This window comes from Loxodonta africana, chromosome 23 (genome assembly GCF_030014295.1).
Source record: "Loxodonta africana isolate mLoxAfr1 chromosome 23, mLoxAfr1.hap2, whole genome shotgun sequence".
Lineage (NCBI taxonomy): Eukaryota > Metazoa > Chordata > Mammalia > Proboscidea > Elephantidae > Loxodonta > Loxodonta africana.
Genome location: NC_087364.1, coordinates 57,319,761 through 57,377,778, shown reverse-complemented (window position 1 = coordinate 57,377,778; position 58,018 = coordinate 57,319,761). Strand labels below are relative to the sequence as shown.

General features: G+C 44.7%; 1 protein-coding gene across 1 annotated transcript; it reads left to right on the top strand.

Annotated features, from left to right (window-relative positions):
• The first annotated feature begins 9,252 nt into the window (after nt 1-9,252).
• On the top strand, nt 9,253-33,659 carry RBP2 (retinol binding protein 2). Its single transcript, XM_064275198.1, has 4 exons — nt 9,253-9,325; nt 25,514-25,692; nt 31,957-32,058; nt 33,609-33,659. The coding sequence occupies exons 1-4, from the start codon at nt 9,253-9,255 to the stop codon at nt 33,657-33,659; spliced, it is 405 nt and encodes a 134-aa protein (XP_064131268.1).
• Nucleotides 33,660-58,018: the final 24,359 nt, after the last annotated feature.

The window sequence follows — 58,018 nt, the reverse complement described above, 5'->3', positions numbered from 1 at the left end:
AAAGTTTTTGAATGGGCACATCTTCATTGATTTTAACACATCAAATGGCATTTGACAAATGGTGGGAGAGTATATGGACCAATATCTTATTGATTAACTCACCAATGTTTTCATTTAATTGGAAGTCTTGAAAAGAAAGATTGCTGGTAGCTCAGAACAATACTGGGAGTCAAAGATCTTCTGCCCTTTCTTCCGTAGGGTATGCAGAAAACTAGGCCTTTCTACCTGGGAAAGACACTCACCCAACCCTCACCCAAGATAAGCAACCTTCATTCCACAAACGTTGGTTTCCTTCTTGTCTACCATGTGCTAGACACTGGGGATAAGATAGAGAACAAAACAGAAAATGGGGTTAAAGCTTGTGAACTATTGTGAAGTGGAGGAAGGAGGGTTAAAAGCAAGAATAAGAAAAGGTAATGGCCCCTAATCTCAGAGAGAGAGACAATAAACAAACAGATTTTACCTAATCTGGGAAGTGTCAGAAATTGTTTGGGTCTGGTGGGAGGAAAGGTCAGGGGGCAGAAATTTCTACTGGGTGGAATTACCACAGGCATTCGAAGAATCCTTGGAGGAGAGGCAAGGATATGCTCCATTGGGAAAAGATGTTTGGAGTGACTCCTGCCAGCTCACATCCTCCTCCTGAGAATTGTAAGAAGGTAGGGATAAGGTGGGGAGGACAAGGGGACCAATTTGATCCCTGTGGCCCTGGGAGGAGAGGGTTTGTGACCTCCCTGTTCTTCTGCTCTGCCTTCTGGAAGCAAAAGTGGGGAAGAGGGACAATTTACATGGAAAACTAAGGTGAGGCCCAGTGCTGCCTGGTGGCTGAAGGAACTCCCAGGCCACCTTCTTCTGGGGGATTCCAAGTAAAGGCAAATCTGATGGAGGCTCTAGTTCACATATGTAGCACATCCAATTGGACTCCATATACGAGTCATATGGGGCATTGCCCAACAGGAAAGGAGGGAATGAGAACTTGAGGAGAAGCTGAGTGAGCATCCAGACCTTTGCCTACTGAGGAACCACCTTCTCTCTTCAAGAGTGTGCAGATGGGAGGGCAAGGTGAGGCTGGGCAGGCCTGGGCAGGAGAGACTGCCTCCCGGTCAGTCTGCTGCTGAGTACTTAAGGTAGATGCTTGGGGATCCTTCCTGTCCTTGATCTTATCTGACTAGTAAGACCCAAGCTTCTGGAGAAACCAATCTGTACCTTTTACTATGATCTCTAGAAAGGTTCTGGTAACCTAGAGAGATTGGTTTACGGCTGATGAGTTTTTCTAGTCTTAAGAGTTACCTGAGAGATTCTCCAAAGACTTACGTAAGTAAATTCACAAGTGGAGTCATCCACAAAACTGAGAAAAAGGAACACCCAGGTATGTGGTTTGTCAGGAATGGGTGGACAGAGTTAGGGGGACCTTGGACAGAGCTTTCAAAATTGGGGCTTTGCTGTCGGTTCTAAGATAGGTGGTCCTCCGAGAATGGAAGGTGTAGGAAATAACACTGGCTAAGTTGTTATGGGGCAATTACTTTCTCTCATTGATTGTCCCCCATTTATTCCCCCCAACACCACCCCCCAGCCCCTACACCCACAAATGTGGGACCGAAGAGCAGGCTGAAGCTGTGTTTTGTTGAGGACCTGTACAAGCCAGATACTTGTGAAGAACTTGTCTACAATCTCATCACACAGCTACAACCTTGGACCAAACACATACTATGTGCCGGGGACTCTGCTAAAAGCTTTATATTTATTATCTCGTTTAATTCTTACACTGACCCTGAGACTACTCAAAGAATGAATCTGAGACTCAGAGAAGGTAAGAGTCCAGGGTCTCACAGCCATGAAGTGATGGAATCTGGATTCATGACTTGATGTGGCTGACTCTGAAATTCTGTACAGATTTTATTTCTTCTCTCTGTTGATGTCCTCTTCTATTTCTTTTGCTCGACAGCAGTAATTCTCTGAGAGTGATCCTAGGGCCGGTGGGGTCAGTATCACCTGGGGTTATATTAAAAACGTAAATTCTTGGACTCCCATCCCAGACCCACTGAATCAGTAACTCAGGTGAATGAGTTACTCAGAGGTGAAGCACCTAACCTAACCTAACCTAACCAAATGCTGTTGAGTCTATTCCAACTCATAATGACCCTATAGGACAAAGTAGAACTGCCCCATAGAGTTTTCAAGGAGCACCTGGTGGATTTGAACTCGACCTTTTGTTTAGCAACTGTAGCCTTTAACTACTAGGCCACCAGGGTTTCCAGAGGTGAAGCACAGCAATTTATTTTTAATAAGCCCTCCAGGTGACTCTGATTCTGATGCTTGCTAAAGTCTGAGAACCACTTGTCTAGAGGTGGTTTTTTAAAATAATAATAATATTATTATTTTATAATATTATTTTATTTATATTTTATTATTTTTATATTTATTATTATTATAAAATAATATTTATAATATTATTTTATAATAATAATAAAGTTGCTGTCAAATTAATTCCAACTCGTGGAGATCTTATGTATGTCAGAGTAGAAACTGCCAACCTTTCAGTTAACAGTTGAGTGGTTAATCGTTTGTACCACACAGGGACTCCTTTAAGATTATATACAAGCTTATATTTCATACAAATATCTATAGTCGGTCAGTAGTTACAGTCTCTTTAGCATACTTTTATTTTACATCAATCTGCTAACTTCTCATATGGGTATCATCTCGAGTTTTAGTTTGGGTCGTTTTGAATCTTTATATCAATAATCAGCACTTATTTTCTCTTATTTATTTTTATTGAGGTATCGTTTATATACAGTAAAAAGGCAGAGATCTTAAGTGTAGAGTTTGAATTTTGAGAAGCCCCAGAGTGGCACAAATGGTTAAGCACTTGACTACGTACCCGAAGGTTGGTGGTTCAGATCCAACCAGAGGTAGCTCAGAAGATCTACTGCCAATATAGCACAGCCATTGAAAACTTTGTGGGGAGCAGTTCCACTCTGAAACCCTTGGGGTTGCCATGAGTCAGAATCAACTCAGTGGCAAGTAGTTTGGTTGTTTTTTAAATTAAAATATAGAACATTTCCATCCCCCCAGAAACTTCCATTGTGCCCTTTCCTGGTCTAACCCTGCCTCCTCTCCCCATAACTGCCGAGCTACGACTCTATTTCCTGTCACTGTAGATTAAATTGTTTCTTTTCTAGAGTTTCGTACGGATGGAGTCATACAATATGTGGTCTTTTGTGCCAAGCTTCTCCCCCTCAGCGTAATGTCTGTGAGATTCATTCGTGTTGCTTTGTGTATCAGGATATTCTTCCCTTTACTGCTGAGTGGTATTCTATTGCGTGACTAGACCACAATTTGTTTAACCATTAACTTTTTGATGAACTTTTGGGTTCTTTCCAGTTTGTAGCCATTATATTTGAAACTTTTTAAGTTTTCATAACCTTCACACTTAAGTGATAGTTGGCTAGGTTTAGAATTCTTGTTCAAAAGTGTTTTCCCTCATCATTGTAAGATATTGATCCATTGTCTTCCATGAGAGTTGTTGAGAACTCTATCAATACGATTATTATATTGTTCCTTTATAGGTAATCTGTGGGATCGTTTAAGCCAGAAGATTTTAATATTTTATTTTGATGCTCTGAATTTCCACTACAATGTGTTCTATATTACGTATATTCTGCTTAGTTTCTTTGGCTCTACCTTCCAGTTCACAAATTCTCACATATATACAGAAGCCCTGCTGGCGTAGTGGTTAAGATCTCGGCTGCTAACCAAAAGGTCAGCAGTTCAAATCTACCAGCCGCTCCTTGGAAACCCTATGGGACAATACTACTCTGTCCTATAGGGTTGCTATGAGTTGGAGCTGACTGGACGGCACCTAACAACAGCAACAACGTATTTTTTTAATTTCTAGAACTATACTCTGGTCATTTTTTAAACCTATTTTATTCTTTTTGATGTTTTAAGTGCTTTATGAATTCTCTTATTTATTTTAAAAGTACTTATTTTATAGTCTTTATCTGATCATCTTATTATCTGAAGCTCTTGGAAGTCTAATTTTACTGTTTCTGCTGATACTTGTGCTTGCTACACTATTTTCATGTGTGTTTTACTGTTTGGGATTACGAGCTTGTATTTGGCAAGGCTTTTATCACTGGGAATCCTGGCTGGCCTGGTTTGAGGGTCTCTCCCTCCAGAGAGATTTAGCATATTTACTTTTTCCTGGCAGCCTAAAAATATTACTAGCTTAAAACTCTTTTTTTTTTTTTTTAACATCTTGACTAGGGAAAGTATGCATTCAAACCTCCAATCAGTGATAGGGTAGAACTTTTTTTTTTTTTAGCACACACAGATCCCAGGCTAAATAACCAGGCTTTCCTTGTTGTCTCTAGGTAGATTTTGCTTGTAACGTTCTCACTGCAGAAGTAGCCCTTCAAGTGTTCTGGCTTTATGCAAGCACCTTAGTTTCAACTTTCTGTCTTGTGTGGGGGAAACCTGTTGTCTTGTGTGGATTCCAACTTGTAGAAACCCTATAAGACAGAGTAGAACTACCCCGTAGGGTTTCCGAGGAATGGCTGGTAGATTCCACTTTTGATTAGCAGCCAAGCTCTTAACCACTGCACCGCCAGGGCCCCTATGTAGGGCCAATACCTGTTAAAACCCAAGCCTCTGGCTTACTATAAGAGCAACCTCTTTCTTATTCCTAACCAACACCTCCCCCGCCGCCCCCCACTCCCAGGCCAGCTTGTCTTCACTTTCTTGCAAGCTCCGCTAAGCTTTGAAAGAATATTTCTTAAATTTTATTGGACATTTCTAGGATTCTGTTTGTGTGTGTGTGTCTGTCTGTGTATGTGGGGGCAGGGGGTGTTCTGATTATGGGTTCTGTCCTATTACATCAAGAAAAGCTTTCACAATCTTCTTCATGTTCCGTGTTCAGTGGGACCTCTCAATCCAAACACCCATGGAATATTTTCAGTTATTATCTTGAGGGCTCTCCTTACTTCATTTTCTCTATTTTCTCCTTCTGGAACTCCTGTCAGAGAAATTCGGGATGTCTTGATATGTCCTCCAGAGCTCTTGCTTCCCTTTTTCACTTCTTGAATATTCTTTCTCTTCTGTATTCTGAGACACTTCCCAGAGCCACGTTCCAGCCCACTAATCTCTCAGCTCTGCTCAATTTTTAAATTCACTTGACCTGTAAGATTTTAATTTTGAGAATTAGGTTTATAATATTTTAAGTGTTTGGTTGGTTCTTTTTACTGATGCCCTAGCCTTTTGAATCCCTGTGAGGATCGTTAACTACGGTATTCCAAAGTTTTGTACCATTTGCTCTATTAACTCTATTTCTTCAGCTGAAAGTTCTTTCATTTCTTTGACTGGTGTCACTATTTCATGGTGTTAGGTTTCTCTAAATGTTTGACTTTTGTTTTGGTTTGAGTCAATATTTTTATTCCAGATTCTCTGGTATCCTCATTGTTGTTGTTAGGTACAGTCTTTCGACCCAATGTGACACAGTAGAACTGATGAGGAATACTTCATTTATTTACTACAGCCTAGCTCCCGTAATCATAGAGGAAAGGGCAGGGCATACTGCCGGACTTATCTTCTAGAATCTAGATGTAATAGTTGTTTGCTCTGGTGTGACCAACCAACCAGGACACTTCTGAGCTCCCACACTTGCAGCTCCTAACTCCAGGGCTGCTGCTTTGATCCAGGAGGCAAAGGGTAGAGAGATGTTAAACTCATGGCTGGCTGTGGTACTTTCTCCCAGCCGATCTTCTTGTTTTTGCCTCAGGGCCTCCTTCCATGCAAGCACAGATACGTACTACCTTGGAACACACCCACTTCTCAGGATGTCTGTCCTGTGTGTGTGTCTTGGGCTGTGGTTTCTCTTTTTAATTTGATCTTCCTTGCCTTCAGTCTATCTGGAATTCCACCTACTTTGGGGACCATTGAGCAAGCCTCTTCTTGCTCTCCTCCTCATACTTACAGATACCTTTATTTTTATCTTTTCTGTCAAAGTCAGGGATTTGGGTCAAGAGATGGAAACTATATCTTCCCGATCACCTTCTTCATCCAGATCACCCACACCTGCCCTCTCACTAGGCTGGAGATGGCAAATGCAAGGCACGTCTGGGGCCATTCTCCACTCGCTCACCGTGGAAGACCTGACTAATCAATCGACAGATTCCTGCTGCTGACCTCCTGATGGCTTAGTCCCCTTCTCAACAGTGAGTGCCCTGCCTCCTCCTAATTTTCTGCCTGAATTAGGGGTTGGGCAGGAGAAGAACTGTGTCCTAGACCTTGTGTTAGCTAATCTCCTGATCCCAGAACAGGTTTGCTATACAGAAGCTCAGCCTAGCAGTCAAGAATTTTTCTGCCTCTATCAAATAGGAACTCGTGGGATGATCCTTTCTGGCCCATGGGTTCCTAGTGTGTATATCTCTAATATCTTGTGTGTGTGTGTGTGTGTGTGTGTTTCATTCAGTAAGTAATAGGTGACTAGCCCTATGCCAGACAAGGTGGAGGATTGGGCCAGTGCTCTAGAAATGTCTAATCTAGTAGGAGAGACCAGACTGGTATATGCGGCAAATGAGAAGATGATGCCTGACAGAAGAGATTCTCCCAGGGTCTCGATAGTGAGGCATAGACAGTAGAAGAGGCAGGAGTTCAGAAAGGCAGGAAAGCTGAGGCTGGAGCAGTCAGTGAAGGTTTTCTGGAGCCAAAGGTATCAGAGTAAGACCTGGAAGGATGAGTGGGATTTATTAGTGCAGAGATTAGGAAAAGGGCTTGCCTGTTGTTTTTCCCAGAGTAATCCCTAGTCCCGTCTGCAGCTGCTCTCCTGAGCTATTTAACATTGGTGGTGGCCCCATTTGTCTGGGATATTTTATTTTAGTGTAGTACCACCATCTGTTTTTATAAATAAAGTTTTATTGAAACACAGCCATTCCCATTCATTTATGCATTGTCTATGGCTGCTTTCATACTATAAAGGTGAAGCCGAGTAGTTGCAACAGAGACCACATGGCCCACAAGCCTAAATGTTTACTATCTGGCCCTTTATAGGAAATGTTTGCTGGCCCCTGTTTTAGTGCATGAAAATCTACACATGGCTACAGATTTCTGGGGCCTGACACAACCAAAATGTTATTCCTGGCTTCTCAAAGATAAAGATAATTCTGCGTGAAAACATAATGAGGTGCCCATTTAGTTCATGGTGTTTTCCCAGTATCTAGAATAGTACCTAGTAGATGATCAACAAATGAACCTATAAACCACCGAGGACAACCTGTGACATCATTTTCCACTTTTTGTTTCTGCTTCTCACCTTCCCCTAGTCATCCTCTACCATAGGAGATATGGATGTGGACCAGTCTAGAAGCAGGGACTCCCGGCAGTGATGTGACAGTCACTTGCACACCCATGTGTGGGTAGAGGTTCTGAGGAGCTCTTCCTTCAGGGCAGAGCCCTGCACAGCCCACCATGGCAGGGCTGGTCTCCCACATGCATTAGAAATCATGATCCGAGCCCTCCTTGGCTATCAGTGCCCCACCCCCTGCTTCAACCCCTTCTCATTTTTACTCTCTGACCCCCAGCTCTCTCTCTCTCTCATTGCCCAGAGAGTCAATAGTTCACCCAGAGACACACAGTTAACATGTGCAGAGTCAGATATGCCCATCACTACCCAGCTATACCAATTCTAGTTGGAGATTTTTAACTTTAACTCAGAAGAATGAATGTCTAGTGGTGAATTCTGACACACCCAAGAAGGTGTATGGGGGACTGTTTGTGGCAGGAGGGGCTGTCTGGAGGCTTGAAATCTGTGCCTGGAAGGGAGCACTGACCTCTCCAGCCCAGCTTCTGGCTGGGCCTCAGAGGATGCAGCCCACAGTCTCCTGATCGTCCCCTTCCGCTGTCTTGAGCTCCTTTTCCATTTGTAGTAAAGTTGTCTCTTACTCTCCCTTTCACTGTGTCCCACGTTGGCCTTTTAACAACAGCTGAGCCATTTTTCACTCCTGACTCCAGTATATTTACTGCAAAATAAATGTGCTGTTTTACATCTCCCAAACCATACACAGACAGAGCCATGTACCTCGATTTCACAGTGCTAGAAGACATTTTTTTTTTTTTTAGAAGACATATATTAGAGCCCCAAAGTGTCATAATCAAAATCGGCCTCGCTTTTGGAGACTCATGGTTCCTCCTCAGCCCGCACTTACATTTTTCAGATGGTAGGGGCCCCTTCCCAGGCCCATTCTCTCAGAAAGGCGTTTCTGAGCAGTAAACCAACCTATTTTCTGAGCCACGGGGACAACCCATTTGGCGGAGAGGCCTGAACCAGGGGTCCTTGTCCAAGGGCGCAGCTACGCACCTCCTCCCCCCACGTTGGTCCTGGCCATCCTCAGCTCGTCCCTGGGGCCTTGAAGCAGACTCTCCCCTCTGCCTCCCTCCAGGCCCAGCTTCTTTCAGCAGATTCATGTTTCTAGAACATGCCTTTCTCATATAACCCCACTGCTTAGAATCCCTCAGGGCACCTTCCTGGGAAGCAAGGGAGAATCAGGCTCCCAAGTCCAGCTCCAACTGGGCTCTCCAAGCTTTTGAGGAAAGGGTTTTGGAGTCACCAGACCAGTTCTGCCACAGTTGTTATTAAGCATACTATTGAACCTCCCTGAGCCTTTCCTATCTGTAAAATCGGCGTGAGAAAATGTAGCTCCCAGAGTTCTTGTGAGGTTAAGTAAGGTGAAGTACGCACACTGCCCGGCACAGAGCAGTGTAGAGCCACACAGGAGTGAGTTCCCCTCTCCTCAATTTGCCAGCCTGGCTGGATGCACCGGCTATGTTGCTAGCAGACTCTAGGTTTGAGGTCTGAGTTCTGGTGGCTCCTTCTGCTTGCCTTAGTCCATGTGGGGTAGACACTGGGCATTTGTTTTTCCCAGGTGCTGGAAGGAGTGTTCTGCGTGGGGCCAGGGGCTCTATGGGAGCCCAGCCAGGCAAAAATGAGCCATACCATGGCCCTGTGTATTGTAGCGGTCAGTGGGACACCTCAGCCAGCCACTTCAGGACTTTGTGCCTGGGCTTCCTGTTGTCCTGCTGAATTTTGCATAGGAAAGCAAAGTGTCTTTGAGTTGTGCTTATGACCTTTGAAGCTGTTATCTTCAGAGTCATAAACCTGGTCCAACAGTCTATAAAAGCAGCTCATTCCCACAATTCTTCATGTAGCCTGTTCCTTGACGTCCTCCACGCAGTCAGGCTGAACCAGAGGCCGCCACCATGACGAGGGACCAGAGCGGAACCTGGGAGATGGAGAGTAACAACAACTTTGATGGCTACTTGAAGGCCCTGGGTGAGTGTGGGGAGAGGGGTACAGGGGCAGAGGCGGCTTTGGAAGGACTGCTGTCTGGCCCCCAGAAAGGGCCACTATGGAGTTCATCAGACCCCTGGGAAAATCCTCACTTTCACTTACTAGCTGTGGAATATTGGGTGGATCATACAAATTCTCTGAGGTTCAAGTTTCTCATTTGTAAATTGGGAATAATAATAAATGAGACTGTGTCTAGCATCTGCAGCCCGCTGGCGCAGTGGTTAAGAGTTATGGCTGCTAACCAAAATATCAGCAGTTCGAATCCACCAGCCACATCTGGAAAACCCTATGGAGTAGTTCTACTCTGTCCTATCATGTCGCTATGAGTCAGAGCCGACTCAGTGGCAGTGGGTTTGGGTTTTTTATGTCTAGAATGTCCTTAGCACAGCGCCTAGAAAACATTTACTAAATGAAGGACACACACGTGCATACACACACATGCACGCAGAGTAAAACCAAACTTGAAAAAATAATGCAGCCGCCTTCAGTGCCTTATGATCGCTATCTCTTTGGCACCAGTCGAACCTGATATTATCCATGAATGACCCCTGCATTGCCTTTTGTCAGTCTTGTAATGGGGAAGCAGAAAAGGAGGTGGCCAACAAACCTCAGCCTAGAAAAAATAAGGCCCACAGCAGGCTGAGAGAGGCTTTGGTCATATAGATCAGACAACCTACTGCTGACCTGACTTCTGAGCTGGGCTCCAGGCCAAGGGCTACTGAACAGCATGCATCCTGAGTTGGCTGCTGGGTGTGTCTCTTGTGGGGCTGGCAAAAAACACAGGCCCCTGCCCTCCAGTCTGCAAGCTTTACATAAAATGAGAGGAAGGGGGCCAATAGAGGAATGTTCACAATTGTTAGGCAGCTCCTGTGTGCCAGGCGCTGGGCAAGGAGCTTTGGCATCTGTCCTTGTTTTATCCCTACAACAGCCTCAGGACTGTGCCCATTTTGGAGATGAAGAAAATGTCTCCTTATCACCTTTTCCAACTTGAAAGTTCTCCACGTGTGGCGTTACCTCGCTGGGGCTTACCCTTGCACAGCGCAAGAAAAATGGCTGCAGGAGGGATCAGAGGCCCAATCATCTGGATAGGACGGTGGGTGTTCTCTCCAAGAATGGGAATCACAGGCTTTTCTATGAATTAATTTCTAGAATAATATTTCTACCATGACAGTGAACAAGGAGAGCTGTGACATGTTTCCCAACTTATGGAGTTTGGAGCTTTCCTCATGTGCCTTAGACACGTTTTCAATACTGAATAGCTTTCTTATTCCTCCTGGCTTTCAGAATGTTACCTCAATATACTTGGCGGGGAAGGGGAAGGGAGCAGTTCCTACCCTCCAACCATATTGCCCCTAAGCTTTCCAATACCATGGTGGTCAATAGAAATGAGGTTCTGGTTCTATACATGGGCAAATGGTTTGGAGCATAGCTCAGAACCGTAATTCTGAACAAGATTATACAGGTGAGGAAACCAAACCAGAGGGGCCAACATAGCCTGAACCAAAGCCCAGGGCTTGCTGTATGACATTAAAAAAAAATTTTTTTTTTTTTTAACTTTTTGACTCTCAGTTTCCTCATCAGCCAAATAGGGTTAATAGCATCAGGCTCACATGTTTCTCTGGATGACGTTAGACATAGTTGTCATTGTGAACAATTGAAAGCACCTTAACAAGGGTTATTTGGTGGTTTCAAAGAATCAGCTGTATGCCAAATAAGCCTGTCTCATGGAATATAACCGGAGAGCAATTGCATCTTTAGCTGCTGCTTGAAAATTTTATGACTCCCAAGAATACTTAGGAGCCCTGGCGGCGCAGTGGTTAAGAGCTATGGCTGCTAACCAAAAGGTCAGCAGTTCGAATTCACCAGGTATTCCTTGGAAACCCTGTGGGGCAGTTCTATTCCATCCTATAGGGTCACTGACTTGGAATGGACTCAATGACAATGAGTTTGGTGACTTTAGGTATCCCTGAGTGGTTCAAATGATTAAACACACAGCTACTAACCATAGCCAAAATGTTGGGTTGGTGGCTTGAACCCATCCAGAGGTGCCTTAGAAGACAGGCCTGTTGATCTGCTTCCAAAAGGTCACAGCCATGAAAACCCTATGAAGAGTAGTCCTACTCTGCACACATGGGGCTACCATGAGTTGGAATTGACTCAGCAGCAACTGGACTAGTGACTTCGAGGTGTAGAATCCAGTCTCAGTTCAGTTTACAATTCTGTATGCACCCCTGTAACCACCTTCCATCTTTGGGGGGTTGGTGGGATGCAGGGCATACCTTTAGCTCTAAGAAGTCCTCTCTCCAAAAACAGCCTTCCATTAGACTCTTTCACATCTCTGTGCATCCTCAGTGTCTGTGGGGGACTCATGAGTTGTGAATGCAATGTTTGGTATCTCCTTTATGAGGTTTTGGAGTGATCGTTCCAATTCTCCTTGGCGTTGGATACCTGTTGTCTCTTAGAGCTTCAATAGAAACTTCTAATTTAACATATTACACATTGACTTCCCTTTAATGATTTCCCTTTGACCTCTTTGTACCAGTGTTTCTGCAATGTAGCGGGAGTGGGTTGACATTTCCTTGATTAAGATTAATACTCTAGGTGGTAATTCTAGCTTAATTCAGAGTGTGAATGTGCTTGAATGCCTCAGTCTACCCAACTGATAACAGCCCATAGCACCTCAGGGCCCCAGGAACTTGCCCCAGCTCCAGGCCAGACTGTGCAGACATGCCGCAGCCAGAGTTGTTTTCCTGTCATTGAGACAGGACACTTGACCCCTCTCACCTGCACATGGGGCATGGGTGGGGCAGGGACGGGCAGTGATTGAAGACAAGTCTCCAGGAGCTCAGCCAGAAGAGGCTGAGGTGGGGCTGCCTCCTCGATGTAACCTGCTAAGAGCAACCCAGCAGATCTATGGATTTTCCCCACACTCAGGCCACTAGGCAGGGGATGTTGACCCCAAGTTGAGAAGTCAATGAGGCTCGCCTCCCTTGCCCTTTTGAGTACTGAGACCCTTGGCATTTGGGAAGAAATGTGAGGAGACTTTTGCAAATTCTTAGATATGTAAATACCACTGAGTATAACTCCATTCTCTGCCCAAGAACCCTCACTTTCTTAGACCTTTTCACTTTAATCACCAGCACTGGGGAGTTGGCATTCTCTGTGGACCCACCTCTCGGTTCAGTAGGGAAGGAGAGACTCCTATTGAGATGCAGGTCTGGGTGGCATAATGGCTTTGTCACTAGCTAAGAGACTCACACCTTACCCTGGCCTCCACATGACTCAGCTGCCAGCCTCACCAGAGTAACACATCATGGCAACCTTTGGATTTGCCCCCGATCATCCAAGTTATTAAGTATGCAAACTGCAAGTGCCAAAGGTTAATGGCACCTCCTTTCCCGCTACTTGGACACCTACTGTTTCTAGAGGTCCTAGGCTCTTTCTCGGCAGCAAGGAAAGCAGCTGGTGAACTATTTTGCCCTGAGAAATGTGTTGTGTCCTGAGGTCCTCGTTCAGTGTGATCGGGGGATGCGTAGTGGGAGGGGTGGTCTTCATTTTAAAAGGGAAGCCTGACAAGCGTAGGTGTGAGCATGAGGTCCCAGTCCTGAGACAGGATGCTGGGGGATAGGTTGGGGCAGGGTGAAGCCAGTGCTGCATGTAGATGGGGGATCATTCAAGTTCACTAACAAAGCTTTAGAGTTGCCCACAGAGGCCAGGGACTGTGGCCTCTGAGGCAGAACCAAACCTCGTCTCTGTTCTCAAGGAATTCACAGACTGGGCAGAGATAGTCCAGTCCAGCTATCGTCGTGGGTAGGTGGTGTTTTAGGTTCTATTACTGTTTAACAAAAACACAGTGGCTTGAAACAACAACAGTTGTTTTATTATTCCCTCTCACATCCTGGGGGTTGACTGGTGTTATGGATTGAAGCCAAAAACTAAACCCATTGCCGTTGAGTTGATTCTGACTCATAGCGACCCTGTAGGACAGAGTAAAACTGCCCCCATATGGCTTCCAAGGAGCAGCTGGTGCATTCAAACTGTTGATCTTTTGGTTAGTAGCTCAGCTCTCAACCACTGGGCCACCAGGGCTCCTTGGTTAGAATCCCATTTGGGAAGGGGTTGTCTTTGTTTTGCTAATGAAACAACATTAGCCTACAGTGTATCTTGAGTCAATTTCTTTTGAGATATGAAAGAGGTTAAACAAGCAAACAAGAAGCAGAGGTGGGGGAAGAAGGATGCCAAGCCATATGAAGACTGCCCAAAAGCAGATCAAAAGAGACAAGAACCTTCCTCCAGAGCCAAAAGGGAGAGAAAGCTTCCCTCTAGAGCTGGTGCCCTGAATTTGAACTTCTAGCCTCCTAAACTGTGAGAAAATTAATTTGTTTGTTAAAGCCACAGATCTGTGGTATTTCTGTTATATAGTGCTAAGATAACTGGGCTCAGCTGTGTGGTTCTTGCTCAGAGGTTCTCATTTGGTTGCAGTTGGACAGCGGCTAGAGGTGGTGGAGTCTCAAAAGCTTCCTCACACACATGTCTGATTGCAGATACTGGCTGTTAGCTGGGACCTCAGCTGGGTTGTCAATCAAAACATCTGCATGTGATCTCTCCATGTGGCCTGGGTTTCCTCAAAGGCATACTGGCCACGTTGTGAGAGAAGAGGTGGAAGCTGAATGGCCCTTTATGACCAGCCTTAGAAATAACAGCATCCTTCCACTGTGTTCTATTGGTCAAAACAGTCACAAGCCCTCCCACATTCATAGGGTGGCAACATAAACCCCACCTCTCAATGGGGGGAGTGTCAAAAGTACATTGTAAGGAAGTTACGTAGGACGAGAGGTGTTGCTGCAGGCATTTAAGGAAATATGATCTGCCACAATAGGCATGGTGGGTGACTCTATCCCATGGAGTGGAAAAGGCTATAAAAACAATAGTAAGATGTGTGCACAGAGTGGTAGAGGGAGTTACAATAGGGGTCCGTGAAGGCTCCCTAAGTACTCTGGGTGGGGTTTTGAAGGAAGGAGAAGAGTTCTACATGTAGAGATGGAGTCAGGGATGGCACCATCGGCATGTGCAAAGATCCAGGCCAGTAAGAACACGGTGCAGAGGGAGATTACAGGGGTTGGTATTGTCAGAGGATGAAGAGCAAGCAGGAGGTGAAAGAAGGGTTTATAAAAGCAACAGAGATGGATTCTGAAGGTTGGTGTACCAAGGTGGACTTCATCCTGCAAGGAAAGGGTCCCAGGAGGAATTGTATGCTGAGAAGAGAGTCATCATTAGAATGCTCAATCTGACAGCCACAGGTGAATAGATCGACAGAGACTGCCAGAGAACCATAGAGGTAGTTGCAATGGCCCTGGGAAGATGGGAAAAGCAGCACTGAGCAGGGGTGGAAGAAATAGACTTGGTGACTGGGTAGGAAAGAGTAGTGATGAGTCAGCCTGGAAAATTAAAAACCGATATGTAGCTTTAATTGGTGAAAACAGGGACGTATCATAGAAGGTGTGTGCCCTAAAGTTACTTGAATAATGTTAAATTTAGACCATCTTGTAGTAAATCTTCCTTCCACAAATTGTAAATGTTTGGAAAACCCCATTTCTTTCCTTAAATTACAAAAGAAGGTGAGGAGCACATACTATAAAGACTATCTTTCTAATTTAAATGAGCAAGCACAGATTTAAAAGTGCAGTGGCCCCTACAGAAAGGCCTAGTGGATCTCCAGGCAGTTCCACCAGGCAGGTGGTACCTTGGAGGCTAATGTCAGGCAGCTCCCACCTGGGTAGTCTCTGCCAGAAAATATTTCCCGGACACCTGCATTGTTCACAACACTGTCCTAGCTGTCTCAGAGCTCACAGTGTAGAACCAGAGGTGAACATGCACACAAACGACTCTCATACCATTATGGGCATCATGCTAGAGCTTTATATACATTGTCTCCCCTAATTAATTCAGTTTTCAACAAGTGTATTGAGCACCCATAACATGCCGGGCAGTGTTCTTAACATTGGCAATGTAGTGGTGCCCTTGCAGAGTATCCCTGCTAGTTGGAGAGACAGACAATCAATGAACACATTGAGATTATTTCAGGTTCTGGTAAGTTCTTTAAGGAAATTAAAAAGAGTAATGGGGTAGAGAGTGGTTAGTGGTCAGGGAAGGCTGTCGAGGAGGTGACATTTGAGCTGAGGCTTGAATGCTGAGAAGTGTTGTTCTGGGCACAGGGGGCAGCAAGTGCAAAAGCTTTGAGCATGTTTAAGAAACACAAGAAAGCTGATGTGTGTTGACTGGTGAATAGAGGAAGGAGAGGGAGGGGATGAGGGTGGAAATGTAGGCCAAGGTCAGACCACACAGGGCTTTATGATGGGAAAACTTAGTCTATCTTATATATATTCTCTAAGGATAAAAAAAAAAAAAAATTTTCTTTTAAGGATCACTAGGGCTATGGAGGGAGCACTGGTGGTGCAGTGGTTAAGAGCTATGGTTGCTAACGAAAAGGTTGGCAGCTGGAATCCACCAGTCGCTCCTTGAAAACCCTATGGAGCTGTTCTACTCTGTCTTATAGGGTCACTAAGAGTTGGAACCGACTCGACAGCACCTAACAACAACAGCAGCAAGGCTGTGGAGTTGAGAATGAATCATGGGAAGGCAAGACTGGAAGCAGGGAGGCGCATCAGGAGGCTGCTGTGTTGTCTAGGCAAGAAATGGTAGTGGTTTGGGCTAGGGTGGTACTTATGGAGCTGGAGAAGAGAGGATGGATTCAGCATATGTTTTGAACATAAAGCCAACAGAGCTTGCAGATGAATTAAATATGAAGCAAGAGGAAATGGAGGACTCAAAGATGGCTCCTACGTGTTATCCTGAATAACCCAGAAGATAGTGGTCACATTGGCTGAAACCGAGAAGATATGGGGAGGAGTGAGTTTGGGAGGAGGTGGACACTGAGCAGGGGGGAGTGAATCAAGAAATGTGTTTTGCATATTTTGGTTTCAGATGCCCATTGCATATCCAAGTAGAGGATTAAAATTGGCACGTTGCTGTAAGATCTAGAGCTTAGGGGGTAGTAAGGGATGAATACAGTAGGAATCTTTCCATTTTAAGGGATGAGGAATCTGAAGCCAAGAGAAGCAGAAGGGCTTGCTTGGGATCACTTGTGACTGGGAAATGGTGGAACCCACACAGGAGCTTAGTCTGTCTGCTTCTAACACCCAAGCTCTTTCCACAGCACTATTCTAGGTAGGGGTAGGAAACCTGGAGCTTCATTCTTAGCAAGGTTTGTTAGGATGAGGGCATCCAAAGTAGACAGGTAGGACCCTCAGAAAGAAAGAAAGAAAAATAAATAAACAAATAATAGCCTGATGACCCGAGGAGGAATTGGATTCACAAAATTTGGATTCCTGCTGATGTTCACGTGCCTATGAAGTTATGCACGTAGCCAAAGCCAAATTCATTACTTGAATCTTGTGGTGCTTGATTGGACTTTTGAAAGGGGAAAGTGCTGCAGGGTGGAAGTCGACCAGGTGAAGACAAGTGTCATCCCTTTCCATGGGTCTCGCCTTCCACGCATTGTCAGCACCTCCACCCTGACCCCCAGTGATGGGTCCTAGACGATGGGGTGGGGAGGCAAAACAGTGCAAGTGGAGTAGGGCAGCACCCTGGGTCTCCAGCCTGCCTCTGGTGGCTAGGGAAAGTTTTAAACCTAATTGGGGACATCCATTAGGGAATGAGAGGAGGAGGCGGGCAGGGGCCAGTCTAATTCGTCTCTCACTGTGTAATCTGGAGAAAGAAATGGCATGGAAAAAAGGAGAAGATTGCTCTTCCACTCTACTTCTCCCAATGGCCTAAGAGCACTGACAATTTGAAAATTAAGGAGTCCATGTTCAAAGCCCATCAGAGCTGCACTTGGAGTGGATCTCGGATTTCTTATAATGAATACATGTGCATCTCTGCTCTTTAATTTACAAACAGCGCCTGCCCTTTGTGCCTGCAACTTTAGCTTTTTTCACAAGCACATTACAAAGCATTTTAATATTGGGTAGCATACTCATATTTCAACTTTATGGCTTGTATTGTTCAAAATGCAGTTACGGAAAGTAAGTTTTCATAAAGTCACTTCAGTGTTGTTCTCCCCCGCCCCCCACCCCGCATCAGCTACAAGCTATATATATCATTCAGAAATAGTTTGCCTTTGGACCCTTTTATCTAAGATAGAAATTCATTTCACCTGGCTATAAATCAGGCTTGGAAATACCCTTAATTCAGAAAAGCAGATAAAACATACTTGATAACCCTGGAGTTAAAATATCCTGTCAGGAAAATAATTTTCTCAGTAAAGTACAAAGAGGAAATATTTTTGTAATGTGTGTGTGTGTGTTCTGCAGCTGCAGTTAAACCCTTCCTTTTGATTAGAAATATCCGAATCTACCAACAGAACATTTGGCTCCCTTCCCTGGGGTGGAGCAGAGGCGACATGATTAACTAGCCTGTGCAAGCGCTAAAAGGTGACCAAGAGGCCAAGCCATTTTTCAATCCAGAGGATAAGCGACGCTTGACCCATTTGCATAGAGCTCCTAATAAGATCCTCCCAGCAGTGGTCAGAAAGATTGACTCGGGCTGGCATTTCCAGGCTAAGCCAGTTCTTTCAGCAATACACATTTTAAGCTGTGATCTATGTTTCTGTGCAACCAGGGACAAGCAGGGCTTTGTATTAGGAGAACCTTAGCTGTGAATGACAGACAGAATGTATGCGTAGAGAAATTGTTGGGAGCCCTCCCTAGCTGGGTGACTGAATCCACTACTTAACTTCTCTGGGCCTCGATTTCCACATCTGTAGAGTGAACATAGACTTGCTCTCTGAGGGACGCTTGAGTTCTAATTTCTCTGTTATTTCCAGTTCTGCCTTAGTAGTGTTGCCTTTGCTTCATCTGGTTAATAGATGTCCTATGGTTTCCTTAGGGGCAGTGGTGGTTCGGTGGTAAAATTCTTGCCTCCCATGCAGGAGACTAGGGTTGGATTCCCAGCCAACGCGCCTCGTGTGCAGCCACCACGCATCTGTTAGCGGGGACTTGGGTGTTGCTATAAAGTGGGACAGATTTCAGTGGAACTTCCTAAGATGGACTAGGAAGAAGGATCTGGCGATCTACTTCTGAAAATCAGTCAATGGCCCAATTTTCCACCCATCATGGGAATGGCGCAGGATCAGGCAGAGGTTCATTCCATCGTGCATGTGGTCGCCATGAATCAGAGACGTACCCAATGACAACTAACAACAACGTGAGTTTCTTATCCCACCCCCTGTGATTCCAGTAGCATGGCTTAGCACAGCATAGGGCTCAGCACAGAAGGCAGTAGCAGGAGCCAATGTTGTTTCTACCCATCAGCCAATCTGCAGAATGAAGAAGCGAGTCAATGCAGAGAAATGTTCCCCCAGGCTGGATAAAACACCCATGTGACCAGCCAAGACCTTGAGAGTGAGGGAGTGGGTCAGCTGCCATTCTGACTGTTCCTTCAGTGTCCGGGCCCCTTGGACTGCATGGAGTGACAGATGGCTAGAGAGATGTGTAAATATGACCTGAATAGTTCACCTGGGCTGGATGCTGTTTGACTCAAACAATCGAGGCCAGCCAAGAGGTAGAGACCAAAGTGCGTTGAATACCCACAAGGTCCTTGGCACCGTGTAAAGCATTTACAACCATTGTCACCCAAACCTCACTATAAATAACCCTATGAAGTGAGCATTTTTTTCCTGATTATACCATGAGAAAACAGGTTCAGAAAAGGGAAGTGACTTTTCTGAAGTCACATAGCTGGAAAATTCAGAGGCAAGATTTATACCCGGGGCTGCCCCTTACCCTCATGCCTTTATTCTAGCAATTCTAAACCTTAGTGTGTACAGAGTCAAGAGGAAGTCTTGTAAAAACAAGCAGGACTCTGCCCCCAGAGCTTCTGATTCTGTAGGTCTGGAGGGGGCCCCAGAATTTGCATTTCTAGCAGGTTCCCAGGTACTGCTGATGCTGCTGGTCCAGGAACCCCACCTTGAAAGAAACTGTTCTAGACCACGCTGCCTCCAACAACCAATCCATACATATTTCTCAGCACCTACTGTGTGCCCAGCCTTGGGCCTGGTTCTACGGGGGTCACAGAGCAAGGAAGCAGCATTGTCCTTGTCCTCATAGAAGTAAGACTATAGAGGAAAGAACAACCCTGTGAAAAAGTTAGAGGAAAAGGCCAGATGTGTCTTCTGCAGTCTGGATAGCTGGTGAGGAAGGAGGCAAGGCCGGAGCTGGGCCTTATGAGATTTGGAGAGCTAGGATGAGAGGGGCATGGATTCAGAGAACCAACAACGTACAGGGAGTACCTGAGGAAATGCAAAGTATTCCAAGGAAAGTCGCCTGCGAGATCAGGGAGCATAATGACGATGACGATGTTGAAGATGGCAGCTACCATTTACCCAGCGATTACCACAAGCCACTGGCCACTGGGCAAAGCTCTATACAAACACCATCAAATGTAATCCTCACAACAACCTGATGTGGTTAACAATAGCTCTACTTAAGGCCGATGGTCTCTGCTGCTTCTAGATCTAAATCTGAGGGGCCAGTGAAAGGACTGAAGTTAGGCTCACACACGTCACCTGACTCGCTAGTCTGTGTCCCTGCAGTGGAAGGATGGAAATAATTCAAGATGAAATGTTTCATGTCAGCTTCTTTCTAGCTACTCTGCCTGCCACAGGCATGAGTTTATACTGACTCAGAATAGGGAAGGCATTCATTGGTGGCTTTTGGTGCAGTGATGAAGAGCTCGGCTGCTGACCAAAAGATCCGCAGTTTGAATCCACCAGCTATTCCATGGAAACCCTAGGGGGCAATTCTACTCTGTCTTATAGGTCGCTATGGTTGGAATTGACTCAATAGAAACAGGTTTAGTCTATTCAGGTAGGTGGCACAAACGGTTTGTGCTCTACTACCAACCTAAAAGTTGATGGTTCAAACTGAACAAGCTGTACAGTGGAAGATAGGCCTGGCAATCTGTTCTCACAAAGATTACAGCCAGGAAAACCCCATGGAGCTTTTCTACTCTGTAACACATGGGTTTGCCATGAATCGGAATCGACTCCATACCAGCTAACAACAATAGCAATTTTAGGGAAAGATCCATTTTAAGTCAGAAATACTTGACCACATGGTTCTGTCTAATCTTTTGCCTTCCAAATAGGCCAGCAGTTGCCTGAGGGGAAAAAGATGACTCAGCGAACATTTCCATGATTGCAGGCTCAAGGTGGCTATATGATCAAAGCCTCAGAAGTGGGCCCATCAGCCTTTCCAGACAGTGTTTGGTGAAAGACTCAGCCAGCCGGGTGTCCCATCACAAAAGGAGTTCTGGAGACACATAAGACTGGGAAAAGCCGCATCTTATATGCCCCTCTTGGAGTTACAAAACATCTTTCCTATGTCCAAGGCTCTGTGAAGTTCTTCAGGCCAGAAACCAGCTTTTCTTAGTTATAATTCCACATTTCCCAAGATTAGTTGATCATGAGCCTGTTGTTTTTTTGGACCATCAAACAGCCTATGGAGCTGGAGTCTTATGGCAAACACAGTGGGGAACCCGAGGCTCTGTGAACACTGGCTGAGAAGCCTAGAATTGTTCACGGCACAAAGGGCAGCAGAGAGAGAATTGATTTCACTCTCTGTCCCATGACCTGCAGGCTGGGTGGCTTGGGTGTGCTCCATAAGCCAGGGAGGTAAAGCTAAATAAGCTGTCAAAGAATATAAAGGGTTGGAGTGATTGCTCCAGCCCTGACTTATTATATAGAGCCCAAGGCCTAGAAAACAATTGCTATTTGGTGGAGGCAGTTCGCAGAAGCAACATAAACTGCCCCAAAAGAGGAAGGCTCATCCAACTGGATCCACAAGCCTCTGTGGCTCCAGGGGAAAGGTAAAAAAGAGTCAGAAGTTGCTAGTATCTCAGGCAGCCGTGGAAAGTGCACAAACTGAGGCAGTCTGACATTCTGAAGAGAGGGGCCAGCCCAGAGCTGGTGGAACACCACCCTGGCCCAGGGTTCAAACTCCATCTCCACCGCTGCCTCACTGTATAACTCAGGACAAACGGCGAGACTTTTCCAAGCCACTTTCCTCATTGATAAACTGGAGATAATATAATATTCACCTTGTGGGTTTGTTGGGGGAACCCTGGTGGCGTAGTGGTTAAGTGCTACGGCTGCTAATCAAGAGGTCGGAAGTTCGAATCCTCCAGGCGCTCCTGGGAAACTCTATCGGGCAGTTCTGCTCAGTCCTATATGGTCGCTATGAGTCGGAATCGACTCGACGGCAGTGGGTTTGGGTTTGGGTTTTGGGTTTGTTGGGAGAATGAAGTGAGCAACATTTCCCAGGGGAGGCTCCACCATGGGGCACCATTCCTGGCTGGTTCTGAGGAGTGACTTAATTGTCACCCCAAATATTATTAAGGGTCCCTCAGATTCGCTTTACCTAAAACTCAGCTCACTACCTTCCCCCTAAAATTAGCTCTGTCTTTCTTTTTTTTTTTTAATTAGTGCTTCCTTTTACTCCCCTTTTTCTTACATGGGTCAAGCAAGCTCAAAACCACTGTTAGCTCCTCCCGAATGATCCATCTAATTACCAAACCTTTGTGATTGCTGCTTCAGCTGTGTGTGCTTAGACAAGTCACTTAGCCTCTCTGGGCCTCCCTTTCATCACCTATGCAACGAAAAGTAGGTGCTTAAACAGTGATTTTTCAATTTTTTTAAACCGTGGAACTCTTTCTACAAACAGCCCCCTTAAGAGAAAGTCCAAGACTGAAATCCACTGGGCTCTACCACCCACAGACTCTGGGTCTGGGTTAGGGCCTAGAAACCTGTAGTTCCAACATCTCCCCAGGTGACCCTGAGGGGCAGCCAGCTTTGGGACCCATTGGTGAATCCTTACATGGCAGGTATTCAACAAATAAGTGAGCAAGGCACTGTCATTCACACATCAGCTGCTAACAGCTCTAACCCGTTTCTCTTTTCAATTTAGGATAAAGGCATGTAATCCTTGTACCTTCTGGGCTAGCTAATGTTACTTAAAATTATTCTTCTATGCTCAAAACTGACTTTATACAGTTTAGGGTCCAAAACACCAGCCAGGACCCTTTCCCATGAGGACATGATTCTGTTGTAGGTTCCCAGCTATGGCCAAACCACTGGTCCAAAGCAAGGTTCAAGTGGCCAGCTCAGGCCTCTCCTCAATCCTTTGAGAGAAGGAAAGTGATAGTGACCAAGGAGAGATTGAGAAGGAATTTGGACGGAAAGGAAGTGTGGAAGGAGGGTGAAGGCAACAGAAGAGGGGTAACACAGGCAGCAAGGTGTTAACTTGAACTTTGACATCAGCCAGTATCCTTCATGGACTCAATAGTATGTATCCCCACCAGACAGCACACTGCGAAGTTTAGTTACCTACCATAGAGAAGGGACTGGAATTCTCAGAGAAACAGCACTCAATGAATTTGACCCATTCTTGCTCTTGAGGTCATTATCATCCTTTGGATTGTAATAGAAACAATCTCAATGTTTGAAAGCAACTGGCGTTACCAGAAGGATTTTTTGAAGAAAATGTAAAGCTTCAGGCTGGCATCCAAAGTTAGCTGGAGAATTCGTGGGCATAAAGGTGGGCAAATATAATTTAGCTAAATACCTAGCGCTTAATGCTGTTCCTAGTAAGACAATAGAAAATTAACAACTCTAGAATTATCCTGTTTCTAGATCTATTCCAGAGGACCTTGACTTTTTGGCTTGGGAGATATTTCAGGCACAATCACAAGTCAGCAAGTAAGTGAGCTCAGCACTTAGCTTCTTGTTGCAAAATGCAAAGCTTAGGAAATGAAATGCAGCTGTTAGAGGGAATGCTTTCTTGTCCTTAGTGCTAGTCTCTACGAGGAACCCTGGTGGTGCAGTGGCTAAGAGCTGAGCGACTCCTTAGAATCCCTATGGAGCAAGAGTTCTATCCTGTCTTATAGGGTCAGTCTGAGTTTGAATCAACTCAAAGGCAATAGGTTTGGTTCTTCTTTGTTTGTTCAGTCTCTAAGAAATGAGTAAGATTTACTTTAAAAAATCAAGGCAAAGAAAAGATGTAAATAGAGTAAATTGTGGCAAATCTCGTAACTACTGAATCTGGATGAAGGGTATGTGGGGTCCATAGCACCCTTCTCTCTACTTTCGTTTGTTTGAAAACTTTCATAATAACAACAAGCAATTATTAAGCTTTTCCTTGGAGACAACAAAAGAAATCACTGAGCAGGTGTTTATGAAGGCCCTAGAATATCTTGAAAACCGTATTGACGGCTGTAACTGAGGCAGAACAGTCCAGCTAAGTAAGCCCCCAATCTGCTTTAGAAATGGAAGTTAGTAATTATTTTTCCCTGCTGTGGTCATTCACAAAACTTTCATCTTTACTTATGACCTAGACTGGTGGTTTCCAAAGTCTTTTTTCTTTTAAACCACAAAATTTTTTGTTGTATGCAAAAGGACAAATACTGTATAAGACCACTATTATAAGTTCTTGAGAAATAGTATAAACTGAGAAGAACACGTTCTTTTGTGGTTACGAGAGGGGGGAGGGAGGGAGGGTAGGAGAGGGTTATTTACTGATTAGTTAGTAGATAAGAACTACTTTAGGTGAAGGGAAGGACAATACTCAATACAGGGAAGGTCAGCTCAACTGGACTGGACCAAAAGCAAAGAAGTTTCCGGGATAAACTGAATGCTTCGAAGCCCAGTGGAGCAAGGGCAGGGGTTTGGGGACTATGGCTTAAGGGGACTTCTAAGTCAATTGGCATAATAAACTCTATTATGAAAACATTCTGCATCCCACTTTGAAATGTGGCGTCTGGGGTCTTAAATGCTAACAAGCAGCCATCTAAGATGCATCAATTGGTCTCAACCCACCTGGATCAAAGGAGAATGAAGAACACCAAGGTCACACAATAACTAAAAGCCCGAGACAGAAAGGGCTACATGAACTAGAGACTTACATCATCCTGAGACCAGAAGAACTAGATGGTGCCCGGCCACAATCAATGACTGCCCTGACAGGGAACACAACAGAGAACTCCTGAGGAAACAGGAGAACAGTGGGATGCAGACCCCAAATTCTCATAAAAAGACTAGACTTAATGGTCTGAGACTAGAAGAATCCCAGCGGTCATGGTCCCCAAACCTTCTGTTGGCCCAGGACAGGAACCATTCCCGGAGACTACTCATCAGACATGGAAGGGACTGGACGATGGGCTGGAGAGAGATGCTGATGAAGAGTGAGCTACTTGTATCAGGTGGACACTTGAGACTGTATTGGCATCTCCTGTCTGGAGGGGAGATGGGAGGGTAGAGAGGGTTAGAAACTGGCAAAACGGTCAGGAGAGACTGGAAGAAGGGAGATGGCTGACTCATTAGGGGGAGAGTAAATAGGAGTATGGAGTAAGGTGTATATAAGCTTATATGTGACAGACTGACTTGATTTGTAAACTTTCACTTAAAGCACAATAAAAATTATTAAAAAAATTTTTTTTGTTGTATGAAATCATAGGAAGAAGTCCAATATGTCAAATAGATAGAACAGAGCTGCTGTGGTGGAAGTGTGTATATGTATGTAAGTGTGAGTCTGAGTGTGTATCTGTGTGTGAGTATGAGTCTGTGTGAATTTGAGTGTGTCTGCGAGTGTGTGTGTATGTATATTTGTGTCTGTGGGTGTGGGTGCATGTGTGTAAGTATGAGTACATGCGTGTGTGTGTGTGAGTGTTTATGTGAGTATAGGTGCGTTTGCTTATGTGTGCCTGTGTATATAAGTATATATGTCTGCATATGTATCTATGTGTGTATGTGTGTCTATGTAAGTGGCTGGTGTGTGTGTATGTGTGTGTGTGATGGGGAGGTGCAGCCCAGGACTGAGCCTTGCCCACTACCTTCCCCTCCCACTGGGGCTCCTGGAGAGGGTCCTGGAGACTCCTAGGGTTCCAGGCAATTGGTGGAGATGCCCCAATCAGCCATTTGTAAGACGATCCTTGTCTCCCACTCAAGCAAAGTGGCCTGCCCATGATCTGTGTCAGTGGTCCTGAGTGTTTGGCCTTGTTAAAGAAATGAATGAGTCTGGCTGAGCACATCATAACCTCCACAACTCCCTCTGCCAACAGATTTTGATCTTGCCATCTGCAAGATCGCAGTATGTCTGACCCAGACGAAGATCATTGATCAAAATGGTGATAACTTTAAGACAAAAACCATCAGCATGTTCCGCAGCTACGAAGTGGATTTCACTGTCGGAGTGGAGTTTGAGGAGCACACGAAGTGCCTGGACAACAGGCACGTGAAGGTACTCATCTGGGCTGGCGCTGTCACTTGTACACTCTTTGTGCAGGTGTGGCTATTTGGCTTCACACGGAAAAATAATGACAGAAACAAGAGAGGGGTTGGGGAGGGGGGCCAAAACGGACCTGGGAGGGGTCAGGAGAGGGGAGCCAAAATGGACTTAATAATGTTGGCAGCAAGCAATTATTGAAGGTTTAGTACAAAGAAGCCAACTGGCTTCTGTACTAAGCTTATAAGCAAAAAAAGTAGGGATGAAAATAGATCTGGAGCTTTTTAGGCCCTCGGGCCAACCAAAACTAAAACCAAACCCTTTGCCATCAAGTCGATTCTTACTCATAGCAACCCTGTAGCAGAGAGTAGAGCTGCCCCATAGGATTTCCAAAGCAGTAATCTTTACGGGAACAGATTGCCACATGTTTCTCCCATGGAACAGGTGGTGGATTTGAACCATCTACCTTTAGATTAGCAGCCGAGAGTTTAACCAGTGCACCACCAGGGCTCCTGGGATCTAAGGCAGGGGCCCAAATTCCTGTGCTGACATGGGCCAAGCCGGCCAGGTGAGGAGTTCAGGGTGTAACACTATAGGGAGTGCTGGGGTCTGTGGTGAAGCCAGGAGAGCTTCATTTAAAGGAGATACTGCTTCTCAGCTCTAGCCAAGCATCGTTATGGAGGAAAGAGGGCCTCAGAGGGCTGGAGTTTTTTCTTTTCAAAAGAAGTTGAGAATTCAGATATTTTTATATGAAATAGCTCAATTTTAGATGATGTCAACTGATTTAATTTTTTTTTAAGTGCTATATAAACCAAACAAAAAAGTCAGTAGACTGAATGAAACCAGTTAGCATTGAGTCGACTCCTTAGGGTTTGCAGTGGCTGTTTTTTTTTTTTTTTTCTTTGGCGGGGGGAGAAGTAGATTACTGGGCCCTTCTTCCACTCTGGGTGGACTCAAACCTCCAATCTTTTGGTTAGCAGCCAAGCTCATTAACTCTTTGTACCCCCGCCCCCCAGGGACTCCAGAATAAATGAAGTCAGGATTTATCAAGTTCTGGTAACTCGGACAGATGCCTGAGTGACACAAGCAGTTAGCAATCAGCTGCTAACCTAAAGGTTGATGGTTTGAGCCTACCCAGCTGCTCTGTGAAAGAAAGGCCTGGCAAACTGCTTCTCTAAAGACTACAGCCAAGAAAACTCCACGGAGCAGTTCTACTCTGTAACACACGGGGTCGCCATGAGTCAGGGGCCGACATGATGGCAGTCGTATTTAAGGATCGTCACCCTTAGCATCACACAAGAACACCATATGTGTTCCTAACTTCCTACCGTGACTTGCTCCTAGCAGGGTTTAACGCCTCTTTCAAAATATACATAACCAAAAACCCATTGCCGTCAAGTTGATTCTGACTCATGGTAACTCCATGTATGTCAGAGTAGAACTGTTCACAGGGTTTTCAAAATACACAAACTACCCCAAAGTGAAGTAGAAAGAAGTAATTGATATCCACACGGTAGAATATTATCCACCAATAAAAAGAAATGAAATACCGATTCATGCTACAACATGGATGAACCTCGTACATATTATGCTAAGTAGAAGAAGCCAGACACAAAAAGGCCACACACTGTAGGATTCCATTTATATGAAAGGTTCAGAGTAAGCAAATCCACAGAGACGGAAAGCAGATCAGTGGTTGCCAGGGGAAAATGGGCTGTGGCTGCTAATGGGCACGGGGTTTCTTTCTGGGGTGATGAAAATGTTCTAGAATTAGAGAGTAGTGATGGTTGTGCAGTCCTGTGAATACAGGAAAAACTACTGAATTGTACACTTTACAAGGGTGAACTTTATGGTACCTGAATTACATCTCAATTTACAAAATAAGTCACTGGAATGGGATTAGAGAGCAAGAGCAGGAAAAAGCAGATACAGATGATGGCAGTTAGAGCCAAAAATCCAGTGTGGTGTCCCGAAGAGATGCGGGGACCCAGAGGAGGCTGCCAGGTAGTCAGGGGAGACTGCCAGGAGGAGAAGCCATTCAGGGATTGCTGGAGGAGAGGGCGGGGCACTGCATGCAGGAGGATAAGTCCTACCTGAGCGCAGGCGCTCACTGAGGAGGCACGCTAATAGCATTCTCCAAGGAGCCCTGGTGGCGCAGTGGTTAAAGTACTCGGCTGCTCACCGAAAGGTAGTTGGTCCAAACCCACCAGCCACTCCACGGGAGAAAGATGTGGCAGTCTGCTTCCATAAAGATGACAGCCTTGGAAACCCAATGGGACAGTCCTACTCTGTCCTATAGGGTCACTATGAGTCAGAATTGACTTGGCAACGAGTAGTAGCGCCCTCCAATGCTCTTAAAGGACTGCTATCTTCCTTAAAAAAAAAAAATCTTATTTGGGAGTGATTCCAAATTTATAGAAATGTTGCAAGCATATAACAAAGACTACCCATATACCTTTTACCCAGAGTAGCCTGTTGCTAACGTTTTACACTATTTGTTTCTCATTTGCACGTGCGTTCTCTCCCTCTAATACACACGTATAAATTTTTATTTTCTGAACGATTTGGTGCTTTACCCCCTAAATAATTTAGAATGCATTTCCTAAGAATTAGGATGTTTTATTCTACCACCACAGCGTAGTTATCAACTTCTATAAATTTAACACCAATACAACACTTGCATCTGATTTACCACAAAGGGCTGTGTTTTAATCACAGTCACTTTGGACACTGGCTAGGGGAGAGAAAGATTTCCTGGTGCCCCACAAGTCAGTGTGGGCGCACCTTCCTCCTTTGACTCTGTGCAAGCCCATTTGTCCTTGGAACGCACTCCCTCTTCATCCCCTGACTAAGAAGTCATGGCTTCCCCACTTAAATCCATATCTTCAACCTCAGGATCTTTTAAGGCAATTGAGCCTCTTTAAAGCTTCCTCTGATAAAGGGATGAAAGGCGCCAACGAAGAGCAAATTGAATTGCGCAAGTCTAGTTCATTCACCCACTCTCTTTGCTCCTCACTGTCTGTTTTATGGAGGAGTCAGGCTATGACACGGTAGGTATTACCATGATTCATTGATAACCAATTTACTCTAGGGTCAGAATAACTTTTAATCTTGCTACCCAATATAGATTATTAAAATAAAATATTAGGACAGACCCCAGTGCACTAACATTTTTCTCCTTCCATAAAAGTTACTAAGCCCCTACTACATGCCAGGTCAGTGCCAGGAGCTAGAGAGAAAATGATAAATCAGATGGCCACGTAGATGGACAATGATCACATAGTGTCCACATAGACAGACATGTGTGCACTCTGGAGATACCACAGGAATGAAGGCAAGGGGTCTGGCTGCACTGTCAGCAACTATCATTACTGAAAGGAGCCCTGGTGGCACAGTGGTTCAAGTGCTAACCAAAAGGTCAGCGGTTCAAACCCATCAGCCTCTCTGCAGGAGAAAGACAGACCACTTCTACTTTGTCCTATAGGGTCGCTAATGAGTTGGAATCTACCCAAGGGTAGTGAGTTTGGATTTTTTTTGTTTCTCATCATTATCGAAGAATATGCATGCTTAGTTCTTCCTTTCTGTGGATTTACCTTAAGATTCTGTGCCATCCAATCATCCAATCATGGATGCATTCAACAACACTCAGTATATGCTGGACACTGGTATGTGCCGGACACTGGGCTGAGTCTGGGGATACAGGATGGATAGCTGACCTGGCCTCTTCTTCCATGGAGCTTATTGTCTATTGGGGGAATCAGACATTAATTCAGTCAACATGTTCGGTGCCCATGATGTGTAAGGCAACATGGAGTGGGAGGGGGTAGAAGTCCTTGCCTTCCGGGCTTTCTCATTTATTTGCAAGGGAACTTAGAGACCAATGTCGATGTCGGGCAACAGCAAGGGAACATTCCAGACAACTTCTCCCTCCCAGAAGAGCAAGAATGTCCTTTGAATTGAGCTTCTTAGAGGCTTTCAAAGATAGGAGGCTTCAAATGGCCCTGAAGGAGGAGGAGGCTTATTTTTTCTTTAGAAAACATGTAGAATTTTATTTTAAAATTAATTTAGGGAATAGTAATACATGCAACCACAACCTGTCTGTCAGTTTGTCTTACTGTAGCAGCTTGCGTGTTACTATGATTCCGGAAGCTATGCCACCAGTACTTCAAATACAGGTAGTCTCCAATTTACGATGCATTCAAATTCTGACAAACCGCACTTAGGACCGTCTGTTGGTTTTTTTTTTTTTTGTACATCTTATCGTTAGTAATACATATTAAAAACAATGTTGGAGTGTGTAATTTACTGATATTATCATTCTCATATGTTGACTCACAGATGTTCAAAGATTGGATTTATAAAGATACTGATAATAAAAGGCAATAATAATGAAAACTAAAAAAAAAAGTTATTTGACTTATGTCAGAAGCAACTTACAATGGAGTTGTCAAAATGGACCCCTGTCATAGGCCGGGGACTACCTGTGGTAGACAAGTTTTAGTGGAGCTTCCAGACAGGCTAGTGATCTATTTCAGAAAACTTAGCCAGTGGAAAATCCTATGGATCACAACAGAATATTGTTCAGTATAGTGCTGGAAGATGAGCCCCCTAGGGTGGAAGGCAATAATGAACCCAAGCACGCTGATGACCGTGAGGACCGTGTGAAACAGGGCACCATTTTAAATGTTCTGTTCTACATGGGGTCACCATGAGTTGGAGCCAACTGGACAACAACAATAATATATACAAATGGTTTAAAAAATTAAAACAGTAAAACGTTAAGTTTCCTTCCCATCCTCGCCCCTAGCCCCTCAGTTCCCCCTCTGGAGACCGTCGCTGTTAAGGGTTTCTCTTGCCTCCTTGCAGGGAGCATGTACAAACGTATGTGTGCCACCTCCTCCCCCACCCCCCACCTGTTCTGTGCACATGGCTCTGCCCCGTGTTGTTTTAACTTAAACAGTACACCATGGAGACTGGTCTTCTCCGTAAGTGGAGAGCTGTCGCCGCCTTTCAGTGGCTGCCTAGCAAGGATGACTGCACCGTATTTAACCAGCCACCCACTGACAGAATTTATGAGGCTTCCAGTCCTCTGCTGTAACAAACAATGCTGGGATGCATCAGGGAGTAAAATGAGGAGGAATAAAATTGTACATAAAATATATAACATGGTCAAGGTCAAATATTATTGTAGAAATGAGTAGACTTAACAATCTGTAGAAAACAGACTTGTGCCAAAAAAAAACAGACCCAAAACTACAAGACAGTGAAGAAAACACATAGGCCAGTTTATCACCAGCTGGGTTTCCAAGATCTAGAGGAAAGCAAACGTCTGGCCCGTAGCATAGCATTGTTCATAGAGGCAGAATGTGGTCTGCACAGACCTGGAAGAAAACCAACCAGCAGCAGGGTCAGGACCAAGGAAGGACGGCACAGACAGAAAGTCACTCCCTGGATGAGAATGACCTGGCCACCTCAGGTGGTGGCTGTGCAGGTCTAATTTGGCACAGGGTAGGTAACCCTGCAGGGCCACCTGGAGAGAGTGCAGGTTATACCAACGCAGGTACTAACCAGCTGCTCGCAGGTCAGTCCGACTCACAGCCACTCCAGGTGTGTCAGAGTACAGCTGCGCTCCATAGAGTTTTCAATGGCTGTTTTTTTGGAAGTAGATTGCCAGGCCTTTCATTTGAGACACCTCTGGGTGGTTCCAAACGTCTAACCTTTTGGCCAGCAGCTGAGCACATTAACTGTATCATCCAGGGACTCCAAAGTAGGCATTAAATCCATTGCGGTCTACTCCATTCTGACTCGTGACGATCCCAAGTGTTATAGGGTAGAATTGCTCCATAGGGTTTGCTCGGTTGTAATCTTTATAGAAGCAGATCACCAGGTCTTTCTTCCGTGGTGCTGCTGGGTAGGTTCAAATCCCCAACCTTTAGATTAGTAGTCTACCGTAAACTGTTTGCGCCACCCAGGGACCTTAGGCAGGTACTAAAAAAGGTGAGAACGGAAGGAGAAGGAGATTGGGGAATTGTAGAATTTATAAATGCATGCACAGGGATTTGAGTCAACAGACCACAATAAACTGGTTTGGCTGGAATGGATGGTGCACCGAAGGTGAAAGTGAAATTGGGAAGACCATGGCCTAGCCTAGGCTGAGAGTTCTGCCCCATGGGCAAGCAGGAGTCCTGGCATGGCTCCAGGAATTGCAGCTGTGTTATTTGGGTCTGTTCAATGCCTCAAAACCATACGTTTGATTTGCCTGTGATTCTGTCACTACAGAGCCTGGTGACCTGGGAAGGCGACGTCCTCGTGTGTGTGCAGAAAGGGGAGAAAGAGAACCGAGGCTGGAGGCAGTGGGTTGAGGGGGACAAGTTATACCTGGTAAGTCTCGGTGTCCACTCAGGTCCCATCTACTGGGCTCAAAGAAACTACCGTATTACCTAGCCATGCGCTTTGACAAGAAAAATGGCCCTGCTCTCTTCCGCTGAGCTCCAGCCAAATGCGTGTGGTCATATAGTCAGAAAGCCATTCTAATCTGGCTCAGGGGACTCCAGGAAGAAATCTATAGGGCTGTTTCTGTAAATAGCTGCAATTAAAAAGAAAGTTCAAAATGCTGAGTTAGGAAGCTGAGATCCAAGAAGAAATGCAGGGAACCTGCTAAAGACCAGCTGGGGAGAAATATGAGCCCAGAGCTAAAATGCCTTAGAGAAAGGAGCAACCAGGTCTTCCCACAACTGTGGGAGCCTGGACAAGATAGGAGGTGGGGCAAGGAGGGGGCAGTTGGGTCTGGGAACTGCCTGTAGATCACAGGCATTGACTTCTCGTCATAAAATATGTCCACATGACTCCAAAATAGTTTAGGTTAATTTGGTAGTAACACACAGCAGTAGGAACAGTTGCTGATATCCTTAAATAAATTACATCTGGTTAGACTGCTTAATTTTTCCTTCTTCAATCTTCAAGGCAAATTATGAGCCCGGCATTCAAATCATGAAAAATCATTCGTTCAGGCGTGCATTCAGTTTCTTTTCCATTTAATGAATGGCTCCTTCATGAATGGATCTTCATTCATTCATTCACTCATTCACTCATTCACCTGTGGAGTCAGACTCCAGTGTCAGTATTCAGGTCACCATGGTGTCCTTCAGAGCCAGCCTGGCACCACCTGAGATCTCTATTTTCAGAGGCAATGTCAACTGGTGATAAATGTGAGACATTCACTGTTTTTCCACTGACGGTTTTCCCTACCTCCTCTGGTTGGGATGATGGATTTTTTTTAATTGCAGCACAAACCCCAATGGTCCCTGTGGCTAAGACGATGGATTCGTTGTCAACTGCAATGATCATGGTGGTCGTCCCCACCCTCGTGTTTATCGCTCTTCCTTCAAAGGGTAACTGAGGTGCAGATAAGACAGGAGGCTTCCTCTATCTGAGTAAGACTCGGCATGTGTCACATCACAGGCGGGCCTGGGGAGCCCTTCTGCAGCTCACACCCTGTCTTTGCGGCACAGCCACCAATAATCCCTGGAGGCCAGAAAGCCCATTGGGTAGAGGACAGCTCACCAGTCAGCATCTTCCCAGGCCTTTGATTTCCAAATGCTTCTCCCCTCTAGACCCTCCCTTTCTTCATGGCTTTTTTTTTTTTTTTTTAATCACAGAAGTAGGTGAAATCCCACCCAAGAGGGTAATTCCCTCGCATTTTTCATTTTTATAGTTGTTCAAGCTCAATTCAAGTGTCAAAATCAAATTACTGCTACATGCAGGCGATGCCAGCTGATAGGGTCTGTGAGACGCACTTTGCTCAGAATAACTAAGCATCCTCTAACCGAGCTACCCCCAGCAGCCCACTCACAGACACCACGAGGGGCAGGGGGCTGGGCAAAAGGAAGGCCCGGCTCATTACCTACTCACCCACTTTCTTGACATTGCAGGAGCTGACCTGCAGTGACGAGGTGTGTCATCAAGTGTTCAAGAGGAAGTGATGTTGCGCTGGAAGCCGGCTGACCACACGCTCCTGCTGCCCACTCAGGGTTCTCCATTGGCTTCCAGAAGGAGCCATGGGGACCCTCCCACTGCTGACAGGGCCCCATTCCAGCATCTGGATGGGTTTTTAATGTAGATGTGTATGTAACTAGGAAAACATAGTCTTTCTTTGAAACGTGGCATTAAATTAAATAAAAAGCAAAAACTACTCCCATTCTCTGAAGCCCTTTGTACCTGTTGTTGTGTGCCATCGAGTCCTTTTGAACTCATATTGACCCCACGTGACCGAGTAGAGCTGCTCCATAGGGCTTTCTTGGCACTAATCTTTCCAGGAGTGGCCTGCCAAGTCTTTCTCCTGCAGATCCACTGGGTGGGTTCGAACTGCAGCCACACATAACCGTTGGCACCACCAGGGCTCCCTTCTTTGTATCTAATCTCCCTTCATTTCTAGAGCTGAATGTCAGCTCCACCCACAGGCCGAAGAGGGAATTGCCTGCGTGGTGGCCTTGTATGTAGCTTCTTTGTTGTTTATTCAGTTTGGTTTGATTTTGTTTTGTTTGTGTTTCGTTAGTATGCTTGTTTGAGAGGCTGTTTTACCTAGAAACATTCTCTGTCCTACACAGCATCCACCGCTGATTCTTGAACATCTCCCACTTGAGATTTATTCCTTTGGGTAACTCATTCATTCCTCTAAGATTGTCCTTTAAGATGCAGATGCCTTAGAGTGGAAACCCTGGTGGCGTAGTGGTTAAGTGCTACGGCTGCTAACCAAAGGCACGGCAGTTTGAATCTGCCAGGCGCTCCTTGGAAACTCTATGGGGCAGTTCTACTCTGTCCTATAGGGTCGCTGTGAGCTGGAATCGACTCGACGGCACTGGGTTTGGCTTTTTGGTTTTTATGCCTTAGAGTTTGCACTTGCCTTAAGGAGCATGGGAAAACCTTCCCCTGAAGGCCTTTGGTGGGGCTGCAGTGTCAGCAGCTCTTGACCCAGGCCAGCCTTCTGCCATTGAGCACTGGGCACACTGGTGCCCTGCAGAGGTGGTCCCTGAGCACACGTCTGCTCAGCCTTGGTGCGCTTTCTCAGCCACTGCCCCATGCAGACTGCTGCAGGCTCTGGGGCCAGGTGGCCTGAGTTCAAGTCCTGCCACTCTACTTCTTAGCTGTGTGACCAAGGGCAAGTCATTTGGCTTCCCTGTCCTAGCTTCCCTCTTCTATAAAATGGGGAAAACAGAACTAGCATCTTCTCCACTCGGTCAATGTGAGAATTTAACAAGATAATACAAAATAAAGTGCTTGGAACAGGGCCTGGTACGTGGTAAGGGCTGAAGACCAGTTAGCTCTGGTTATTATGCTGAGTTGCTCCCTTCAGACGCAGGGATCCAGGTGAGCAGATGCGAAGTGGTGGTAGGTTAATGCCTCCAAGGCCTCCTGGTGCTTTCAGAACGTTAGGTTTGTTATTCGTAACAGAATTGTATTTCCTGCTGGATACACAAATGGGATAGTGCGCCTAGAAGGGGAGAGTACTTAATGGGGACGGATTTATGGAGGAGCATTTATGGGGTCCTGGGAAGACACTGCAAGTCAGAGCCGTCTCCGTCATTCCTCTGCAGGGGGCCTGGAATCCCCTCGTTAGGCAAGCATCACCTTCACACAGCAGCTTTATCCGGAGAAGGGTGGCACGTGGTATTAGCACACGTTGGTATGAAAGGATTGATCTGATGCTTTCATTGATCCTGAATGGGATTAGGGGATGACAGAAGGGCTGCAATCCAGCCATGTGACCCAGGGCCAGCCTGGGCTCAAGTCCCTCTGACCAGGAGGCCATGCTGTGGGCCGCCTGGCGAGCTGTGCCCCTCAACAGCCATGCTGGTCTTTCTGCAGCAAGAAAGCCAGGGAGATGCCTGGCTGGAGACTCGTGCTGGCTGGAGAGCTAGGGGACGTGTGTGGTCATCCCTGTTTCCCGAACACAGCCCTTCTAGTCAAGTCAGTGAGAGGCACTGGGGAGGAAGGGAAGCCTCCTGAGGAGGTGCTGCCCGTCTCCTGAGGCAAACTGGGCACTGAGCCAAGGAATTGATGAAGGGGACCATTTGTCCCGCCTTCTCCCAAAGCTGCCCCAGGAGCCCCATGTCCTCCTCCTGCTGCTTCTGCCAGGCCTGCCCTTGCTCACCACAGTCTCAAATGACCCTCTCCTTCGTCCCGCAAGAAAACACTGTGAAATGAGATCATGTCTGAAAGCCTTCAGGGATCTAGCTGTAAAGTGCTTTGCCTAGGTAATGTGTTAGTATTTATTAGTACTTCTGGATCCTGGGCTTTGCAAAGTGTATTCTAGGAGATGGTACTCCCTTGAGATTTTGTGTAAAGGTGCATGGCCCAATGAACTTGGAAAATGCTCAGAATTGTAGCTTCTTCTTAGAAACTCACAATGAGAATTGATGTTTTTAAAGCTCTGAAAAGTCCTGCAGCAAGGAAGCTTGGTCTTAAACCACAAGCCCCCCTCACCCAGCAGGCGTTCATGTCTACAAAGTTTCAGAAACACTGCACTCGTTCCTTACCTGCATCGAGTGTTTCTCCAACTACAGACCAATAGTGTAATTTAAGACTCCCATTTTTCAAGTAGGACATTCTCAGTATATTTTTTTCACAAAATGGTTGGTGGAGCCCTGGGGTCGTAGTGGTTAATAGCTCAGCTGCTAACCAAAAGGTCAGCAGTTCGAGTCTACCAGCTGCTCCTTGGAAACCCTATGCAGCAGTTCTACTCTGTCCTACAGGGTCGCTATCAGTTGGAATCAACTCAACAGCAATGGGTTTGGTTTTTTGCAGGGGGTCCTGTGAAAACACAGATTCACAAATAGGCAGCATTACAGAATGGCTCAAGCAGGGACTTTTGTATCAGCCCTGGGTTCAAATCCTGACCCACTACTCTTCAGTCATATTACTACGTGGCAGTTACTTCCCCTCTCTGAGCCTCCATTTCCTTATCTGTATAAATAGGACTACAGAACCTACTTCATAGGCGGTGTGGTTGTTGTTACTTGCTGTCAGGTTGATTCTAACTCATGGGGACCCCATGCGTAGAGAGCAGAACCGCTCCATAGGGCTTTCAAGGCTGTGACCCTTGAGAAGCAGATCACCACACCTGTCTTCTGAGGAGCCTCTGGGTGGGTTCATAAAAAAAACCCACTGCCGTCGAGTCGGTTCTGACTCATAGCGACCTTATAGGACAGAGTAGAACTGCCCCATAGAGTTTCCAAGGAGGGCCTGGCGGATTTGAACTGCCGACCCTTTGGTTAGCAGCTGTAGCACTTAACCACATACCACCAACCTTTTGGCTAGTAGTTGTGCACTTAATCATTTATGACACCCAGGGACTCCAAGACCACCAGGAGGACTTGTTAAAATACAGATTTCTGCGCACACATCTCCCACTACCCCCGAGGTTCTGATTCTGGGGTTGGGAACAGGCCCGGGAATCTGCATTGTTCCAAGTTCCGGAGGTGATTCTTTGCTGGTGTTGGAAAGCGTACTGACAAATTCCACCTCCTTTTTTGGAAGTGTGATTCATTGTAAACATGTATTTACCCACATAGGCACATAACCTCAACAACTCTCAAGCAAAGCCTCAAATCCATCTCCACAGCTGGGTAAGCCAGGTTAGCAGGCAGTCAAGAGTTTTGTGACCTCCGCTCCATCCCCCACCCACACACACATCTTTCTGGCTAGTGCTGTATCAGGGTCCCTGCCTGTGTCTGATAAGCAATGAAGATATAAGTACAGAGGCGAGGCCAAGGCAGGTCATCCGAAGTGACATCCCACCTAGACCCTGGAGGGGTAGGGTGATGGGAAGACAGTCTAGTGGGAGGAGCAGATGGCGACTATGTCTGACTAACTAGGGTATGCAGACCATAGCCAGAGCAAAGCAGCTAAGACAGACCCCAGGGGCTTTCTCAATTTTTTTTTTCTCCCAAAGCACAAAAATCAAAACCACACCAAGCCCATTGCCGTTGAGTCGATTCTGACTCATAGCAACCCAATAGGACAGAGTAGAGCTGCCCCATAGGGTTTCCAAAGAGCAGCTGGCTGGTGGGGTCAAACTGCTGACCTTTTGATTAGCAGCCTAGCTCTTAACCACTGTGCCACTAGGGCTCCAAAGCACAAAAAGGTATGTTTAAATGCAACTAGGCGAGCAAAGGCAGAAAAAGTGCAGCCACAGGCATTGGAGGAGGCTAGGCCTGAGCCCTTATCTCACGTTCAGGCAAAGAACAGATCCAGGTAATAGGCCTAACTCTGTGTTAGGCACTTCCTCTGTCCTTACGTGAGCTCTTTCTATCCTCACAGCACTGTTACATAGGTGCCCATTTTATAGATGAGGAAACTGAGGCTCAGACTGGGTCACTCACTCACTCAAAACCCCAGAGCTGGTAAGTAACAGAAGCCAAATTTGAGGCCATGTGGGTCTGCCTCCAGAGGCTGAGCCCCTGCACGGAGCAGGCGGCCCCTGACAGGGACAGGGCAGCCCTCCCCTTTCTGGATACACAGACCTGCCCTGCAGGCTCCAGACCACTGGCACATGCAGAAGACCTCTGACCCATTCCTTCCCAATCCTTTGATGTCAGTCTTTATTCTTGTCCAGTCAACATTCACTAGAAGTCTCCTTCAAGACTCATTCCCCTGCAGACAGGACGTCATCAGAAGTGACTTGTTTGCATTCTCCCTGCTGGGGGCTTCAGGTCCTGCCTCTGTGGAGACCCTGTAGACCAGATGGACAAAGCTGGCCTCCTGGGGCTGATTTTAACTCTTGAGCCTACTCTTTTCACTCATGATTTGTGATTAATTAAAAGGACAGAGGTTGGGGATACTTAATTTTGGCTCTCTGATTACACTTGTTACAGAGACAGATACAATTAGAAGCTGGGGCTTGAGAACATGAAATAGAACTGAACTAGACAAATTCTCCCAAGTTTTCTGGGACTGGCTCTCCTGCTAGTTACCCCTCGTGCTCTTGGATTGCTGTGGTTATGAAAAGTGAGGAGGGACTGAGGACAGGCCTGGAAAAGGGGGACAAAATTCCACCTTTTTCGGAATATTAAAATCCAAAATGCTCTTAGCCAACAAGATTTTCCCAAGATACTGCTCTGGCTTAGTTGCTGTCTTGGGCTGGGAACACAGAGGACATCAGTCTGAGTCTTGTTAGGGAAGAGAAACCATGCTAGGCATTTCACATGGAGGAAATTTAATACAGGGAATTGGGTGCACAGAAGATAAAAAAAGCTGAGAAGCCAAACAGGAGACAGTGAAGCAGCTCAGAGCTTACAAAGACAGAAGCCTGCCAGGTCCACTGGGGATAGAGGGACACAGAGAGGAAGTGGCGTTATCAGAGCCCAGAAGCCAGTGCTGCCACGCAGGGCTGGACCATGGAGGGAGAAGCCATCAGAGGAGACACGCCACTGCCAAAGTACACCCCAAAACAGAAAAGGGAGGGAGAGGCAGACCAACACCTTGGCTTCTCCCTCCCACTTTCAATCCCTAATCCCCATTGGTGGAACACAGCCAGAAGCCTGTTGCCAGGAAGCCTGGGAAATGTAGTTCCCTGCAACGCAGAGCAGAACAGGAAGGGAGGGCAGTGGTCTGAGGGCGAACAGCACTGAGGACACACAGACAGTGGCTCAGAACCTGGCAGGGCCTGGCTTTGAATGCCAGTCTCTTGCTGGTGTTCCCCAGTGCAAGTGGCTGCCTTTCCGTATTTGTCCATCAGTCATTGGGCAAATGTGACCTTTTCCAAAAGCAGACAAACGTTAGACCAAATCTTAAAGGACAACGAAGTTAATAAAAGCAAGCACTTATTGAATTGGAACAAAACAGGCTCATTTACTAGCCTAATTGCTTTTAACTCCTATTGAGTGTTAAAAAGCCCAGTAGAAATGTTTTCTTTTATTAAAGTTCATTGTTTTAAACTTAAAAGGCAATAAAAGCGCTGTAATTCTTCTCCAGAGCATAGGTCTTTGGACTAACCACAAACTCAGAGGCCAGAGTGCTGCTGGGCAGGTGGTCTCCTCTGACCGTAGCTGGTTGTGTGTATATGACTGTGCGTATGAGTGAGTGTGTATATGTGTGAGTGTGGGTTCGTGTATGTGTGCGCATGCACACGTGTGAGCATGAGCAAGTTGGTGACTCTGAACCACTGCTTTGTGGTATTTTTCACACTTGCAATCATCTAATGACTTGTAGTTATTGCTAATTGTTGTTCCCATCCTCCTGGATCATAAACTCCACAAGGCCAGAGATGGTTCTATTTTGCATCCAGTTCTCTGTAGCATCCGTGCCTGCAGATGTCTCTCTCTTGTGCCTGTCTGCATCACAGACACAGTCAGCCAGCAAGTATTTACCGAGCACGTAATTGGCGCCAGTGCCTGTGCTCAATGCCAGACATATTGCTTCATCAACCTGTTCGTCCAAGGAGCGTTTATTGATCATCTGCTATGAACCAGGTCCAGTGGCCAGACATTGAGGGTACAGTGGTAAGCAAAGCAGGCACGATCCTTGTCTTCACAGATCTTGTTTCCAAGCCTCACAGCCTTGCAAAGCAGGTACATTTTCTTCATTTTACAAGTGGGAAGAATGGGGTTCAAAAATGCTAATGAGCATGTCTAAAAGCCTACCCACATGAAGTGGCAAAGCTGTCATGATTTTTCCTGCCTGACACTGCTTCTACTCCTTGTTGGATGGGCAGGAAGTAGAGGGAGAACCTGCAAATTAACTAGAGAAATTGGAAGACACTTGCAGCTTGTTTTATGTGTTCCTGATAATAAAAGAAGAAAACAGGAGCTCCTTGTAATGCACTAATCCAGTGCCGTCGAGTCGATTCCGACTCATAGCGACCCTATAGGACAGAGTAGAACTGCCCCATAGCCACAAATAAACAAGATCCTGTCTATAATACCCTTAGCCCAGTGTGTGGCATGTAACAGTCACGGAAGAAATAGTGGCTAAAACAACAATAGTCAACTGCTGATTTTTTTAATTTGTTTAACCAAAATGGGCCCATATCACTCTAATGCAGTGATTCTCAACTGGGGCGATTTTGTACCCCAGGGCGCATTCCACATGCCTGGAGGTATTTTTGGTTGTCTTGACTAGGGGATGGGGTGCTGCTGGCATCTAGTGGGTGGAGGACAGGGATGCTGCTAAACATCCTACAAGACACAGGACAGCCCCCCACAACAAAGAAATAACCTGGCCCAAAATGGCAATAGCACCAAGGTTGAGAAACTGAGTCATTTCTTACACTTTTACAAAATTATTTTCAGTGGATACAGAGTCATTGACCACACGGTAGATGATTTCCAACAATAAATTGGAAGACTTTTTAAAAATATATAGGTATAGGATTAATCTGCTTTAAGATAGCACTTCAAAACAGTTGCAATTGCCTGTGAGGTTTCCTTTGCAGAATGGCTTTAGGATGTCGTCACTGTTTTGCTCTTCCCACTCCCAGCCTCCCACCCTGGGAGCATGGAAGAGTTGGACAAAACCTGCTTCTTTGCACAAAAGGTCAGGGTTCTGTATTAGGAAAGATACTACTAATATTTTTAAATGATCACCCCCTCCAAGCTCCTCCTCTCCCACACCACAGGCTTGGGCTCCCCTTCTCAGCCCTACCATGATCTTTGTTGTTGTTGATGTTAGGTGCCGTCAAGTCAGTTCAGACTCATAGTGACCCTAAAGGACAGAGTAGAACTGACCCATAGGGTTTCCAAGGAGCAGCTGGTGGATTTGAACTGCCGACCTTTTGGTTAGCAGCCAAGCTCTTAACCGCTACGTCACCAGGGCTCTTTGAAGAGTGTCAATGCTCTTTCAGCTAACAGGAATCCTGGGAGACAGTGTCATGTGACATGGCCTCAGCCAGCTTAGAACCATTTCAAAGCCCTTCAGACTTAAGGAACAATGGCCTTGTCAGAAATGCCAGGAAGATTAGAAAAAATAGTGCCGCTTTCACGGATCAGGGTGGGGTTCTGAGGATCACAAATGAATCGATTGGGAAGCAGCTACATTTTCTCTAAAGCATGAGGCTACACAGGACTTACAGAAGTCAAGACTCCAGTTCCTGTTATTCCATCTTAGCTGGAAGCAGAAGTCACTCAGCCTATTATATATCAATTACACTTTAATTTTTTTTTTTGAAGTCAATACTCTACAATGGGGATCTGGTCATCTCTGGCTACAGGATTAAGGAGTTCAATAAAATTCACAGGACTGGAAAAGAAGAGCCTTAGGTACCCCTGGTACTCCTCCCCACTGCTAGGAGCTAGGAAGGGACTTGCTAAGATCACTTAGTGATGGAGGAAGCTGAGACTCAAATTTGGATTGTCCCAACTTCCACTCCAGAATGTTTTCCAATTATAAGAGGGCATAAGAAAGTGGCCACCTCATTGTAAGCTACACTGCCCCCTCCCCAGCTCTTACTTCCACACAGGGAGCCATTACAAAGCACAGCACTGGACTAGGGGTTAGTTGCATTTTATTCATTTATTTAAATTAATATTTTTATTGTGTTTAAGGTGAAAGTTTACTCAGCAAATTAGGTTCCCATTCAACAATTTCCACACAAACTATTCAGTGATATTGGTTACATTTTCCACAGCGTGTCATTATTCTCATTCATTTCATTCTGCTTGTACCATGTCCAGTACTCTAGTTTCCCTGCCCGCTTACGTTCTCTTCACTTTAAAGTAATTTTTGACCATCTGGTCTCCTATAGATATTTTTTTTTTTCTTAAAGAATCCATTACTTATGGGTGATATTCTTTATTTTATGAGCCAATCTGTTATTTAGCTAAAAGGTGACCTCAAGGGATAATTTTGGTTTAAGGTTTAAAGAGTATCTCAGGACGATAGTCTCGGGACATCCTATAGTCTCAATCGGTTCAGTAAGTCTGGATTATTTAAAAATTTGAATTCTGTTCCACATTTCTCTCCAGGTCTATAAAGATCCACCTATTGTGGCCCTGATCTGAACAGTTAGTAGTAGTAGCCGGGCACTATCTAGTTCTTCTTGTCTCAGGGTAGATGAGGCTGTGACTTGTGTCAACTGTTAGTCCTGTAGACTACTTCCTTCTCTGAACCTTTGGTTTCCTTCTTTTTCTTTGGTTCCAGATGAGTAGAGACCAATAGTTGTATCTTAGATGGCCACTCACAACTTTTTAAGACCCCAGACACTACTCACCATATTGGGATGCAGAACTTTCACTTTATGAACTACATTACGCCAATTGGCTGAGTTGTCCCACAAAACTATGGTCCTAAGTCTTCAAACCCAGAAAATCAACTTTGTGAGGTGTTTGGTTATGTCTAAGAAGTATCCGTACCTGTGTCCCCTATGTGATTTATTATGTATATGGATATACATGCATGCACACACATACCTCTTTGTACAAATGCCTATAGATACTTCTATCTAAGCACACATATGTCCCCACATATTCATACTCATATATTTATATGTCCATATACATATATGTATAACCACACATCTATTTTTTGGTTGTTGTTGGTGTTGTTGCAAAATTATGTTTGTCATAGTCTTTACCAAAGACATACTTCGGTCAAGCTGTGTGCACTTCACCCACATTCAATGCTTCCTTTCCCATCACTGAAAAGAACAAGTGTCTACTGTCTCAAGAGTGCTTCCCCTTCTCCTCTCTCCACTCATCCCTGGTAACCACCAATGAGTGCTGGTCTGGGTATATATGTCTATTTTTGTTTTCTAATAAAAGTACGATCATGCAATATTTGTCCTTTTGTGCCTGACTTATTTCATTCGGCATACTATCCTGTGGATTCCTCCATGTTATAAGATGTTTTAAGGATTTATCATTATTCTTTATGTCTGCGTAGTATCCCGTTGTGTGTACGTACCACATTTGTTTATGCATTCATCTGTTGATGGGCACTAAGGTTGTTTCCATCTTTTTACTTTTGTGAATAATGCAATGAACATAGATGTGCATATGTCTATTCGTGTCACTGAAATTAGATCTCTAGGGTATATGCCTAGGAGTGGGATTCCTGTATCATAAGCATTTCAATTTCTAGCTTTTTGAGGAAGTGCCATAGCATTTTTCATACAGTTGTACCATTTTACAATTCCTCCAATCCCCCCACAACCTCACCAGCATTTGTTGTTTTCTGTTTGTTTGTTTTAATCAGTGCCATTTTTGCAGGGGTGAGATGGTGTCTCATTGTAGCTTTGATTTGCATCTCTCTAATGGTTAATGATCGTGAGCATCTTTTCACGTGTTTGTTTGTCCACTTGAATGTCCTCTTTGGTAAAATGGTCATGTCTTTTGCCCATTTTTTAATTGGATTGTTTGTGTTTTTCTTGTTGAGTTGTTGAAGTTTTCTATATATTCTGGAGATTAGACCCTTATCAGATATGTTGTTCCTGGAGATTTGTTCCCTGTATGTAGGCTCTCTTTTTACTCTTTTGATAAAGCCTTTTGATGAGCATAAGTGTTTAATTTTTAGGAGGGCCATTATCTAATTTGTCTTCTGCTGTTTGTGCATTTGTATGTTTGATAATATATTTCTGAAAAAAAAAATGAGGTCCCATAGTTTTGTCCCTATGTTATCTTCCAGGAACTTTACAGTTTCAGCTTTAACCATTTATGTCTTTGATCCATTTTGAATTCGTTTTTGTGTGTGGTGTGAGGTACAGCTCCTGTTCCATTTTGCTGCAAATGAATATCCAATTTTGCCAGGACCATTTGTTAAACAGTTTCTTCCCCATTGAATGGACTTTGACCCCTTGTTGAAAATTTGTTGCCCATAGATGGATTTACTTCTTGGTTCTCAAATCTGTTCCATTGGTCTCTGTGTCTGTCATTGAACCAGTACCAGGCCATTTTGATTACTATGGCTATATAGTATGTTTTGAGATCTGGAAGCATGAGTTCTTCTACTTTGTTCTTCTTAACTGCATTTTAGTAAAAGAAATATCTTACATTTATGAAGCACCTTTCAATTTTTATGGCACTTTCCTACTTGTTATCTTCTGCAATCTTCATAAGAACCAGGAAGGAAGGGCAGCTTTTATTAAAATCCCACTGGCAGATGAGAAAACTGAGTCACGAAGAAGTTAACTGATTCCCCCAACATCATCTGGGTAGCTAATGGCAGAGCTGGGACTCCATCACAGTTCTCCTAACCTGTGTCCTAGAGCTCCCCTCACCCCTTTGTCTTACATTTATTGCAGACTTTGGAATTCCAAAAGGCATGAGAAGCCCTTGGTGTCCAGAAACCGCTGGTGGTGCCAACTCAAGTTTAGGAGACTTGTTTAAAAAAAAAAAAAGACAGAGAGAGAGAGCAGGAGCCCTGGAAAAAAGCAAAAGCCTCAGCCAGACCCTGATGCCTCCTCAGACTCAGTGGCCAGAGAAGCCCACAGCCTCTTGCTGGCACCTGGGAAGGGAAGACTCCTTGTCAAAAGCAGGAGGGGTAGAAAGGATTTTCCTTGACTCTAGTTCTTTCGTCAGAATAGGAAGTAGAAAGAGAAAAAGACCATGCCCTTCCATGAGCTAAGGTTAAGTCCCTGGGTGGTGCAAACGGTTAAGTGCTTAATTACTAGCCGAAAGGTTGGTGGTTTGAACCCACCCAGAGGTGGAAGACAAGCCTGGCAACATGCTTCTGAAAGGTCACAGCCTTGAAAATCCTATGGAGCAGTCCTACTCAGCATACATGAAATCTGAGTCAGAATCAACTCAATGGCAACTAAAAACAGCAAACAAATGGACTCTGCCCCTTGGCTGCTTTGAAAATAAGCTAATTAGATGTATCGTTTCCAATTTTTTACTTTGTGCCAAAAGTCACCAGGGAAATTGCTTGGAAGGAAATGGACAGATCAATGTGTTTCTCTTAAATGAGATGAATCTCTCTCAGCCAACGCCTGGCCCACTCCACCCAGATATGCTCAGGTGGGCTTCAATGCCATGTTGGCTTGGGAAGAGTTGCCCCTCCTCTCTGCACAAATGTGTCCTCCCTCTCTCCCCCTCCCTGCCTGTCATGCCCACACTGGGAGGACTTCCTGATTGACCGGGATCAGTGGGGAGCCTTGGGATAAAGGTCACTCAGAGGTGGGGAGGGAAAAGGTGAGAAAGCAGGGCCTGTGGACAGGAAGCAGGGACAGTGAGAGGTAAAAGCTAGTGTGCCAGGCAGCAGTGGGTTGTCTGGCTAAGGACAAGGGACGGAGAGGAGTCAGCCAGCAAAGTTCTAGGATGCCCATATTCTAGGCTGTTCCTGTGAGAATACCTATGTAATGATTATATACAGAACAAACAAATGCATCAATCACGGCCAGCCTCTCTAGACATCCATAGGATACTAGACCTTTACCTCAGGCTCTGAGGGGCAGGCAGGTAAAAGAAAGAGGCTACTGCTGCTTCTCCACCTGTATGACCTTGAGCCAGGTTCTTAATCTCTCTAGACCCTTTTCTGTCAAGTGGGTAAACTGCTAATCCTTGTCTATTTCACAAGATTGCCTTGGGTCTTCATAGAGTTAAAGGATGTCATAGCCAGAAAAGCCTGGGAGTGTTTACTATGTACCAGTGTGAGATGTGTATTTGTCAGGACGGTGTTGGCAGGCTACTAGCTTACCTGACCCATATTTCTCCCTGCCCCCTTTCCAATGAAGTCGCAAATTTGTTCTGGGATCCACCCAGTTCCAGGGGGGTACTATGGCATTCCCTGACAATTGCTAAGGGTCTGGAGTGCCCTCAAATGGCCAAGACAACCATGTCATGGTTGGAGGAAAGGTCTCTCATGCTCTCTCCCATCCCTGCCCACAAGGAAGTGGGTACTCACCATTCTTCCTGGCAGCCATCTTGATGCTCTGAAAAAAATCGACCTCAAGAGAATGTCCACTGCAAGGATGACAGAGCTGAGACACAAGAGCCTGCATTCTTGACGACATTGTTGAGCCACTGATAGTCCCTCACCTGAGTTTGCCTTACCTCTGGACTTCTAAGAGCTGTGAGGAAACAAATTTCCCTATTTTTCAAGCCTGTTTGAATTGGTGTTTCTGTTACTTGCAACCAAAAGCGTCCTAACTGCCAACAGTGAGGGCTTCTCCCACAAGCCAGCCTCTGAAGCCATCATGGGTGCTGGTGGAGCCCGCCACACCTTCTGCACACACTCTAGGAGATAAGGCAGCTGAACAATGGGACAGAGGGCAGTCAATGTCCCACTTTCACCCCAGGATCAACAGCCACTTCTGCCTCTTTCAGCCTTAGGTTGTGCAATGATGGCCCCATTTCTGTTTCCATTCTGTTCCTGAGTCTTCCCTGGAGTGAACCCGGGACCCTGATACATGCAGGTCCCCAGACCCTCTCCCTGATGGACAGGACTTTCAGTTGGGCATAACCACTTTGCCTCTGCTCAGACCCCCAGTGATAGCTGGCTCTGAGAATACCAAGCCCAACCCAGAACTTCAGACTCCAAGGGACCCTCTTGTCATACAAGAAGCCCAGGCTGTGTTCTATGGTCAGTGGTAGTCGCTGAGGTTTTAAGTGGTACAGAACATATGCCTTAGAGCTGCATTTTCAGAAAGACTCTACTGGAGGCCATATGGAGAGTAGATCATAAAGTTGGCCCAGTCAGCCTACATCTCAGCATTCAGGCTCCAGGATCTGCATACAAGGATGAGACTTCATGGGTTCTCTAAGGAGCCTCTTCTGGCTTTGACACTGAGTCTCTTTTTTGAAAGGAATAATGGGTCATGAGTAAATATATATATAACCCTCTTCTGGTTTTGATACTGTCTCTTTTTTGAAAGGAATAATAGGTCATGACTAAATATATAAGGGCTACCATTTTTGAGTACTTAACATGTGCCAGGCACAGTAATAGGCCCCTGTCATGCATTTGCTCATTTAATCCTCACAATAACTTAATGGTGTAGGTGTTGTTTTATTCCCCTTTTATAGACAAGGCTCCCTAATGCTCAGCCTGTTTCAGTAACTGGTCCAAGTTCTCCCAGCTAGGAAGCAGCAGAGCCTGCAGTCAACCCCAGATCCAAAAGCCCCCTAGCTGTTAAGTACAGTGCAGGCTTGTGCCCTATAATATGGCCGTTAAAGACACCCCATTTCATTAGGCAGCAGAGCAAAAGTGCTGGCTGACAGGGCTGTCACAGGAACCCATGTCAGACAAACTTGCCTTGTTAAGTGCTCATAAGGTACAGAGCCCTCCCCACACTTCCCCGCTCCCCTCCCCCCACCCCTCCCCACACACACCGGCTCTGGTATCGGAGCAGCCCACAAGGCAGACGCCTGTCTGGGTCAAAGCCCCAGTGCAAACAGTATTTACAAATACCTAAAAACAAACCCCCTGCCATTGAGTCAATTCCAACTCATAGCAACACTACAGGACAAGTGGAACTGTCCCATAGGGTTTCCAAGGCTGTAATCTTTACACAGGCAGACTGCCACATCTTTCTCCTGTGAAGTGGCTTGTGGGTTCAAACCACTGATCTTTTGGTTAGCAGCCAAGCACTTTAATCATTGCAACACCAGGGCTCCTTACCTACAAATTCATCCCTCAGAAATCCTGATTCCCTTCAGCCCCTTCTTCCTGAGCTCCAAAAAAAGGAAAACAAACAAACCAAACCCATTGCAGTCAAGTCAATTCTGACTTATAGCGACCCTATAGGACAGAATAGAATTGCCCCATAAGGTTTCTAAGGAGCGCTTGGTAGGTTTGAACTGCTGACCTCTTGGTTAGCAGCTGTAGCTTTTAACCTCTATGCCACCAGGGTTTCCTTCCTGAGCTCAGGGATGTGAAAATGATACATGTGGGAAGAGCAGGCCCCATTGTGCTCAAGTCTGGGTTCTCTCTATGGGTGGGCAGTGGGAGGGCATAACGCCAACAGAGAACAATGCCAAAGAAAACTGAGGTCCTTGTGTGTCCTGGAGATGGGCCCTGGGTAGGCGAGTGGGTCAGTCCATGAGAACAGACACTTGGAAACGAAGAGGTGGAAGAAGAACGTGTAGGTTCTGTTCCCATCTCAGTTTTCTGGATGCCAGTAGGAAACGTTGGTAGGGATCTAGCCGGGCCAGTCAGTAATACTGCTGAATCTCTGGAAACTGCCGTTTTGCTCATGTTCACTTGTCTCTCACTTTTGCCTGTACACCACCCTGCTTTGAAAAGAGACCTTTAGCTGGTTACATGATAACGACCCTGCTGGGCCAATCTCTCCATCCCTGCTCTGCCTTCCCCCTGTAACATTTCCTCAGGTTCAGGAGTCAGACGGACTGTCCTCAAGCCTGAGATATTGCTGAGAAGGGGGTCTGACTGAGCCCCCACCACAACACTGTCCCTCCTTGGTTTTAACTTGGTTAATTAAGAAAGCAGATTGGAGTTTGGTCTGAAGGCGGCTATTGTGCCCTGCCTCTTAAAAGCAGCAGGCACCTCTCTAAGAACCAGTTGGCATGGAGACTGAGCCAGGAGGGCGCTTTCAAAATGGGCAATTTAATTTAAAACGATCATTGCGTTTTTAACTGAATGTCACATTCACATAATTGTGAGGACAGCTAATTGGGCAATTGTTTAGAATCTTTTATTTCTGTTCTCTGCTTCCACTTAATGTCTGTGCACGCACACGCACACACACACACACAGTCCCTCACAAGATGGGCAAGTTACTAATGCCATGGTTACCAGCGACCAAAATTATAAGGAGCTTGACCTCAGCACAGGGTCATTTGGTGATTGCTGATTCATCAGCATCATTACTTCTAATTGTGTTCAACACAAGTTGCAGCCTCTAGAAGCTTCCCCATTCCCCTGTGCCCACACAGAGGATGTTTATGATGGCTGAGATATTGTCAAGCCCCTGTGCTGATACTTGGCCACACTGACAGAAGCAAAACATCCCTGGTCAGGAGACTCTGACTTGGGAAAGTTATGATTCTAAATTCCAAAGTCTCTGGCCTAACCATGCATCTAGGATTTCTTGTATATCCTTCTATTTTAAACATTAACCTCCACGTGAAAATGGCTGATGGGAACAAGGCAGGGCTTTGAACCTATTTGAAGCGGCTCAGTCATGGCCAATGGAAGTGAGGGCAGTGTCATGGATTGAATTGTGTTCCCCCAAAATATGTCAACATGGCTAAACCATGGGTGATTGTCCACCATTTTGTAATCTGATGTAATTTTCCCATGTGTTGTGGATCCTACCTCTAAGATGTTAATGAGGCAGGATCAGAGACAGTTACGTTAATAAGGCAGGACTCAATCTACAAGATTAATTGTGTCTTAAGTCAGTCTCTTCTAAGATACAAAAGAGAGAAGAGAGCAAAGAGACAGTGGGACCTCATTACTCCAAACAAGAAGAGCCAGGAGCGCGTGTCCTTTGGACCCAGAGTCCCTGTGCTAAAAATCTCCTAGACCAGGAAAAGGTTGATGACAAGGACCTTCCCCCAGTGCCGACAGAGACAGAAAGCCTCTCCTTGGAGCTGGCACCCTGAATTTGGACTTCTAGCCTCCTAAACTGTGAAAGAATAAATTGCTATTTGTTAAAGGCATCCACTGGTGGTATTTCTGTTATAGCAGCACTAGATAACTAAGACAGGTGGATTGGCACAATAGCCATGATGGACTTGAGCATGCCAGCAATTATAAAGATGATGCAGGGCCAGGCAACATTTTGTTCTGTGTACATAAGGTCATCATGAGTCAGAGCTGATTGGACGGCAGCTGTCTGTCTGTCTGTCTAATTGACATATATACAACACCAAAACCAGCCTTAACAAAATTCAAATAATTTCCTTGTGCACATGCCCAAATCAACTATATGCTGGGCCTAAAAGAAAGCCTCAAAATTTTTTCAAGAGATTAAAATTATTCAAAGTATAAGCCTATGACTGCATTGGGATCTAGCTAGAAATCACCTGGGATCTATATGTTGGAACTGGTTGGAAATGCAAATTCTCAGGCCTCAACTTAGACCTGCCAAATCAAGAACTCTGGGGGTGGGGCCCAGTCATCTGTTTCAATAAGGCTTCTAGGTGATTCTGACACATACTCAAGTTTGAGAACAACCATGAGCTAAGAGAATTTAAAATGGTATAGTCCCAGTACCCACTGCCGTCGAGTCGATTCCGACTCATAACATATTAATTGATCTTCCTTTATGCACCAAGTTGGAAATAATGCAAATCCCTCAAATAAAAATGTTATGATCTGCATTGTTTCAAAGCTGGTAGGCTGAATGAATTTTGAATAGTTCCTACAGTCTATCCACTCACTTGGGGGGGCCTTTTTAGCCGGTATCCATTGTGATGCTTTGGCAGCCAATTACAGAAGATCCTGATTGAAGTTGGCTTCAGAAATAGGGAGATGTGTTAGTTCATATGACAACAAATCCACAGGTGGGTGCACATGGAAACAGTCCATCGGGGTGCTTGGCTGCCCTGTGATTCTCTCCATTCTCACGCTTCTATGTGTTGGTTTATCCTCAGGCTAGGGGCACGATGGCTGCAGCAGGTCTAGGAATCACACCCAGGCTTAACAACACCATGAGGAAGAAGCCTATTTTTTGTGTCTCTTTCTTTAGAAGCCAGAAAGCCTGGCCCATGAGGCCCAGGGAGCCCCATGCCCACTCCTAAACCAGTGACCAGCTAGGAGACTGGGCAGAAGATAATGGGCTTACATCAATTTCTATGGCGGAATGGATGATGGAGAGTCAATTGCCATGACCACTATATCTACCTTCGAGGTATGAAGGCCATACTAATATCTCTACTACTACATCCAACTAAAATGTAAGAAATAGGAACCCAAAGACCTAGGTTTAAGCTATATCCCTGACTAGCTATGTGATCTTGGGGAAATCACTTAAGTTCTCTGAACCACTAAACTGTGAAGTCTGCTATTGACCTATGAGATGGGATATCAATTATTAGCATGGAAGTATTCAAAGATATTCCCCCTCTCCCAGCCAACCAAAGAGAAATTTGCCCAATTTTCCATCTTCTTCCATTCTCTTCCTACCTCCCCCCTCCCTACCCTGACCCTACAATCAGAAGAATATGAGTCTTTGCAGAACTAATTGGGTGGAGAAAGACAAGGCAATAGAGAAGAGGGGAGGAAGAGAAGACTTAGCCCCTAGGGAGAGAGGTCAGTCTGCAAAACAGAGTTGAAGAGAAAGAAGAGAGAAGGTTAAAAAAAAAATTTTTTTTTTAAATATTGAGAAAGCTGAGGGTAGAGAGAATGGCTTTGGTTAGTGAGGGGCTTCAGAGAGTGGAGTTTAAGAGAATTTGAAAGAAGAGAAAATAGAAAATATATTTCCACGGAGTTTTGCCAGGGATTATAAATCAGATTCCCCTTGATGTTTTCGACAGATTCTAGAAAGGAATGGAACTCTTAAGCTCTGGGTAGAGAATCAAGTTTGATCACAAACTCACCCTCCTGGAATACTTAATGAAAACAAAACAAAATTAAAAACAGCCTTTCTTGCCTTCAACCCTCCCCCTTCCTTCCCTCCTCTCACACAAACTAGCAGCAGCCAATCAAGAAAAGGGGTACAAATTCATGCTATAAACTCCTAAAAGTGAAGGTCAAGGAATGAAACAGAGAAACCTGGTCTGACTTGCCATGACCCCTAAATTTCCCCCCGTGAGTGATTCCAATGGAGAAAGGAGAGCAAGAATTCACTCTACGTCTCAATCTGGAGGGAAAGGGACTGAGGGAGAGTTTCTAGCTAAAATACAGGGCACCTAGCCCTGGTGGCACAGTGGTTAAGAGTTTGGCTGCTAACCAAAAGGTTGGCAGTTCGGATCTACCAGCTGCTCCTTGAAAACCTTATGGGGCAGTTCTACTCTGTCCTATAGGATCACTATGAGTCCGAATTGACTTGACAGCAATGGGTTTGAGGTAAATCTGAATTTCAAATAAACAATGAATATATATATACATATATATATATATATATATATATGGAAACCCTGGTGGCATAGTGGTTAAGTGCTATGGCTTCTAACCAAAGGGCCAGCAGTTCAAATCCTCCAGGCACTCCTTGGAAACTCTATGGGGCAGTTCTACTCTGTCCTATAGGGTCGCTATGAGTCGGAATTGACTCGATGGCACTGGGCATGTATATATATATATATATATAGTAAAAGTATATCTTGTGGAATATTTGTGGTAAATTTTGTACAAAAGTTCTTTCACTATTTATCTTGATTCCAAATGTTTCTGGTATACGGTCTTCTTTCTTTCTTTTTTGTTTTCTAAATCTGGCAACCCTAGGTTGAGGGAATGAGCTAGAATTCTGCAGAAAATCTAAAAAAGAAGAAAAAAAACTTAAAGTAAAAGCTCCTAACTACTCTAGAAATGTCTCATTGAAAATAGTACTCACCATTCTTTGGGCTTCTTTTTGAATTGAGGTACCGTTCTACAGTCTGAGGGGAGCTGCCTGCAGACTTTAACAAAATCCTAGAAGAGAGAAAATCAAAGTTGTCTAGGTTTCACATAACTTATAAATGTGCTCCCCTTCTCCCTCCAGCACCCCCTCAGGCTATAGAAAATTGGATAGTCTTGAATTACCCCAATTCCTAGAGCTTGGAAAAGAAGACAAACAAGCATTGGGTACAGTAGAATGGAAGTCATGAAAAAGTTTGTTCAGAGCTACCTACATTTTAATAAGCAAAATGAAAAGGAATACTTCACAACCATGAAAGCAAGCAATGCGTAGAAGGCAAAGAATAGATGAAGAACCCAGTCTAGAAGAAAAACCAAGAAATAAAAGAAAATTCCCTCTGGCCATTCTGAGGTAGCTGTTTTTGTTTAGCTGGCTATTTACCAGATGTTTTATAGCAAAGGTAGTGAAAGAAAAAGCCTTAGATCTTTGATTAACTCTCTACTTCTGGGAATTAATGATTAAGGAGATAATCACAGAAGTGTAAAAAAAACAAACAATATATATTCAAGGATATTAATTCTACTGTTATTTATACTAGCAAACAAACAAAATTATCTAAACATTCAGCAGTTGGTTGAATGAGTGGTAGAAATTCATAAAGTGGAATATCGCATAAGGTTAAGAATAAAGATTTAGATCTGCATTTTCTATTTCTTAGTGAAAATAATTACGGATCAGCATGTAAAGGAAAATCCCTTTGATGTTGATCTGCTTACCTGTGATCCTGTGCTGTGTTCAGACACATGCTGCAGAGAAAGTTTCCAAGATGTTATCAATGGCTGTCTCCGGTGATGGGATTTCTAAATTTTCACCCTTCTCTGCATTTCTCTGTGTTGAGCTAACTTTTTTCTTTTACGTCAAATATGTATTGCTTTTATTTGTTATAAAAAAAAAAAGGGGGGAGAGAGAGAAGAAGAAGCTTTGGGCTATAAAGAAAAAAAGAAAACAGTGTGTACCCATCTGTCTTCTTTGGGCTCAGGATATGTGAGGCATCTGAAACCCTCTGGGATGAGGTAGAACAGGTAGGAAAGATGCTTGGCCGTGTTTGCTTCATGTTGAGCAACCAAGCACCTTGCCTTGCCTTAGGACAGTTTCCTCAGCCCAAGCCCCATGAAGTCTCAACAACAGCTGCTTGGCCTGAAGCTACCCATGACCAGCCAGGCAGGCAGCTAATGGGACATTGGAGTTGTGACATTTGAATTGTTTTTGAAAAGCAGAATAGGGCACGCAAGAGTAAGAACCCAGCAACTTATTGGCCAATTTTGAGCAATTATTTCTCCTCTGTAGCCTCAGTTTCTTTGTCCATAAAATGGAGTTAACAGAACCTACATCATAAAACCATTGTAGGGATCAAATTAAAAAAATATACCTGAAAGATATTCAATAAGTGTCAGTTCCCTCCTCAAAGTCTTTCCATTGTGCTGTTAAAATTGGATTTTAATTTTATTGATGATGGAACCTTGGGGTTGATGGTAAATTTATCTGGAAATGTTTGTGGCAGGATGAATGTTTCCCTGCCCACCAATCGATACCCACACACCTAGTCTTCAACCCACTTCAAGTTTTCGCTACTGTGGGTGGGAGTCTTATAGCTTAGTTAGTTGTTTCCAGAACTTGATTTCCCTGTGCATTATCTTATTTGCTATGTGGGAAACAAGAAAATTTATGTAATTTCTATGAATAGGACATGATTAAACAGTTCTCAGGAAATCAGAATGAAAGGGAATCTTTCGCACAGAAAACACTTAGAATCAGCAATGAAAGGTCAGAACGGCTGCTGTCATCCGAGATGGAAATAAGGTCTCCTGTTCCCTTTCTAGGTAATAGACCCCGGGTTCCCAGGTTTCACCTCTGGGTTTCAACCCAATTAAACAGCAGAGTCAGCCTGCCTGAAACACAAGTTGAGCACTATGATGGTCAAAGTTATATGTCACCTTGGCTAGATTCTCAATTGTTTGGCAGGCATTGGACTGATTGCTCTTCAATAATGTGTCATTTTGTCATAGTGTGGTGGCTTGTGTGTTGCTGTGATATGGATGTTTTGGCACCGGTATTTCAAATACCAGCATGGTCACTCTTGGTGGACAGGTTTCAGAGGAGCTTACAGACAAAGACAGACTAGGGAGGAGAACCTGGTGGTCTACTTCTGAAAAAATTGGGCAGTGAAAACCTTATGAATAGCAGCAGGACATTGTCTATTATAGTGCCAGGAGATGAGCTCCTTGGGTTGGAAGGTACTCAAAATAAAACTGGGGAAGAGATGCCTCCTCAAAGTAGAGTCGACCTTAAAGACGTGGATGGAGTCGAGCTTTTGGAACCTTCATTTGCTGATGTGGCACAACTCAAAATAAGAAGAAACAGCTACAAACATCCATTAATAATCAGAACATGGAATGCGCAAAGTATGACTCTAAGAAAATTGGAAGTTGTCAAAAATGAAATAGAATGCATAAACATGGATCCTAGGCATTAGTGAGCTGAAATGGACTGGTATTGGCCATTTTGAATCACACAATCATATGGTCTATTATGCCTGTAATGACAAATTAAAGAGGAATGATGTCACGTTTCATCATCAAAGAGAACATTTCAAGATGTATCCTGAAGGATGGGATAATATCCACACACCTGCTAGGAAGACCAGTTAATACAACTATTCTTCAAATTTACACACCAACCACTAATGCCAAATATGAAGAAATTGAAGATTTTTACCAACTTCTGCAGTCTGAAATTGATCAAACATCCAATCAAGTTGCATTGATAATTACTGGCAATTGCAACACGAAAGCTGGAATCAAAGAGGAAGGATTTGTAGTTAGAAAATTTGGCCTTGGTGATAGAAATGAAGATGGAGATCACATGAAAGAATTTTGCAAGACCAACGACTTCTTCATTGCAAATACCTCCTTTCACTACCATAAACGGTGACTATACACGTAGATCTCCCCAGACAGAATACATAGGAATGAAATCGACTACATCTGTGGAAAGAGACAATGGAAAAGTTCATTATCATCAGTCAGAACAAGGCCAGGGGATGACTGTGGAACAGACCATCAATCCCTCATATGCAAGTTCAAGTTGAAGTTGAAGAAAATTAGAACAAGCCCAAAAGATCCAAGGTACGATCATGCATATATCGTACCTGAATTTAGAGACCATCTCAAGAATGAATTTGACGCATTGAACCCTAATGACCAAAGACCAGATGAGTTGTGGAATGACATCAAGGACAGCATACATGAAAAAAGCAAGAGGTCATTAAAGAGACAGGAAAGAAAGAAAAGACCAAAATGGATGTTAGAAGAGATTGAAACTTCCTCTTGAATGTAGAGTAGCTAAAGCAAATGGAAGAAATGATGAAGTAAAAGAGCTGAACATGAGATTTCAAAGAATGGCTTGAGAAGATAAAATAAAATATGCAAAGACCTGGAGATAGAAAACCAAAAGGGAAGAATATACCCAGCATTTCTCAAGCTGAAAGAACTGAAGAAAAAACTCAAGCCTCAAGTTGCAAGGTTGTAAGATTCTATGGGTAAAATATTTAAAAACACAGGACACATCCAAAGAAGATGGAAGGAATACACAGAGTCACCGTACCAAAAAGAATTGGTTGATGTTCAACCATTTCAGGAGGTTGCATATGATCAAGAACCAATGGTACTGAAGGAAGAAGTCCAAGCTGCACCGAAGGCATTGGCAAAAAACAAGGCTCCAGGAATTGACAGAACACCAATTGAGACGTTTCAACAAATGGATGCAGCACTGGAACCGCTCACTTGTCTATGTCAAGAAATTTGGAAGACAGCTGCCTGGCCAGACAATTGGAAGAGATTCATATTTGTATCCATTCCAAAGAAAAGTGAGTCAACAGAATGTGGGAATTATTGAACAATATCATTAATATCACACACAAGTAAAACTTTTGCTGAAGATTATTCAAAAGTAGTTACAACAGAACACTGACAGAGAACTGTCAGCAATTCAAGCCAGATTCAGAAGAGAATGTGGAATGAGGGACGTCATTGCCGATGTCAATAGATACTGGCTGAAATCAGAGAATACCAAAAAGATATTTACCTGTCTTTTATTGACTATGAAAAGGTATTTGATTGTGTAGATCATAACAATTTATGGATAACATTGGGAAGAATGGGAATTCCAGAACACTTAAGTGTGCTCCTGAGGAACCTGTACTTAAACCAAGAGGCAGTCGTTCAAAGAGAACAAGGGGATACTGCGTGGTTTAAAACAAAAAAGGTGTGCATGAAGGTTGTGTCCTTTCACCATACTTATTCAATCTGTATGCTGAGCAAATAATCCAAGAACCTGTACTATATGAAGAAAGAATGCTGCATCAGGATTGGTTGAAGACTCATTAACAACCTGCGATATACAAATGACACAGCCTTGCTTGCTGAAAGCAAAGAGGACTTGAAGCACTTACTGATGAAGATCAAAGACCACAGCCTTCAGTGTGGATTACACCTCAACAAAAAGAAAACAAAAATCCTCACAACTGGACAAATAAGCAACATCATAATAAACAGAGAAAAGACTGAAGTTGTCAAGGATTTCATTTTACCTGGATCCACAATCAATGCCCATGGAAGCAGCAGTCAAGAAATCAAAAGATGCATTGCACTGGGAAAATCTGCTGCAAAAGATCCCTTTAAAATGTTAAAAAAACAAAGATGAGATTTTAAGGACTAAGGTGTTCCTGACCCAAACCATGGTGTTTTCAATGGCCTCATTTGCATGGGAAAGCTGGACAATGATTAAAGAATCAAAAGAATAATTGATGTCTTTGAATTATGGTGTTGGTGAAGAATATTGAATATACCATGGACTGCCAGAATGAACAAATCCGTCTTGAAAGAAGTACAGCCC

Coding starts and splice junctions, on each gene's coding strand:
- RBP2 (XM_064275198.1), top strand. CDS start 9,253: ATGACGAGGGACCAGAGCGGAACCTGGGAGATGGAGAGTAACAACAAC. Junction 25,693..31,956: donor TGGACAACAGGCACGTGAAG/GTACTCATCTGG, acceptor CTGTCACTACAG/AGCCTGGTGACCTGGGAAGG. Junction 32,059..33,608: donor AGGGGGACAAGTTATACCTG/GTAAGTCTCGGT, acceptor TTGACATTGCAG/GAGCTGACCTGCAGTGACGA.